The sequence below is a fragment of the Lepidochelys kempii genome, chromosome 4, assembly GCF_965140285.1.
Source record: "Lepidochelys kempii isolate rLepKem1 chromosome 4, rLepKem1.hap1, whole genome shotgun sequence".
In the NCBI taxonomy this organism is placed as follows: domain Eukaryota; kingdom Metazoa; phylum Chordata; order Testudines; family Cheloniidae; genus Lepidochelys; species Lepidochelys kempii.
In genome coordinates, this window is record NC_136383.1 from 128,494,901 (window position 1) to 128,549,777 (window position 54,877).

The 54,877-nt window shown below is 45.6% G+C and overlaps 2 protein-coding genes and 1 long non-coding RNA gene across 9 annotated transcripts; 1 reads left to right on the plus strand and 2 right to left on the minus strand.

Moving 5' to 3' along the window:
• Positions 1-1,336: 1,336 nt before the first annotated feature.
• Positions 1,337-6,317, minus strand: FABP1 (fatty acid binding protein 1). Its single transcript, XM_073342895.2, has 4 exons — positions 6,204-6,317; positions 4,824-4,996; positions 2,221-2,313; positions 1,337-1,448 (listed from the first exon to the last, which is right to left on the minus strand). Exons 1-4 carry the CDS (start codon positions 6,268-6,270, stop codon positions 1,398-1,400), a joined length of 384 nt encoding a protein of 127 aa, XP_073198996.1. The 5' UTR covers positions 6,271-6,317; the 3' UTR covers positions 1,337-1,397.
• Positions 6,318-19,903: 13,586 nt separating this feature from the next.
• On the minus strand, positions 19,904-28,363 carry LOC140910859 (uncharacterized). Its single transcript, XR_012158775.2, has 3 exons — positions 27,596-28,363; positions 21,746-21,840; positions 19,904-20,082 (listed from the first exon to the last, which is right to left on the minus strand). It is a non-coding gene; the product is annotated as an uncharacterized LOC140910859 (long non-coding RNA).
• THNSL2 (threonine synthase like 2) lies at positions 27,648-41,114 on the plus strand. Of its 7 annotated transcripts, none has more exons than XM_073342901.2 (9): positions 27,648-27,742; positions 30,227-30,462; positions 31,912-32,106; positions 32,572-32,724; positions 34,344-34,574; positions 36,267-36,415; positions 37,578-37,703; positions 38,646-38,797; positions 40,241-41,114. In XM_073342901.2, the coding sequence occupies exons 2-9, from the start codon at positions 30,240-30,242 to the stop codon at positions 40,443-40,445; spliced, it is 1,434 nt and encodes a 477-aa protein (XP_073199002.2). In that variant the 5' UTR covers positions 27,648-27,742; positions 30,227-30,239; the 3' UTR covers positions 40,446-41,114. The 7 variants fall into 7 exon arrangements, with proteins under 7 accessions (XP_073199002.2, XP_073198997.2, XP_073198999.2 ...); XM_073342896.2 differs by having other exon boundaries at positions 27,739-27,826; XM_073342898.2 differs by lacking the exon at positions 27,648-27,742 and adding an exon at positions 27,753-27,812.
• Positions 41,115-54,877: the final 13,763 nt, after the last annotated feature.

Below are 54,877 nucleotides of genomic sequence, written 5' to 3' on the forward strand. Positions count from 1 at the left end.
AGGCCAATGGAGACACTTTAAATCCCCAAACTGTTCACTGTTTGAACGCCCATCACATGTAAGGCAGGAAGAGGGAAGATTGTATTATGAAGATCTACCATAGTGTTTCCCAAAGTATGGGGCATGCCCCGCTGGTGGGTGCAAAGGACTAGTGAGGGGAGAGGGTTGTGGAAGATGTGTACATTAAGATGGGTCAGGCCTTTAACAACCCAGTGAGGTTCAAGGGGGTGTGTGTGTGTGAGATTGGTTTCATCTTCCTGAAGCTGTGTTCAGCTGTATAAATGTTTGGAAACATCATCTTAATGGGACATTTGATACCTGAAAAGATACTGGAACAAATTATTCAACAACTAGTTTGTAAGCACCTAAAGGATAATAGCGTGATAAGTAATAGCCAACATGGATTTGTCCATATCAAATGATACCAAACCAGCCTAACTGCCTTCTTTGACAGGGTTATTGGCCTAGTGGGTTGGGGGCGTAGCAGACATGATATATCTTGATTTTAGTAAGGCTTTTGACACAGTCCCACATGACATTCTGATAAGCAAGCTAGGCCGTGAGGTCTAGAGGAAATTACTCTAAGGTAGGTGCACAACTGATTGAAAAAAAGATGGTCAAAGAGTAGTTATCAGTGGTTCACTATCAAACTGGGAGGATGGATCTAGGAAGGTCCTACAGGGAGGTCTGTCTTGGGTCTGGTATTATTCAATATTTTCCTTAATGGCTTGGCTGATGCCGTGGGGAGGACACTTATAAAATTTGTAGATGACATCTAAGCTGGGAGCGGTTTTGCAAGCACGTTGGAGGACAGGCTTAACATTCAAAATGACCTAGATGAATGGGAGAATTGGTCTGCAATCAACCAGATAAAATTCAATAAAGAGAAATTCTTAGGAAGGAAATAAATCAGCGGCACAGCTACAGAATGGGACTATCTGGCTAGGTCGTAGTACTGCAGTGTCTGGGGATTCTGGTGGCTCACAAATTGAATATGAACCAACAATGCGATGACTGTGTTTAGCAACAGAACAAATACAGCCTGGGCCACAGCAATGGGCCTCAACGCTGACCTGGAGGAACCACTTCTGTGGAACAGAGGGTAATTCAGTCTCTAAAGCCCATTCATACTGAGTCCTCTGTGTCGAACTTGCTTGCCAGTTTATGCCAATTGTGGTGGTGGCTTTTGTGATATGGACAGTTGTTCACTAGGAAAATGGATAGAAACCACGGCCAATACAGCTCTTACAACAGGCATCTGCGAATCACAGCATTGCCACCAAATGACAAGGAGGATGCTAATAATAATAATAATAATGAATAACAACAAAGGGGCTTTAATACAAACTGTACTTTATTGGGCACACTTTACACAGTATAGGAAATGCACAGGCTAGCTAGATTCTCTTGCTGATTCGCGTGTAGCTGATGTCTCCCATGGTCATTGTCTAAAAACCACACAAAAAGCACAAAGTGTTAAGTCTTTCACTGAAGTAGTCTGCAAATATCACACATATCAAGGCCCTGATCCCACAGACCAGAGACCCACACTTCAGGGTGGGGCCCAAGTCCAACCATTTAAATTGAAATTTATCTCATTTAAATTGCACTGCTAATCCTTTAACTATATTAATAAATACTCTAAAACGTGAGTGTCCTGTGTGACCTTGCTTATTTGAAACCAGTCAGCTAACCCTCCCTTTTTTCCGACACCGAGTCATGCCCCACAACTTCTACTATAATGAGAGTGAAAACATTCTTCACTTACCTGAAATCTTAATTATTAACACTTTTCATTGGATAATTAAGGGTGTACAGCATGTAGCGTACTGCATGTTCTCATTGAAAATGGCCTTAAATGGCCACTTGATTAACCAGCCAAACTTAAGCACCTGGGGTAGATGTTGGTCATTACCAAAAGGCCAAATTAAGCACATGCTTGTACAGGATATATTTAGAATAACTGATTCTCACAGATTACTACATAATAGGCCAGATCCTTAGCTGGTGTGATTCGGCATAGCTCGACTGAAATCAGTAGAACTATGCTGATTGATACCTGCAGAGGTTCTGGCCCAATGTATAAATCAGTACTTTGGGTCAGTGGGTCTATGCTGATAGCTACTTGCTCTTGCTGGTCTCCATTAGAAACTCCCACTGTAGTTTCATGCTATAAGTGATGACATTTTTCTAATGTTATATAGAACCTCATGTACTTACATTGGTGACTATGTCTCCCTTTATTTCAGTGACAGATTTGATTTTGCTCAAGTTCGTGACCAGTTTATTGTCACCGTCCATTTGAACAACAGCCTGAAAGAGAAGGGGTGCGGGGGAAGAGAGACATGAACATTATTGCTGTGGAATAAAGACCAATTTGCACTCTCACGTGTCTAATTACTAGATACATTAGGCAAGTGTAAGACTCCAAATTAACTAAAGGTGTGAATTTGAAGTGGATTAGTTAAATCACATTAAATCCCTGTGTGGATGCTGTTATTCAGAATTAAAAGTGACCTTAATTCCATTTAGTTTAATTCACTTTGGAAGTAAACTAAATCAAGTTAAGGCCACTATCATTTTGAATGAGGGTGTTCACATGGGGGTTTAATGTGGTGTAACTAATCCATTTCAAATTCACACCTTTAGTTCCTTCAGCCTAACTTTCCCAGGTGTCCCCGTGTAGACAAGTCCTAAGTGGTTTAACATCACTGCTAACTGAAATTACACAAGTAAACCCCTTCAATAGGAAAACATTATTTATCTGTCTACCTCCTTAGATTTGTACTCTTTGGGGCAGGGAATGACCTTTTGTTCCACGTTTGTATAGTGCCTAGCACAGTGGGGTCCTGGTCCATGGCTATGGCTCCTAGGCAGTATGATAATACAAATAGTATTGACCTACATGCTCCCTAGTGGCTGTTATATAGAAGGTAAAACTCTTATAGCCACACTTGCAGAGAATTCTCCTTTAGCTCAAGTGCTGGTGGCCTGTGGTTTGCTCCAGAAGTTCATGATGCTATCCCTAGTGCAACAAGTGTGGGATATCAGTGACCTCTAGGTGTGTAGCCTTGCAGTGCTATTTCAGGTGACAGAGAAATTCCTCCAGTCTTCAGAAGATCTAGAAAGCTACCTGCTGATGAGATAAAGAAGGTGAGGGGCAGGATTTGCCAATTCCTGGGTTTTAAATGAACCACTGGATCTGTCCCTTTCCTTCCTGGAACAGGAACCATCCAGTTTTAAGAGCTATGAACCCCAATTCCACAATCACCCACCAAATGCAAACAAGGGCAGAGGAAGGAGCAGTCAGAGCTGCCAAAGAGCATGTGCGTGTTCCTTCTTTAAGAGGGAAGGTTTTTGTTTTATGACTGTACATCTCCTCCCACATTTCATCATCCCCTTTTTTAAAAATAAAACAGAACTCCATGTCTCTTTTGTAATGCAACAGACCACATGAAGTCAACCCCGATTCAGCTGGCTAGTCTGAAAGAACAGTATTTAGCACTTTTACAGAATTGTTCATCTGTGGCTCTCGAACATGTTACACGGGGAAACTGAGGCAAAGAGAGGCTACCGCCTGCATTTTCAGGGGTGGCCTATAGTTTTGGGCATCTAACTTTAGAACTCCAAGGCCTGATTCTCAGAGGTGCCAAGTGATGAGTTTAAGTAGGAATCTAGTAACAGTGAGCAGCCACACATCCAACTGAAGTCAATGGAAAGTGCTTAGCACCTCTGAGAATTAAGCCCTGGGGCTCTAAAATAGGGCACTAGAAACAGAGGCACCCAACATTCGAGGTCACTTTTGAAACTTTGCTGACACACAGCCAATGGCAGCCCGCGGCAGTGAGCGCCGCACCCAGGATGACAGACTCGGGCTCATGCCACAGAGCTAAAAATAGCGGTAGATGGCGCCCTTAAGCTGCAGTTTGGGTTCTAAAGCCCAACCCATCCCTAGGTTTCAGAGCCTGAGCACCAGCCCGAGCTGCAACGTCTACACAGCTGGTTTTAGCGCTTTGGCGTGACTGAGCCCAGTGAGCCTGAGTGTGGTGACCTGGGCTCAGAGGCTCACTGCCACGGGCTGTGTAAGAGACTTGGTGACGTCCTGTCTAAAGCAGAGCACGGCATGGCCCCCAAGTGGCCAGACGTCCTCTCCATTGTGCAATGCTTCCCTCGGCTACCGTGTGGAGCTTTACTTCCCCTCCACTACAATAAATCACACATGGCCAAGCTGTGAGCCAAGATCAAGCCATGAAGTTACACACTACAATCCATGGCCACCTAAACTTTACTATCTGGGACTCAAGCCACAGCAATTACAGGTCCCAGCATGCAGTGCTCCATTTTGATCCATGTGTATGCTGGGAGCTCTAATCGTTGAGGGCCACTCATCCCTATTACACACCAGGGGCCAAATTCTTTGCCAGTGTAAATGGGTGCAATCCCACTGAAGTTAGAAGAGCTGCCCCCGTTTACATGAGCAGAGAATGTAGCCCAGCAGCAGTTATGGGCTTTGATGCATCTTGCAGATCTGCAGGCAAGCTGATGGTGTGGCTATTAGTTGAGCAAATCTGGGGCACCTCTGGGTTAGATGAAAGGGAAAGAAAGTGCTACAAGTCCACTAGAAATCAACTGCCATGTACTGGGAGCAATGTCAGTTCAGCCCTTTCTGTGGGATAGTGTAGCTGGGATGCGGCGTCAGGGCAGGATCCTGCAAGTTGTGGAAGGCCCCTTCCAAGGGACTGAGCACTCTCAGGGCACTCAGCACCCCACAGGAGATGCTCAGCAACCCACAGCCATACACGAAGGGAGGACCAGGCATCTACCTTGACCTTCTCTCCAGTGGGGGTCTCCAGCTCGGCCTCCTCTCCAATAGTGAACTCATTGGTCAGCACTTTGCTGCCAGTTGTCACGGTGACCTTGAACTTTTTGCCATTCTGCACAATTTCTGAGATGCTCTTGAGGTCCTTACCCTTTTCGATCAATTCATCAGAAAGACCTGGCCAAAAATAAAAGCCTAGGCTTAGCGAGCGTTCTGAGAAGTGCTATTTCTGGGGCAGATGGGGAAGCCACACAAACAAAGCCAGCTTTCAGGGCTGTTAAATCCACGGCTGAGAGGGCTCCTTGACTGGTACACACTCTGAGGGACACTTCCTACATTAACATAGGACCATGCGGTTGGCTGCTGTTTGAGTGCAATGAACAATGTCATTCATAGTCGAGTCTGGGGAAAGTTTCCAACCCAAGGATTTGTCCCCTGTCCTACATGGCTGGTTAGAAAGAGAGGAAATGCAATCCCCGCCCCCACCTTGAAAATCTAAGGGGAAAGAAAAGATCAAGCAGAAGAAAGTGGATGGAGGATAGGAGAAGACAGGAGTTTTTGTGGGAGATGTGGGAGGAATAGGGACCCCAAGAATATCCTGGTTGGGATCCCTCAAAATCCTTAAGCCAATTGTACATATGAAAGGTAAAAAGAATATCACAATACATGGAAGAAATGATACAGCAAATCACTGATGAATATCTAATGAGACTGGAGAAAATACAATCCCTGGTTAGAAAGTGATTGAAAATGTAAGCCAACATTTTTCAAACTTGAGTGTCTAAAAGTAGGCACCTAAATCTACCTTCAGGCACCTAAATAAGTGGCCCATTTTATCTAGTTCTTGGCAAGCAATTGAATCAGAGCTTCCATACAAAACGAACACAGTGACAGATTAGCAGAGTCAAGGCAAAATCAACAGAGATTCATTTAATAGATTCCTAGGACCAGCTCCTCAGCCAGTGTAAATTGGCATACCTCCACTGACTTAGGGGGAAATTCACACCGGTCTGCAGTAGAGGAGGATCTGGCCCGCAGACTCTTAGGGAGAAGGGACCATTATGGTATTTTAGACTGATCTCCTGCATAATACAGGGCAGAGAATTTTATGCAGTGTTTTCTACATATCAATCATAGAGAGAGACTCATTCTATTATGTGTTCTTTTCACGAATGCACAAGATCACATGTACACTATTATGTATTTTTAAAACATATTAATGTATAAAAATTAAGGACAGTAACATTTAATATTAGAAATTAAAATTATTTTCATCTAAATCCTGAATGCCTGCAAGCAATAGACTAATTTTAACCAATGTTGGACACTACATACAGACAGAGGCAACACACACTAAACATAGTTACATTTATCTAATACTTACCAAGGGCTTTCATGAAAGGCTCAAAATTTTCATGGGACTGGAGTTCAAACTTTCCATTGAAGCTCATGATGGAGATGTTCTCTGTGGCCCTGTCAGGAGAGAATGTAGCTTGTCAATAACCAGCACTTGAGCTTTGTAAAGATTCATTGCCTTGAAAGTTGGTCAGAGGTAATATGATGTAATTCTTTTATGGCCTTGCTCAAACATTAACATATGACTGAGCAATGGTCAGTGATAAACTGCCCTCAGCTGCTGACCTAGGTTTACAAAGTGGGGGTAGGTTATTTTTGATAAAGACACAGAATTACAGATGTAACAAAATACAAAGCAGCATCTGTAAAACCAAAGAAATGAAAAAAAGTGCAGAGAGATCTTGCCTGCTGATTGTCAGAAAAAAAACCCAAATGATTCAAACCAGCTAGAGCAGTGGTTCTCAAACTGCAGATCAGGACCCTAAAGTGGGTCATGAGCCCATTTTAATGGGGTCACCAGGGCTGGCTTTAGATTTGCTGGGGCCTGGGGCCAAAGCCCGAGCCCCACCGCCCGGTACCAAAGCTGAAGCCCGAGTCCCATTGCCCGGGGCTGAAACCCAAGGGCTTCAGCCCTGGGTGGCAGGGCTCTGGCTTTGGCTTTGGCCCTGAGCAGCAAGGCTCAGGCTACAGGCCCCCCGACCTGGGGCTGAAGTCCTTTGGCTTCAGCTTTGGCCCCTCCCACCCAGGGACTCAGGCTATAGGCCCCCCCCACCTGGGGCTGAAGCCCTTTGGCTTCAGCTTTGACCCCTCCCACCCAGGGTGGCGGGGTTCAGGCTTTGGCCCCCCCACCCGGGGCGGCAGGGCTTGGGTGGGCTCAGGCTCCAGTCCCCTCTGGGGTCATGCAGTAATTTTTGTTGCCAGAAGGGGTTCGCAGTGCAATGAAGTTTGAGAACCCCTGGACTAGAGCTCTGGAAACACGTTAGAGAGAGTAGGGCAGCTGGGAAGATATTTTGACACCTGAGTGTGGTGCTGTGTGAGACGCTGGGATTTTCATTTCTTCTTCCCAACATATTGGCACAAAGAGCAATGGTTGTGGTCCAGCAGCTACACATATCACCCAGTTGTAATGCTTGGCAGCATCAGTGTAACTGCAACTTGTGTTGCAATCCAGGGCTATCCCTGGATCTCACAATAGTATTAAAAAACCGTGACCGTCCTCCAATAGGTCAACGAAGATACAGATGAGTCTGAACCAACACCCCAGATCCAACTTGGAAAAACGTTGTTTCAGATCCAAGCTTGATCACCGGCCTTTGTCTCCATATCCAGGCTAAGCTTATGAACAAAAGAGCTAGTTGCCACTAAATCAGTGATGGCAGCGGAGGTGATAATGCCATGTGCTACCATACATGCAAGGGGAAAGAAACAGGAACAAACCATCCGTAGACTCCCCCTTCTCTCCCCGCCCCCTGCCCCCTTCCACTGCCAGATCTGCATATTAGTCTCTCTAAAAAGCTGCATAATTTGTGAGATGAGCAGCAACCTCCATGCTGAACTGTTGCATGATCCATCCATCCAAAATGCTGCTGTCAAAATCCTCCTCACTGCTTGGAATCATCCTCCCTTGGCTGGTCTCTGCCTGGTTTGTGCATCAAGTCCAGGCTTCCATTTGTCACCCTTAGAGCTCTGCCCAGCTCTGCTCCTTACTCCACCTCTGATCTCATCTCTTCCTATGGCCCCTGAGGATTTCTGTCATTCTCCCTAAGCCACCAGCCTAATTACTCTCTGCTTTTTCCATCTTCCATTCTCACTCCTGTTGCTCCTTACGCTGAGAAGAGTCTCCTTGTTTACTAGATGACCATTAGGGCTAGGAAAAATTTTCTATCAAAACTTTTCTCTATGGAAAATTGAAGGGTTGACTCAATGTACATTTGTGCAGTAAGTTTTTGCTTCCCTCTAATTTTTTTGTCCGAAAATCAAAAAACCAAAAACCCCAATTTTGTGATTTTCAGCCAAAAATTTTCAATTTTTCAATGAAAAGTCACACATTTCCACAGAAAACAACCCCATTTTCCAACCAGCCCTACTGACCAAATTCGCTTCATCTGAACCCCTCCTTAAATCTCACAGCTTCCATTAAGCCTTTCAGGGATGACCTGCTAAAGAAATCCATAACTCTTCACTGTCTGCGACAAGACCTTTCTTTGTTCAGCTGGTTTATCACAGCGTGTGTCTGAGCGGCATTGTCTGGGCTATATTAATCCAGTTAGCATCTGCTGGGGTAAACTTTGTGTTAGCCCTTTTGACCCAAGCAGTTAGTTAAAAACCTGGACTCTTGCAGGCTGTTCCAGTTACAAGAGGAAATTGATGATGGGGACAGGTATCTTTGATGCAATCCTGTTTATGTACAAAGTCCTGTTTCCCTGAATACAGGATGAATCAAACCACAGGAACCAGCTGTTTTTCTCACAGCTCCAAACCTCTTTCAGCCAGCTCTCAGCCCCAAAAGCTCGGTCTCTCTCGGCTTTTCTCAAGGCCATGCTCCCAGTTCTTGTTCAGGCTTTGTCTGTTGCTTCCTTGCTGCCTTCTCTCTCAGCTTCTCTGGTCTTTCTTCTTTTTCTCTCACACACACAAACCTGCACAAAACAATAGCCACAGAACCCGCTTCTCTCACGGGTGCCTTTGTTTGTGTTCTGTCCCATCTAGTGGGACCGAGACCACTTACAGAGACATTAATGAGTCTGCTCTACAGCCTTAGCTAAGAGCTGCATGGTTTTTAGCTCACGCAGTAGAGGCTCATGGATTTAGCTTCAGAGGTCTCAGGTTCGATCCCACCCACTCATGACCAGGACCCATTTCACCTCCTCCAGCCAGCTTCAGGGCATCTGGCCCTCTGCGTAATTCAAGTAATGAGCCCCTCTGGGCAGGGGACATGTTGCACTGAGCAGGGGTGAGAACACCAAGAGTGCTTGGTAGATAAGAAATGCTGCTAATATTTATGCATGCCTGTCTTCTTTGTGAGAGAGGATCCCCCAAATGGACTGAAGCAAGAGGTTGCAGCCCTGCCTGCATGTGTTGTTGGTAGACTGTTATCTGAAACAGGCTGTCTCCTGGGTGTAATTTATTACTCACTCTTGGTGGAAAGACTAGTATTCCAGGACCTATGGTGTTTGACCAGGCCCGGCCTCTGATTTTGACACCAAACTCCCACCCACTTCTGCCCATCGGTGGAAGACAAAATGTGGATTTTGAGTCACCAGGGCTTTGCCAGGCCGCAGGAGTTTTAACGAGCCTCTCAGCCAATTTGAGATCCATTTACAACATCCTGCACTCAGGGACCTTGCACGCGTGTGCCACTCCCTGGGAGATTTGGCTTCATTACCCAATGGGCAGATCCCAGTGAGACAGCAGAGCTGGGCCAAATGAAGCCAATGGCCCAAACCTTTTCTGCCTGAGAAAGGGCCATGTAAAAACACCAGGATCTGACAGATAGTGTTTTAAATTGTGACAGGTACAAATCCTAGTGAATCAGTCGAACTTCAAGTGTAGACTAGGACAGATTTCTGAAACCATGGTTAAAGCCTGCTCTAGTCTTGCACTCATAGGCGTGGGAACTAGGCGTGCAGGTTTTGTGCGGGGTCCTGGCTGCCGGCCCCACGCCTTGGGCTCTGTTCCTGGCCCTGCACCCGGAGTCCCGGCTGCAGGACCCACGCCCAGAGTTCTGCTCCCATCCCAGCTGTGGTCCCAGCCTCAGCCCCTTTACCCCTGTCCATGTCCTCCCCACCCCCTGGAGCCATGGCCTGGTCTTGGCCCCAGCTCTGGGGAGAGGGCACAGACAGGGGTAGAGGTGGGTGTGAAGTAAAACATTTGGGGATCCCTGGCTTTCAGCACCCCCACTGTAAAAAGTCTTCCAGCGCCTCTGCTTGAACTACGATGTGTCCATCCCCATTTCAATTTCATTCAGCCCTGACACCCAAGGCCTGCTTATGAGTGTGTCTTCACTGCAAAGTTAAGTGGTGATTGTCATGTGGGGGCTGGGTACGCATACCTGTGTTAACTTTAATCCAGCAACAGCCGTGAAGATGTGGTGGCATGGCTCAGCTTTTCCCCACCCTCTCCCTATTGCCAGAGTCTTTTCCTGGACCCTTGCCCGCTGCAGGGAAAGACTCCGGCAGTAGGAAAAGACTCCGGCAGCAGGGAGCTGCTGAAGCTTTTCCTTGCTGTCTTCCCCTGCCAGAGCCTTTCACTGCCCCGTGTAGCTACACTCCATAGTGTGGACACAGCAGGCTTTTCACTGCGGTATGTAGCTTGACATACTCTACAAGCACGTCCAGTGCAGGGCAGTGTAAAATCAGGTGAGTTGAACCAGATTTAAAGCAGTCAGAGTTTGGGGGAAATTTCCCCAGTGTAGGCCCCATCATCAGCAACTGGTAGTTTTCCTAGTGTAGACCAGGCTTTAGAGAAGCATTTTTGTCTCATCTTGGTATTTACTACAGTGGATTTCACTCTAACCTGATTATCTCAAGGCTGTTCAAATAAATTGCTGTTCATGAGTCTGGAAAACCAAACCCAAGCCCCTATTCATATTTGTTGTAAGTGGTTTACAATAATTGATTGATCACAATGCTAACACCACTATTGAGTGTTTACATCCTTTGTCTGCAAATCCTTTGGGGGCTTTAGGTTCTTTTATTATACTCAGTTATACCATACAGAAGAATATTCTTTAGAAAAGAAAGAAGACTTGACTGAATGAATTTTGACTTGGGTAATTATTATCTAGATAGGCTTGCTGACAAGTGAGATAAACTTAATCTCAATAGCAAAGGTCAGCCAACTTCTCCTTGTTGCAATGTGGGTTATTTTAAAAAATGAGGTCAGTTTAACCTCTCTAGCCCAAGAAAGGGTGTCCTGAGCTGCATTATTATGGGATCCATAATTGATTGTTGGGTTAAAATTAATTCAGTCCTCCCTAAGCTTGAAATCTCAAGGTCAGGTTCCCAGTTTGGGTGAGGGGTGGGGAAAGGGATGGGGAGAGAGAAAGAGAGAGACGGATAGGCCAAGATTGTCAAGAGTGGCTAGTGATCTTGGGAGTGTCCATTTTTGGGTGCCCACCTTGGGACACTTTAAAGTGGTCTGATCTTCAGAAAGTGGGTACTCACCCCTTTCTGAAGATGATGATTAAAATTTTCAAAAGTACCTAATACTGTACATATTGTAGTTGTAGCCACATTAGTCACAGGATATTAGAGAGACAAGGTGGGTGAGGGCATATCTTTTATTGGACTAACTTCTGTGCTGAGAGAGACAAACTTTGGAGCCACACAAAGCTCTTCTTCAGGTCACCCAAAGAAGAGCTCTGAGTAAGCTCGAAAGCTTGTCTCTCTCGCCAACAGAAGTCTTGGCCATAAGTTTGGTCAACATATTCGTAAATGATCTGGAAAAAGGGTGAGGTAGCAAAATTTGCAGATGATACAAAATTATTCAAGATAGCTGAGTCCAAAACAGACCAAAGGGATCTCACTAAACTGGGTAATTGGGAAACAAAATGGCCGGTGAAATTCAATGTTGATAAATGTAAAGTAACGCACTTTAGAAAATATAATCCTAACCATACATACAAAATGTTGGGGTTTAAATTAGCTGTTACCACTCAAGAAAGAGATCTTGGAGTCATTGTGGATAGTTCTCTGAAAACATCCACTCAATGTTCAGGGGTAGTCAAAAGAGTGAACAGAATGTTGGGAACCATTAGGAAAGGGATAGGGATAAGACAGAAAATATCAGAATGGCTCTATATAAATCTATGGTACACCCAAACCTTGAATATTGCATTCAGTTCTGATTGTCCCATCTCAAAAAAGATATGTTGGAATTGGAAAAGGTACAGTGGAGGGCAACAAAATGATGAGGGTATGGAACAGCTTCCACATGAGGAGCATTTAAAAATAATGGGAGTTTTCAGCTTGAAAAAGAATCAACTAAAAGGGCTATGGTAGAGGTCTAGAAAATCATGACGGGTGTGGAGAAAGTGAAAATGAAGTGTTATTCATTCCTTCACATAACACAAGAATCAGGAGTCACCCATTGAAATTAATAGGCAGCACGTTTAAAACAAAGAAAAGGAAGTATTACTTCATACAATGCACAGTCAACCTGTGGAACTCATTGCCAGTGGATGTTGTGAAGGCCAGAATTATAACTGTGTTCAAAAAAGAATTGAAAAGTTCATGGAGGATAGGTCCATCAATGGCTATTAGCCAAGATAAACAGGGATGCAACCCTATTCTCTAGGTGTCCCAAGCCTCTAACTGCCAGAAGCTGGGAATGGATGACAGGGGATGGATCACTCGATACGTGCCTTGTTTTGTTTATTCCCTCTGAAGCACCTGGCATTGGTCAGAACACAGGATACTGGGCTAGATGAACCATTGGTCTGACCCAGTATGGTCGTTCTTATGTTCTAAACCATCAGTTTGTTCACACCAGGAGGATAGTAAGGTGATAAGTAATAACCACACTGGATGTGTCAAGAACAAATCATGCCAAACCATTCTAATTTACTTCTTTGATAGGGTAACCAGCCTAATGGATGGGGGGGAAGCAGTGGATGCCTGAACTTTAGTAAGGCTTTTGATACTGTCTCTAGTGACATTCTTATAAACAAATGAGGAAATATGGTCTAGATGAAATTTCTATAAGGTGGGTGCACAACTGATTGCAAAACCATACTCAAAGAGTAGTTATCAATGGCGTGCTGTCACACGGGGAGGATGTGTTAAGAGGGGTCCTACGGGGTCAATGGATGACACCAGGCTTGGGAAAAGGGGAGGTTGCAAGCACTTTGGCAGACCAGGTTAGCCAAACTCCTGTCAGGGATGGTCTAGGTTTATTTTATCCTGACTCAACACAGGGGGATGAACAAGATGACTTCCCAAGGTCCCTTCCAGCCTTACATTTCTATGATTTCCCCCACTTTATAGATGGGGAACCTGAGGAAGAGAGTGGCAAAGCGACTTGCCCAAGATTATCCAGTAGGCCAGTGGCAAACCCAGTATTACAACCCAAAGCTTCTGAGTCCCAGGCCAGTGCTCTGGCCACTAGATCATACTGCCTTCCCATGTTTTAGAGGATGTCACCAGTGGATTTGTGAGAAATTTAAAGGGCAGAGCCCCAAACCTGGTGAAATCAGGTAAGGTGAGCTATTACCAGCAGGAGAGCGGCGGGGTGTGTGTGTGGAAACTTATTGTAGTGATAAACAAGGTGGGCCATTTCCAGCAGTTTACAAGCACATGTGAGGAACAGTATGGGGCAGGGGGGAGGGGCGGAAAGGGGGAATAAACATGGGGAAATAGTTTTACTTTGCATAATGACACATCCACTCCCAGTCTTTATTCAAGCCTAAGTTAATTGTATCCAGTTTGCAAATTAATTCCAATTCAGCAGTCTCTCATTGGAGTCTGTTTTTGAAGTTTTTTTGCTGAAGAATTGCCACTTTTAGGTCTGTAATCGAGTGACCAAAGAGATTGAAGTGTTCTCCAACTGGTTTTTGAATGTTATAATTCTTGATGTCTGATTTGTGTCCATTTATTCTTTTGTGTAGAGACTGTCCAGTTTGACCAATGTACATGGCAGAGGGGCATTGCTGGCACATGATGGCATATATCACACTGGAAGATGTGCAGGTGAACGAGCCTCTGATAGTGTGGTTGATGTGATTAGGCCCTGTGATGGTGTCCCCTGAATAGATATGTGGACACAGTTGGCAACGGGCTTTGTTGCAAGGATAGGTTCCTGGGTTAGTGTTTTTGTTGTGTAATTATAACATTCAAAAACCAGTCGGAGAACACTTCAATCTCTTTGGTCACTCGATTACTCTCTAAGGTGCCACAAGTACTCCTTTTCTTTATACCTAAAAGTGGCAATTCTTCAACAAAAAAACTTCAAAAACAGACTCCAATGAGAGACTGCTGAATTGGAATTAATTTGCAAACTGGACACAATTAATTTAGGCTTGAATAAAGACTGGGAGTGGATGTGTCATTACACAAAGTAAAACTATTTCCCCATGTTTATTTTCCTCTTCCCGCTCCCCCCCCCAAACTGTTCCTCACACATTCTTGTCAATGGCCCACCTTGATTATCACTACAAAAGGTTCCCCCCCCCCCCCCCGCTCTCCTGCTGGTAATAGCTCACCTTACCTGATCACTCTTGTTACAGTGTGTATGGTAACACCCATTGTTTCATGTTCTCTGTGTAAATAAAATCTCCCCACTGGATTTTCCACTACATGCATCCGATGAAGTAAGCTGTAGCTCACGAAAGCTTATGCTCAAATAAATTTGTTAGTCTCTACGGTGCCACAAGACCTCCTTTTCTTTTTGTGGATACAGACTAACACGGCTGCTACTCTGAAACTACACATGGAAGTTATTCCAGAAGAAGGTAGAGTATGAATTTAAAGCAGAATAGGTATTCCTGAATTACTCCATGCATGAACAGTCTGATTCTGTAAGAAAAGGCTTCCCCACATGGTGTTATTCAGGAATAGACAAGCTCTTAATATGGGGTTTCTTGTATCACTATCTTCTTTGATTTCACCCTATGTTAATTACCGAATGCCTGTCCCTGATGTATATTTCCTAGATTAGATTACATCATTATCAGCTGCCTGATAAGTCCTTGCAAGCGCAGAAGCTTGTTCAGAAGGCTGCAACATGATTTACTTCAGTGATTAATGCTCATAAGGGGTAAACTTCACCCCTGTGCAAAAGGCCAGTCCCAGGCCTACATACCATGTAGGTCCCTATTTTGAAGGCTTAAAGGGGATTTATGTAGGGTGTAGTCGTTGTGCTGGCTCATGGTGAACAGGGCTGAATTTCACCCAAACAGTGTGACACACCAAATCTTAACTTATTTTCTTAGCTTCTGTTTACCCAGCACTCATATTTGAAAGCAGAACGTATAGAGTCAGTGGCCTCAAACAGCAGGTTCTCCTCGAGAATCTTCTCTCCTCTTACAATGGATGAATGTGACAAGGTGGGTGAAGTAATATCTGTCATTGGACCAACTGCTGTTGGTGAGAGAAACAAGCTTTCGAGCTTACCCAGAGCTCTTCTTCAGGTCTGGGAGACGTACTCCGAGTGTCACAGCTAAACACAAGATGGAGCAGATTGTTTGGAGTGAGTAGTTAACACATATTTCAAGGGACCATTCAAGGTGAAGTGGCCCATGAACTGTGACATTAAGTACATTTCCCAGACCTGAAGAGGAGCTCTGTGTTAGCTCCAAAGCTGGGCTCTCTCACCAACAGAAGTTGGTCCAAAAAAGATATTCCCTCACCCACCTTGTCCCTCTCATATCCTGGGGCCGACACAGCTCCAACAGCACTGCATACAACAATGGAGCGATGTGTGCATTCAAAGTTGTTGGGTATTCTCTTGTACCCTCCAGTGTCCTGTAGATTTACCTTGCTTGTTTTAGCATCTGCACTGGTGAGATGTCACTGACTGTTGGGATGGAGATGCCCGGCGTCCTGAAATTCACAGAACAGTTCTGACTTCCCTGGGGCTGTCCCTTATTCTGCAGTTGGAGTCCTTCCTTTATTTCGGGAGTGCTGGGGCTGTGGTGCAGTGACATGACGTGATGTCACTGCGTAGGGAGGCTCTTTCCTGATTGCAGGAGGAGAAGATCATGATTTTGTGGTGGCACTCCTTCGCATGCTTGTTTTGTTCCACCAATCAATGGGAAAGGCACTGAAACATTCTATGGTCTCATGTTTGAGTAAGATGGGCTCCCCCAAAACCTGCCCTTGTTGGGGTTGCCTTAATCCGAATGCGGAATCTGAACTGACATCTGGAGTTACACTCTATGTGGAATCACCCTGGGCCCATTTTACAGGGCACAATGGCATTTTCCTTTTGAGAAGTTCTTATCTGTGAAGCACCCTCACCAGAGGGTCTTGGAGAAGCTGGAACATATTAGTGTTAATGAATCACCATGATGCATGGGCAGTCAGTAAGAGCCAGATTGTCCCTGGTCCTTAATGGGGGTGCAGAAGGGTGTGTGGGAATGAGGAGACTTGCCACCCCTTGAATTCTATGAGCAAGGATCAGGGACAAGTGCAATCTCTGCCCTTTGGGGAGCATAGAACCTGCTCACTCTGTGCATCTAAATGTACGATCTAGCCCTAATTTATCCTCTTCCCTGCTATGTCACTTGGATAACTGTGCTGTTACGGTCTCGTGCACTACTTGATATTCAGTGAAACTTGGTGATTCCAGGACTTCACGTGCTGGGAGCATCACTGCTGTCATCAGTAGGGATCTTCTCAAGGCCCACCATTTGCATCTGGATTTGGAGCATGGACCGTCTTTTTTGTCTGTTTGTACAGTACCTAGCACCATGGGGTCCTGGTCCATATCTGGGGCTCCTGGGTGCTACCACAACACAATATAATAAATAATAATAGGTTCTGATTTATATCTGCCCCCTAATTCAGGAGGGTCAGCTCTGCGCCCAGTCCAAGTCATGAGCTTGATTGTAACCTCTCTTACACCAGTTTGACTCCAATGCAACTACAGTAACTGCAGCAGAGTCACTCCTCATTTGCACTGGTGCAAGTCAGACCTGAATCAGGGCCTATATATGTAAAGTTTCCCTTTTAAGGCTTGCATATGTATAGTCATTAACTACTATTAAGTGGTTACTGTTATTAATCACTATAATTAAATGTACAAGTGTTAGTAATCAAATTATTTTCCTTCTGGATGTCAGTTGGGAGACAGCATGATCTAAAAGATGCTGTATGGATAAAGATGACTTGTACTTGTCCTCTCTTTGCATTGGAACACCTCATTTCCTACCCCAAACCATGCTCTGTGGACCCCATCACTAGGATCTGAGCACCTCACACTATTTAACCTATTTCTCCTCAAAACACCTCTCTGAGGTAGGAAAGTGCTACTGTCCCCATTTTGTAGGGAGGGAAATGACACACACAGAGATGAAGTAACTTGCCCAAGGTCATAAGGGAAGTCTGTGGCAAAGCAAGGAATTGCACTGGGGTCTCCCAAGTGTTAGATTATTGGGCTAGCCACTGGACTCTCCTTTCTCTCTGGTTTGGAGCACAGGGCCCAACAGGCATTCCTCACTCATTTTCATTCACATGCAAAAACAGCTCTTGAGATAAAATGTAGCCCTTGGATTTAATGTAATTGCTAGACTTTTAGGGCTGGGTTGTACAACCCTTCCTTTGGTGAACCCTTACCCACTCAAATAGTCCCATAGACGGGAGTAAGAGTTGCACAATTTCTCCCTCAAGCTTCCTGTGACCTCTGTCTCCACAGCTGTGTCTTGCACTTTGCTCTACTGAACACAATCGGACGCAGTGGTGCCTTGGAACCCATTGTGAAACTCATTTCTGCATTGAGAATCTACAGTGAGAAGCTGAGATGAAAGGGCTAGAATCCTCTTTCAAATTCTGCCAGCTTGTCTTTTTCCACACAGTGATCTTTGGCCTGATTAAGTATTGCCCTCCAAAATACAGAATAACTGTGGAGGAAGTGGGAAAAAATCACCCACGTGGAAATGTTATCTCTGAGCCCATGTCAGATGATAGTCATTCTTTAACACATACTGTATCTGGAAGAGGGGATGTATATTTGTCATGCCAAAAGGGCAATTTTGTGCACTTTGGTTTGTTTGCAGATTTAATAATATATCCATTGTGACAAAGTTCCTCCTCTGCCTTGGCGGGTCCTGCGCTTATTGGCGGATATGCTTGCCTCAGAGATACACGGCAGCCCTCAGTTTGGCCACTTTTGCTCGTGGCTCAAACCTGCCATTCACTCAGCTAACCTCATCCCTGGCCAGCATGGGGAAAAGGAAGGAGAACAATCCCCACAGTCTCTGCTGGTCCACCTAGTGGGTTGGGGGACAGGCCAGGGACCTTCCCCTCTGGTGGGACCCATAGTCCAGGTCAACTCCTCCTCCCTGTATCCAATAGGGAGTTGGGGGGAACCTGGGCCTGCCCTCTACTCCGGGTTCCAGCCCAGGGTCCTGTGGATCACAGCTGTCCACAGTGTTTCGTGTAACACCTGTGTGACAGCTACAACTCCCTGGGCTACTTCCCCATGGCCTCCACCCAACACCTTCTGTATCCTCACCACAGGACCTTCCTCCTGATGCCAGATAGCATTTGTACTTCTCAGTCCTCCAGCAGCACACCCTCTCCCTCTCAGCTCCTTGCATGCTCCGCACTGACTGAAGTGAGGTCCTTTTTAAACCAGGTGCCCTGATTAGCCTGCCTTAATTGATTCTAGCAGCTTCTTAATTGGCTCCAGGTGTCCTAATTAGCTTGTCTGCCTTAATTGGTTCCAGCAAGTTCCTGATTGTTCTGGATCTGCCCCTGTTACCTTACCCAGGGAAAGGGGACCTGCTTAACCTGGTGCTAATATATCTGCCTTCGATCACTCTCCTGTAGCCATCTGGCCTGACCCTGTCACACCATATAAATATATCAATAAAAAGGCATTAAAAGAAGATTAAAGGTGCACAGTGACATGATCCAGAGGATATATCTACACTGCAATCACAGGATGTGATTGCATCTCATCGAGACATCCCTGAGCTAACTTTAATCCAGATAGTCCAAGTAATTACCTAATGTCCTGGGCAGGCATTGTACACACAATGTTTCTCTATAGACGTAGATACAAATGCACAGAATCTTCCAGTGCTGTCTATTTCTCAGACTGAACCAGAGGAAATACCATACTGGATTAGACCAGTGAATCACCTATTTATTTATGTACTGTTTAGATTTGTTTGATTTTAGTTTGGGGGTTTAACATCTAGCTAGCTAGTACTTACCTGAGGGGAAGGCTGGGGTTTGTAGTCCCTGTGCTGAGGCATACCTGTCAAATTTCTTTATGATGTGTGAACTGTAGAAGAACTTAGAATATGTTTCTGACATGGATGGATATTCTGACAATCCATCAAGTGGATTTCTAATGACACTTGAGTTGAGTATGTTATGTTGATGGATGACTGCACAGAAAATTAGTATTTAACCTACAAGATCTTAGAATCATAGAATATCAGGGTTGGAAGGGACCTCAGGAGGTCATCTAGTCCAACCCCCTGCTCAAAGCAGGACCAACCCCCAACTAAATTATCCCAGCCAGGGCTTGGTCAAGCCTGACCTTAAAATCCCCAAAGGAAGGAGATTTACCGCCTCCCTAGGTAACCCATTCCAGTGCTTCACCACCCTCCTAGTGAAAATTTTTTTCCTAATACCCAACCTAAACCTCCCCCACTGCAACTTGAGACCATTACTCCTTGTTCTGTCTGTGGCCTTGTGTTTAACTCTGCTCCTGATGGATGAGTTATTAGTTGTTTTACTCTACAAAGGGGAAAACATTGCAAGCTTTTTAGGCCAGGGACCTTGTCATCTTCTGTATTAAGAATGGGCCCAATTTTCTCAGATCTGCAGTTTCTGCTGGAATCGAGGTAGGTGCTCATCGTCATTGAAAATCAGGCCCCTCTGATTTTACACGTCTACAGAAACTTTAACTGAAGGTTTTAAACAACACCAAGTTAGATCTCACAACAGGAAAGGGTATTGGAGATGGTGGGATTGCTTTCTCCCACCCATGAAATGCAGCCACCTCTGGGGAGGGGAGGGAATAAAGCAGCTCTGCACCTCACAGCAACACTACACCAGCAATTAGGACAGGAGGTGGAGAATATCTTTTCCCAGTCAAAACTGATGAGGGAGCTGAAGTAGGGAAAATGTAGTTACCTGAGTTTAGCCAGAATAACGGAGGTGACACCCCTTATTTTAGAAAAAGTGCCATGGGAACTTGAATACCACAGGAGGTCAGGACCTGGATTTATGTCTTAGCTACAAGAAAGAGGAACAGGACAACAAAGGCTGGGTTAAAGCAAAGTCACAAGTGTATGTAAAGCCACTGAGGAGTGGTCTCCTGCATTCTCAGTGCTTGTGGTCTCCAGACTCTACTGGAGTGAGGAATCGAAGCAGGGGAAAAGTCAGTGTCTGAATTATCCCACCTAGGGGAGTTGGTAACGCTGGTTATGCCTAGACAGACACCGCTGTTGGGATCCTGCTTGCCTTTCCATCAGCTCCTTCCAGCCCTGTCCATACTCAAAAATGACTCTGATCCAAGGCTAAGTGTTACAAGTAAGGGTTTCTAGCACCCATTGGACTTGCATTACTAGCCTGGCTCTGTAAATCAGTTCAGTGTGTCCACACTCAGCACTCTGTGGCCTGGGCTTAGTGGTTCCTACCCCATAGTTGAGGGGGCGGGCCTTTAGTTTTGTGTGGGCCTGGACCCGACTGTCCTAGTATCTGCAAATAGTACACAGCACTCCTATGCTGTAGCGGGTTTCCCATTCCACAGTTCCCAGCACAGCTCCCCAACAAGGGGTTGTGGGAGAACCTGCAAATCACTGTGGGAGCAGAAGCATAGTCTGAGAAATAGGGTGAACATCCTACAACCTCCCTCCAGCCCCCACTGGATGCACTAGGGCAGCTGTAGATGGCTGCAGGGCATTATGGACAGCTACAAGGCATTTCATTTACTGCACGTAATGACCTGGGAAGGGGCCCACAAAGTCCAGGCAGGTTCCTGCAGGGTGAGGCAAGAGTAGCGAGGGATTGTGCCAGAAAATGGCCGCAGTGCAGCTGTGACACCTTCCCAGCCTCTCTAACTTGGGAATGGTTTGACCAGAACCAGTTTGGGTGGAGGCGTTCATAAGACCAGCTCGGAGATGGTGCAGTCATTATCTGGCAACAGGTGCTTGTGTGTGCAAACATCAGCCTGCCCATATTAGCACACAGGATGTCCCTTTCTCTAGCAGGGGGTGCAGGAGCCTTCCATGTCATGCTTAGAAGTGAGATTAAAGCTAACTAGACCCGCATATTCCAACCCAGGCAGAGAACAAGGAGTTCTGATTGCTCTCTTCAAACTAACTAGCTCCTGAGGAGGGAAATCCCAGTCATAAGGCATGGTGAAGAGTTACACCATGGGCCAGCTCTGCAGATGGCATACACTGGTGTTGTTCCACTGACTTCAGTAGAGTCTTGTTGACGAACTACACCAGCTGGGGATCTGGCCTATGGCATCCGAGCACAGAGTCAAAGCACGTTTGGAGAGTGTGGCTGCCGGCGGTGGTGGACTTGGGGCTCATCGAAAGCACGGCTTCGAGCCTGATTCTGAGGGGTGAGCACTCGCAGCTCCCACTGAAGGCAACTCATTGCCACCTGTAAAGTTCAGGCTGCTAGTGATCAAGCCCTCATAATCCATTCCTGTGCTCTTCTTCTCCACTCACCTTCCTCTCAGGGAGCTCTGAAAGGCCTGGGAATTTGGAGGCCGGCCTGAGAAATCTCTGAGAAGCCCGAGTGTGTGGTTGAAAGCTGGTACAGTGTGGCCTAGTGGCTAGGAACCTAGACTAAGAGGAAAGCTTAGTTTTATTGCAGGTGCTGCTGTGTGACTGCCCTGTGCCTCAGTTTCCCTAGCTGTAAAAATGAGGTTAATGATACTTACCTCCTTTCTAAAATGCTATGTAAGAACTCAGCAGGATCATTAAATGTGTATGCAGGCACCCATGTTCTGTAACTGCTGTACACCCCCAGTGCGCTCTGTAAATGATACAAAAGACAGAACAATCATTGGTAGGGTCAGCACAATACAGAGAACTTGAAGGTATAAGAGAATTAAAAGGGAAGGGGGAGAAATCTGGGCAGAATCATGCCCTGCTCCCCAAAATTTTATCATTTACAGGGTGGCGAATAAACCACCTCTGCCCAAGGAAACGCCCTGCATAATTCTCACAGGGGGACAAAAGGATTAGAGGGACAAAAGGATCTGTACAATGAACAGCTGGCCGGACCCCTGCACTTGCATTTCATTGTTTGCAATTTGTAAAATAGGTACAGGATAGCAAAATGCTAGAGCCTCATGGCACTATGTGTGGAAGTAGAGGTTGCTGTCACCTACTCTTTAATAAGAACAGTACATGTTGCTCTGGTATAATAAAGCATATGGAGTCCTGCTGGGTTTGGTTCTTGTGGGTTACATTATTTGATCCCTGCAGCATCTTTTCTTTGGGGTTGACACACTTTTGGTTTGCTTGGCGTTTATGGTTCAACTCACCCTAAATCTCCAAGGGGAAAGTCCCCAGGCATTAGCCCTCCCCACCCTTGCTCCTTCCTTCCTAACTTTGCCTTTAGATGATTCTGGAGGATGGAGGGACCAAACAAATCAAATCCATCTTAATGAAAGCCAATGCAGTATTTAAAATGCTATGGATGCCTAACAGTGACTAGATGCTACTGCGACTGGTGCTCTGTACATACAGAAGATTGTAATCAGCAAGCACTGCAATCGATTTAACTCCTGTGTACTCTTAATGGCAAGCACCAGGTACTTGCACCAGAATAGAAATGCAAACTCAGCCTGAAATCAGGGTTGTCGGGTGTCCGGCTTTCGACGACCCTGGTGGCTCTGGGCTGCACCACTGACCGGGCCGTTAAAAGTCCAGTCAGTGGCGCTGCAGGTCTAAGGCAGGCTAGTCCCTATCTGTCCTGGCACCTTGCTGCACCCCAAAAGCAGCCAGCAGGTCTGGCTCTTAGGTGGGGGGGGGCATGGGGCTCTGTGTGCTATCCCCACCCCAAGCACTGGTTCTGCACTCCCATTGGCCGGGATCCTGCCTTAGCCCCACTGCACCGCTGACTGGGAGCCGCCCGAAGCAAGCCCATGCCCATGCCCCAAACCCCTGCCCCAGCCCTGAGTTCTCCCACCAAACCCCTCATCCCCGGGCCTACCCCAAAGCCTGCACCCCCAGATGGAGCCCTCACGCCCCCCCCACTCCAACCTCCTGCCCCAGCCCAGAACCCCCTCCTGCAGCCCAAACCCCTCATTTCTGGCCCCACCTCGGAGCCTGCACCCCAGTTAAAGCCCTAACCGCCTCCCGTATCCCAACCCCCTATCCCAGCCCAGTGAAAGTGAGTGAGGGTGGGGGAGAGTGAGCCACCGAGGGAGGGGGAATGTTATGAGCAGGGGGCGGGGCCTCAGAGAAGGAGCAGGGCTAGGGTGTTGGTTTTGTGCAATTAGAAACTTGGCAACCCTACCTGAAATACTGGGACGCTAGCCAACATTGTGGAATCCATCACTGGAGATTTTTAAGAGCAGGTTAGACAAACACCTGTCAGGAACGGTCTAGATAATACTTAGTCCTGCCATGAGAGCAGGGGACTGGACTAGATGACCTCTCGAGGTGCCTTCCAGTCCTATGATTCTACGATTCTAATATCTTGCTGTTAAGTGTTCAAGCTTGTAATTTACTAACGAGGTTGGTAGGGAGCCTGGTAATACACCTAGAGAACTGAGCACTTCCCCCCCGACCTCAACCCATGTGCCCACACTTTTTTTTGTAATCAAGAAAAACACCTAACAACCTAGGAAATTAAGTGCACAAATACATTAATCCCACATGAAGGGTTAAGCACTAAAAGGTCAGGAAAGGCAAAAGTTATGACTGGGTGCACAAACCACTTCCTTTTGTGCATAGGCTTTATGATACACCCTTTAAAGACATGAACACTGATTATATGAATTACTTGGGGAGTATGTGAGGTTGTAGCAAATGGTGAATTATTCACAGTTATCAGAGAAACCGTATGTAATCACATAGTCAGAGACTACCGTCATCGTGTAAAGGCGCAAGGACAGTCACAGAGGAGCAGCCCTTGCTTCTGCAGTTCCTCACTTTTGCATGCTGAATTGTGCAACTTTAGGCCTGGTCTGCACACGGTGTTGGTCCTGATTTAGCTATGTCGGTTAGGGGGGCTGCTTTTATACTGCCATAGTGAAAACAGTACAACACCTGCTGTGAATGCAGTGAGACCAGTGTAAAGGTGTTTAGACCAGGATAACTTTATTTCCCAAAATTTAGGGGAATAAGTTATACAGGTATAACCATCCCCACACTAGGAGGTTCTGCTGTAACTATAGCGGTGTCTATAGTTAAAGCAGCAACACAGCTGTGTGTTGACCAGCCCGTAGTGTTGCACTGTCACAGGTTTTGCATTCAATAGCTTGTGGTCTGTTGTCAGTACGGCTGCAGGGGTATAAGCACCCGGCCTATGTTGCTGCCAACCAACTCTCACTGGCAGAAGCGTTACACATGAGTCGAATTTGGCTGATCATTTGCACAGTCGCTCAGGCTTGCCTTCCCTTCAGCGTTTGATCCAGGTGTAGCTCAAGCGTTACCCCTCACCTGACTCTGGTGTGCACACAAAAGTTCGGTGGTGCTTTAAACTCAAGCTAGCTGGCCTGTGAGGGGGTACGAGTTGGAATTCAAGTGGGGCTGTTCCAGCTAAGAATGCAGTGGGGATGCAGCGCCTCTGTGCTGCTAATGCAAACACTCTGCTGCGAATCGGATCAGTCTGTGCAGCTCGGAGTGTTGTTTTGCCGTGTGAGCGCTTTCACTGGAGCTGGCTAACTCAGGGAGAATTAACTCAAGTGGAGATAACTTGAGCTAATGCTGCAGTGAAGACGAGCCCTTAGTTACACTGGAGCATATTGATATCCAGCTGGATGAAAGGTCCCATACAAACGCAGTATCGATATCCGCACTTGGTGCGCTCAGGTTTTTGCCAGCCATTGCTGGGCGGCCCATTCGTCGCTTCTTGATGTTTGCTTGTTGTGTCTGCTAAAGGAGCTGCGTAGACTTGAAAATGCCCACATGCATATCTAAGCCGGACAGTTTAGCTGTTCTTTTAAGTGATGGTCAAAAGCATCTAGAGTTTGCGAACTGTGCCTCTTTTTGGTGCATTATAAATCTAAATAAAACTAATTCAAAGCTGAGCTTGACATCCGTCTCCAAACAATGGTTCAGGAATAATGAAATGAGACACACGTTTTTAACATCAAGGGCAATTAATCATTGGAAGGGTTACCAAGGGATGTAGTAAATTCTCTACATCTTGGGAGTCTTTCAATCAGGATTTGATGTCTTTCTAAAAGAGAAGCTCTCATTCAACCACAAATTGTTGGGCACCATGCAGGAATTCCTGGGTAAAATTCTCTCCTGTGTTATGCAGGACTAGCTGATCAAAGTGGGCTCCTCTGGCCTTAAGATCTATGACAGCTAGGAAACCATTTCTACCACAAAGTACCGGGGAAAGACGAGACAACCCGTTAGAGCAGAACTTTCTTGCAGTTCTAATTATTCTGTGACATCACAGAACTAATGACCAAGGCAGCTAGATGAACCCTGATGCTCTTTTAGGCTCTAATCCTGCAAACTTTTGTGCATGTGCTGGACTTTACTCATGTGCATAAATGAAGTACTTGCATAGGTGTTTGCAGGACTGAGGCTTTAGACTCAATTGCAGTTGTTATCAGCATTGCACTGTACCTTTGGATCTGATTTTTCTGGGTCGAAGTCCCGTTAGGTGCCATAGCAGTGCTTGGGCTGATATATGGTGACACTGATCAGCCATGTGCTGCTCACAGCAATGTGGCATTATCCTGATTCTTGAGCCTATAGAAAAGAATGAGTATTTTTCTCAAAAACATAAAATTAGAGGTGGAAACTATCTGTTAAGACCAATCAGGGAAGCACAGAGTCACAGACAGAGGACATATAACATGCTAAACTGATTTAAAATTTTGTATTAAAGCTAATGCTAAAATTATATAACACACAGGTTAAGGAAAGCATGTCTGTACATCTGGGTATAGTGCTTATATTATCCAAAAGTACAAAGTTTGGCTTAAAAGTCATAGAACACTTATTGTACATAATCTGCAATATTCCAAATTAAGGTTAATAAATTTAACAATACAATTTAGATATTAGCATACAAATATCCGGGTACATCACTCATGAAAAGTTATACAGAGAGTTGGTTGTGGAAAGCAAATATAGCAATGAGTGAAGATTGTCTCTTGGTAATTGAGAATTTAGGATAGGTTGTCTGCTAGAAAATACAATCCATCAGGAAAGTATTCCAGTTACTTTCCCGATTGCGCTTCTCATCGGCTCTCCAGCTCATCTCCGATGGTATTGCTGATGTCCGGTGATGTGTTCTAGGTAGATATCCCTTCACTACCTGATAGCATCCGACACATGATTGGCCGCATCAGCCGAGTGTAACGCTGACCAATTCTGCATTCCTGCAACACTTGCTTGTTGCTGGGGTCCTATTTGTTCAGGGCTCCAATGATCAGAGCATGAGTTTCAACCTGGTAACCCCTAGCTCTTAAAGTGTCAGCCAGAGGAGTGTATTTCTCCACCTTTTGAACTTGAGCTTTGGAGAAAGCCAAGGTCCTGTTCTCAAAGGGCACTGTGATGTCCACCGTGACGATCTTCTTTTGGTTCTCATTGGTGATGACAATGTCCGGTCGCAATTGGCTGTCTGTTCCAGAGATGGGGGAGTTCACGGCCACTTAAACTGAATCTTAGCCTAAAAGGTCAACTATACGTAAAATGGTTTCTACAGTCAACTCTATGAACTCTTGCAAATAGACTGTATGAGACTCTCAGGTGAAATCTTGGTTGATCCAGAGCTGTCTATATACCAAGGATGTCCCTGTCTCAGTTATTTCTGTATGACAGCTGAACATAATCTAAATAAACAGTGTGTGTAGCACAACTCATTTCCTTATGCAGAGTTTATGATCTACCTGTTCAAGACATATGGATTCCCTTAGTTACAAATATATTATTGTTCAGAGTACTTGACCAAACATAGACAAGAACCCTGCCCCTAAGTACTGATCATCTAGTGATGCCTGAGGTAACAGCTAAGGTATAAGGACTTCTGATAGCAGTGGCCAAGTAAGTCCCACACTATTTGCACCAGGCACATTCATAACTCACTGGGAGATGTGATTATACACAGTTATTTATCTATGGAGATTTTTATGCCATGCACCTTGCTGTAGTATCTGAGCACTTTACATGGAGATTGTGGAATAATTTCCTCTCTACTTTCCCTGGGGTAATCGTAACAATTTGCAAGTCAATAATTATTTCTCTGTGTCTCTCTCTGGTCCCTGTGCATGCATACATACACACAGAGCAAACGTCCTGGAAGACTTGGGAGTGCATTTTTCCAAATATCCAGTGTGAAGCTCACTTTGAAGCATCCATTCTGTACTCACCTTCTCCCCAAAATACAGCCATGTAAAAACAAACTTATTTAAACTGATGCAAGAAAAAGAAGATAGAATAGAGAGGAAGGATTGTCTTGTGGTTAAGGCTCTGGGAAAGCTGGGTTTTAGCCCTGCCGCTGCCACTAGCTTGTTGTCAGACTTTGGGCAAGTCACATCACCGCTCTGTGCCTCGGTTTCCCCATCTGTACAATGTGGATTTTAATTGCTTACCTACCTCCCGGGGGAATGTGTAGCTTTATTCATCATTGTCTGCAACGAGTCCAGAGATCTACGGACGGATCGAAGTGCAAAGGTTCCGTATGCAGATTTTTGACTTACAACTGGAGTCCTGTTGACGGCGGAACCTGCCGTCCCTGTGTGAGTTGGCGCGGGGAGCGTTTCCAGGGAGCACACGCAGGCAAAGGCTGGCTTGCTGCCTGGACGGCGGGTTGGTACAGGCTGGTAAATAAAGCAAAGCTCCCGTGGCTGGCTGGGGGCGCCTGGTTTTGCTCTGTGCCGGAGTCTAGCCGGCTTGTGCATTAGGTGGCTGACGCCTTGCTAATCAGTAGGTAAAGCCCAGCCGCTTTGGGCAGGGCCAGGGCGGCTCTCTGGGGCTGCTTTGAGCCCTGCTCGGAGGTGAGCGGGCATTGCTTTCTGCTGCCGGGGCGTCCTTGCAGCTCGCTGGGGCTGGGGCTGCGGCTGGGGCCGGGCTCGCCTCGCCTTCCCCGCTCACACTCCGCGGGATGGGCTGGATCAGCTGCCAGCTTCCAAAGCTCCAGGGGGCTGAAGCCGGTAACTGACCAGGGGGGTATTTGCCTGGGCTCCTGCACCCCACAGCCCGCCTCCTGCTGGGGCCAGCGGCTCTCAGGGCTTGAGTGTCTGCAGGGCGCCCTGTTGCCGGGTGGTGACTGGCTCTGATTTCCGCGGCTGGGGCCGGCAGCCGCTTTGGATTGTGCGGGGCTCCCGCTCCTGGCTCGGAGAGGCTGCAAAACGCCGCCCCCCCCCACCCCAGCTGCAGATAAACATGGCACGGGCGAGCGCGCCCCCTGCTGGCGTAACAGCGCTGGGCTGCGCTTGGATGGTTCGGTTCCCCGGCCAGGCTCATTCTGGGGCCCTCCAGCGTGTTGTATTCTCCAGCTGTTTGAAGTGTTTTTTTCAAATCAGATTGGAGGAGATTTTGAAATAAAACGTAATTTTGAATTAAAAAATCGAATGCCAGTATTCTCCCCCCCCCCAACTGAACCAATCTGGTGAATTTAACACAGTTTTGGAAGTGTTCTGGTCGACCCAAATCTGTATTTTTTGGGGGGAGGGGGCGTTTAACTGAAAAATCTCACCCCGCTCTGCCTGAGAGCTTTCCGGGTGGTGCGGGGACACCTCCTCCTTCCAAGGCTGCATGCCTGAATCGGAAAGCCATCGGTTTGCCTACGCTGTATGATGATTTATTATTTGTATTGAAGTGGCGTGCCTAGGGGCCCCAGTCATGAACCCATTGTGTTAGGCTCTGTACAGACGCGGAACAAAAAGATGGTCCCTGCACCAAATTGCTTACAGTCTAATAGTGTGTGTGTGCAATGTTGTCCTCCCCAACACTGAAATATCATGATCCAGGCCTCTTGAAAAATCATGAGCTTTTAAAAAATAATGAGTTTAGGCTCTTTTTATCTGCTGTGTTTTTAAAGTCTTTAGTGTTCACATTTTCCAGCGTTACTCCACAAACATGAGGGCTAAAAACTTTGAGCGTGCAATAAAAGCTGAGATTCCGAGGCATTTGTACATTCTAGGGATGTAAAATATCATTTAAAAAGTTAACCGTTTAAACAATTAAAATTATATTGTTTAAATGGTTAACCAATTAAAGGGAGAGGGGCTGGGGCTGCTCTGGCCAGCCCGGGGCTGGGGCTGCTCCTGCCGGCACAGCTGGGGCTGGAGTTCAGTTCAGCCAGCGAGGCTGGGGCTGCTCTGGCTGGTGCACCTGGGGCTGGGGTTGGCCGGTTGGCATGGAGCTGCTGGAGACGGCGGGCCTAATGCTTACCGCCTAATATTTTACATCCCTAATACATTCCAAGGCCAGAAGGGACCATTGTGATGATCTAGTCTGACCTCCTGCATAGCTCATGTCAGGGAACTTGCCCAAAATAATTCCTACAGCAGATCTTTTAGAAAAGCTATTGAATTCTCTTCCTATTGCATTCAGTGGGAATCTGGCCATTGACTTCAGACAGTGGGCCTAGGCCTAGTGCTAGGATCATTTTTAGAAGGAGCTGTGTGTCAGTGTCTGGGAGTGCTAATGTGGTCCCTTGGGAGGCTGTAAGCAGGGTCTCTCTGATCCAGTTGGTTTCCACGGCTTGTGAACTTTACTTACTGGGCAGTCCCCTTGCTGGGTCTCTGGTGTGGTGTCATCTTCTGTTTTGGCTGTGCTAAAGTTATATAGGCCTAAATTCTCAGGATAAAGTTAGGGGCCTAATTCTCAAAATGCTGACCCCCCCCACAGCTCCCTCTGGCTTCAGTAGGAGCTGGAGTGGTGCTCTGTGGACAGGAGTAATACCAAGAGAAGTGTTTCCATAGTGAAATAAGTTCTCTCCTTCCCCAAATAAATCTCCCAGTCCCCATGGAACGTGCAGAGTCCCACTAATGTCCTCAGAGAGTCCTGGCCTGAGAATACCCCATTGCACTTCCAGATAACTAGTTGCCTTGGTGAATCAGTCTTGAAGCCAATCTTGTTCCCAGTTTCCATGACACTGATCAGTAAAGGGCACAACAGCAGCATCCACAAAATACCTGTCTGTCTGTCTCCCTGTCATGTGATACCCCAGACTTCTCCCCCAGGGCACCCTGGTGTAACTGTCACATCTCTTGCAGCGACGCTGGAAACATGAGGTATGTCAGCACTCGAGGAGAAGCCAGGAGCGTTGACTTTGAAGGAGCCCTCTTTTCTGGCTATGCACCGGATGGTGGCCTTTTCATGCCCCAGGAAATCCCTACCCTGGACTATAACACCCTGCGAACATGGAGTGCCTTCTCCTATCCAGAGCTGGTGAAAGAGCTGAGTTCACTCTTCATCTCATCTGAACTAATCCCACGGAAAGAGTTGAATGGTAAACACAAACCAGACAGCAATTCAAGCAGTGTGCTGTAGGGTTCGCTCTATTTGTATCAAAGCTTTTAGATGACTATTATTTTATCCTGTATTAACCCATCAGCCTAATAACCCTGATCCTCACTGGACCTCTGAAGGCCCTTAGTGGCCAGAATCTCCATGGTTATTATAATGTTAGCTTGTTCTTTCTCTCCTCCAATTGTTTCATCCACTGGATGCGTCTTGTTGTTAAACTAGATTGTTGGAGATCTGCTTCTCTTCTGAAGACTAGCAGAAGATTCTCTTTAAATGAACACAGGGCCAAATTCTGTCTCTGTCTATAAATGTCATTCTCGTAGAGGGCTAATGCAGTTTCCAAGGTTGCTGTACAAAGGCAGATCTCTGCTGCAAGTGGGTGCAAATACAGTGTGTATAACGTTTCAGAATCGGTGCTATTTTATGCTGGCTGCAGCAGCCCTTGCCCACATGGCTGTTCCATGTAGAACATGGGAGCATATCAGATGAGACCTTTGGTGTATCCCAGGGTGTACATGGGAAAGATAAGCAGGCTCTGTCACCTTTGTGGCTCCTATCATAGAAGACCTGTGAAGCCCTAAGTGGTTTTTGATTGGTGTAGACAGGATTAAGGAGGAAATTTCCTCTCTTCCTGTGTGTGTAGTTTTTCTCTGCCTTTGGGTAGCACCCTGTCAGAATTTGGCCCAGACTGTTTTAAGTAACACATATTTGTAAACAGAAGTAAAAGCAAATGTGGCAAATTGATTGCTCCTTCTGCCAGGTGTTCCTGGTTCTATGTTTTCCCTTTGCAAAATGGATTACAAAACAAGCATGTAACATGAAGCCAGGTGTAGATTTTGGTAAAGAAAACTTGTAACAAATCGGTGGCCTCTTGGTGCTTCAGAGCTGTCACTGTGGTGCACTCCATGGATGCCCAAATTTCTCTCCGACAGTGGGAAAAGAGTTTGGATTCTCCTGCTGTAAAAGCAGCATCTCCTTAGCTGTCAGTTGTAAACGGCCTCTGACAGACAGTTGCGCAGTTCTGTTTATACAGTTAGATTTTATTATAGCACCTATCCAGAGTCTCACTGCGTCCATTAGAGGGCAGTGGGGACCATCCACCCGAGCTGGTTCACTGCAACATTGGTTGATTCTTGTTTTAATTGTTCAAATAGTTCTGATTGGGTCAGATCCTCAGTTGGTATAAATCAGCACGGCTCTGTTAAGGTCAGTGGAGCTGTCCAATTTACACTGAGGAGCAGACTCTTAATTTGTAAGAGAATAATGTGTTGGGCTTCTGTCTATCACTTCCTCAGCTCTGTGGTACTGGAGAGTCTTTGGTTTTTCAGTAAAGATTCTCATGAGCTTGGCAAACCATGATCATGCAGGTGACGTGTTGGAGGTTTGTTCCTGGTACCTGTTCTAACAGTCCCCTTCAACTGCTTCCCTCCAGATCTGATTGACAGCGCCTTCCGGAGGTTCCGGCACAACAACGTTGTGCATCTGGCCAGGCTGAAGGATGGGCTGAATGTTTTGGAGCTCTGGCATGGTGTAACTTATGCCTTTAAGGACTTGTCCTTGTCCTGCACAGGGCAGTTTTTACAGTACTTCCTGAAGAAAAGGAAGCAGCACATCAGTATTCTAGTCGGTAGGTTACAGCTAAACAGATGGGTGCAAGCAATGTACTTGGAATTTATGCCAGTGAGAGGTTGTGTGTGTGTATGTATATATATACACACATAATACCATCCTATTCGTGCTTATAAGTGGAACTGGATTGATAACCCTGGAGGCTTACATCCTAGATATCTCCGGAACAGGGCAGCCAGTATTCCTCACTTGACCTAGAGGGCATCTTTACTGGTTCAGCCTCCCATTCATTCCTTGGTGCCACTGGTGGTAGTGGTTTGTGATGCAGACATTTGCCTACTGGAAGGTGTTCATTTTCCAGTATTAAATGCCACACAGCCGGCACTAACCAAAAGTATCCCAGACTGAGAACTGCACCCTTCTTCTGTGTGAAAACACAAATGTGGCTGATCTTTCAGTCTTTAATTAACTCTTAATTAGTAGATATAATTATTTTCTCTTTGATTATTTTCATGTGAAACAGGAACTTCGGGAGACACCGGTAGCGCGGCAATTGAAAGTGTGCGAGGGGAAAACAACATGGACATCTTTGTTCTGTTACCCAAAGGTCTCTGCAGCCAGATACAAGAACTGCAGATGACGACGGTGATCGAAGAGAACGTCCATGTCTTTATTGGTTTGCGTTTTGTTGAATGATCTACTTTATATTATTGCTGGGTTGATGTTAATGTCAATCCCAATGTGAATTGGCCATTAATTCTAGAAAGCCTTGGGGGGGATTGTGTTACACGCTGCTCCCACTGTGGGTGTACCATGCTGGGCCATCAATCACCATGACTTGTGTGCAGTATTGTTGTAGCCATGTGGGCCCCAGGATATTAAAGAGACAAGGTGAGTGAAGTAATACTTTTTATTGGACCAACTTCAGTTGATGGGAGAGAAAAAAGCTTTTGTGTTTGCACAGAGCTTTTCTTCAGGTCTGAGTAGGTTTCCCAGACCTGAAGGAGAGCTCTGCATAAGCTCGAAAGCTGGTCTCTCTCACCAACAGAAGTTGGTCCAATAAAAGGTATTATCCCACCCTCCACCCCGTCTCTCTGATCAGCATGACTGTTACTTCAGTGTTTGACTTTTCAGCACCCCAGGCCTCTGACTAATGGGAGGCTAGTTGGAGTTGCTTTACTCTCTTGACTTGTTCACCAGCTGACTCAGAGCTGCCCAGGATTCCTTCTCTTCTAGTGATAGTTTTAAAGCCATTCCCCTGCAGCTGAATGGGTATTTAGCTGTGCTACACAGACTGTTGGTTTGCACTAAAAGAATGAGAATTTATCCTCCTTTCTGCTCAGTTTTTCCCTCCCTTGTAAGTGGTTTGAGTTGTTCTGATGAGTTTCTTCTTCGAAGGGTCTCTCGTGACAGGGGCCCTACCAAATTCAGGGTTGTAAATAACATGTCATGGACGGTGAAATGAGCCCTCCCCCCTGAAATCTAGCTATTGGAGGGGATGGGGGAAGGGAAGGGCTGAGGGTTTTCCCCAGGATCCGGCTGCTAGTCCCAGCCAGGTTGGAGAGGAATGGCATTTACTCTCCCCCGAACAGCTGCTCTCGGTGGGAGATCAGACCCACGTCCACCTTCAGGAACCGCCTGTGGCTGCAGGAAGCTCTGGGGCTGCTGCCTTCAGAGTCCAGCTCTGAAGGCAGCACAGAAGTGAGGGTGGCAATTCCGTAACCCTCCTACAACAGTTTTGTGACCCTCCCACAAACCCCTTTTGGGTTGGGATCCCCAGGGTTACAACACTGTGAAATTACAGATATAAACATCTGAAAGCATGAAATTGACCAATTTTCATATCTGTGAAATTGACCAGAATGGACCCGGAATTTTGTTGGGCCCTACCATGACTCACTTTGAACCAGTCAGCGCTCTGAGTTACTGAACAGAACTGGGAGCCATAAGACATTGGTTCAAGACTGACTGTGCTGCTGGTTCATTTTATGACCTTGGAATAACCTGTAGATGGGCCCAAACCAAAATCCCAGATCCAAACATCCTTAAAAGTTGGGAATTCTGAGTAATTCAGAATTGAAACCCACATCTGGATCCAAATATTGCTGTTGGACCCTCTGTATGTGCGATGGCTGAACCAAAACCCCAGCTCCCACAACTCCAGTTGGATGGCTAGAATAACCCGTCAGTTTTGAATCCTCTTTGGTAGGCGAAAACAACTATTTTATGCCTAATTCACTAATTTCAGCAACACTTCAGTTAATACTCCTGATTGTTCCTTCCTCTTTTCCACAGCTGATGGAAATAGTGATGAAATTGACGAGCCAATCAAAGAATTGTTCGCTGATGCAGATTTTGCCAGACAACACAATCTGATGAGTCTGAACTCAATCAACTGGTCTAGGATTATGGTGCAGATCGCTCACTACTTCTATGCTTACTTTCAATGCACCCCATCCATGGACATGACTCCACTTCCGGCTGTGGAAATTGTTGTGCCAACAGGGGCTGGAGGAAATATCACAGGTTAGGTGGGGGGGGGGGGGGGGAGACATTCTTTGGGTCTTAAAACCAAACACTGGTTTGTGATAAAGAGGGAGGTTGTATTTTTTTTCTGAACCACTTAAATCATGATTAGTAATATTTAAGAACAAACAGCATTGTTGGTGCCATACAAAACACAGAACAGTGCGATGGTGCCATGTGTAGATAATACGGGGATGAGCATGTTAGAAATACACGTGAACAGAATGAGTCGGAAACTGAAGAGAGAAAATACTGAGGATCTGATTATTTAAATTAGACACGAATACAGAATCATAGACTCATAGGACTGGGAGAGACGTCAAGAGGTCATCTAGTCCAGTCCCCTGCACTCATGGCAGGATGAAGTATTATCTAGAGCGCCTCTGACAGGTGTTTGTCTAACCTGCTCTTAAAAAAATCTCCAAAGATGGAGATTCTACAACCTCCCTAGGTAATTTATTCCAGTGCTTAACCACCCTGACAGTTAGGAAGTTTTTCCTAATGTCCAACCTAAACCTCCCTTGCTGCAATTTAAGCCCTTTGTTTCTTGTGCTATCCTCAGAGGTTAAGAAGAACAATTTTTTTCCCTCCTCCTTGTAACAACCCTTTACATATGTGAAAACTGTTATCACGTCCCCCCTCAGTCTTCTCTTTTCCAGACTTTTCCAAAACAAACCCTTTTTTTTTTTTCAATCTTCCCTCATCGGTCATGTTTTCTAGACCTTTAATCATTTTTGTTGCTCTTCTCTGGACTTTCTCCAATTTGTCCACATCTTTCCTGAAATGTGGTGCCCAGAACTGGACACATGACTCCAGTTCAGTCCTAATCAGCATGGAGTAGAGAGGAGGAATTACTTCTCGTGTCTTACTTACAACACTCCTAATACATTCCAGAATGTTGTTTGCTTTTTTTGCCACAGCATTACACTGTTGACTTGTATTTAGCTTATGATCCCCAGATCCCTTTCTGCAATACTCCTTCCTAGGCAGTCATTTCCCATTTTGTATGTGTGCAACTGATTGTTCCTTCCTAAGTGGAGTACTTTGCATTTGTCCTTATTGAATTTCATCCTATTTACTTCAGACCAGTAGTAGTACAACTAATCTGGCCTGTGTGTACCCATGGCTCATTATACATCCATTTGCACATGAACGTTATCCTATTTGGGAGGGCGGGGGAGGGCAAACATGGTAACAGCTCTCTCCTAACTTTACAATTCTGGCCTTTTTAACTTTAGGGGAATCATATCTACTGGAAAAGCAATACAAGGGGTGATGTAAAAAGTTGCATTCATGGTATTTCAGGAGCATCTGCCTGAAGCTGCATTAGCATGTTGCCAAGAGTTCAAAAGTCACATCCTATTTGAATGAAAAGCATCTTCCAGAGGCCCCTCTCTTCACAACATCTCTTAATAGGATGGTGGGGGCTGCAGAGAGTCCAGGAGCAACCATGCGGTGGTCTCTCTGGCTGTGAGGCTGCTCAAATGGAGCATTGTATACAGGGAGCTGTAGTTTCTTTGCACTATACCCGTATTATGAAACCTAATTTTTGACCCTTCCTGATAAATTTGCACAAATGGAGGAGCAATGATTTCATTGGTAAATCTGACTGAACAGATAAATCTGGTAAATCTGTTTTATGAGTGTTTCATCGCAGGGCTGAAGCCCAGGTGTAATTGCTTTCTTTCCCAGCTGGATATATCGCCCAGAAAATGGGACTTCCAATCCGACTCGTCGCTGTGGTGAATAATAACGACATTATCCACAGAGCAATTCAGCATGGAGATTTCTCATTCTCTGGGAGCGTTAAGCCAACTTTAGCTTCTGCAATGGATATTCAGGTACGTGTCTGCTTAAGAAGGAGAGATCACGTATACTATATGGACTGATACAGCTACTAAAATTATTTTGCTGTCCGTATTCTGTTCTACAGTGTTCTGACACCACCCTCATTACTGCAGAGTCTGAGTGCCTTCCAGTAGTGCATGAAGTGATGTGAGTAACGTGCCACGTGTGGTTCATTCTCCCTCTGATTGTCTCCCTAGTGGGAGAATTGTGTGTGCAGTGTGGTGTTTTGTTACGGATTTTTTTGTTTGGTTTATGTGTTGTTGCTCTGTGTTTATACTACCAACGGCAGGCTGGAGAAGTGTCCCTGGCATTTGGAGAAGGTGGGGAGGTTTGTGATGGTCTGTAGTTCCAGATAGGTCATTCCACAGTCTCAGACCATCTTTGAGACAGCTCTGTCTCCTGTATAGATGAGCTTTTCCCCTCTGGTAGAAAGTCCCATTGTGCCTGAGAAGTGGCGTTGTCGACCATGTTCTTCATCCGGGAGCGCAATTAAAAAATCCTGGGTCTCTGCCAAGATGTCAGTAATTCTGCGAATCTTCTTCCTGACCTCTAGCCAGGTCACCACTACATCATCCCCCTGTTCTGGGGTAACAACGTCACCCAGACAAGCTGTTCGTATGTTGCCTCAGGCAGTCTTCTCTTCCAATTGCAGGACGTGTGTCGCTTTGCCAGTGGCTGGTAGGGGAGCCCCGGCTCACCTACTCCTTAGCTCCAGCCCAGGGACCCTGTGACTAGCAACCTAGATCTGTTCAATCTAGGACTCTGTTGCTGTTTCCCAAGGTTCCTACTCCACCTCTCTATTTCCTTGCCTATCTCTGGTTTACCTCCGGAAGTTCCTGTTCTCTCTATAGCTAATTTACCTTTCTTGGGCTCTTGCTGGAACCCCCAGTCTAGGGTAGGACCCCAGGCTTACTCTCCACCTGTATCTCCTCCTTTCTTTTTCCAGCCCTATTTATTTTGACACAAATATACAAGGCCTGATCCTGCAAGCAGCTGAGCATCTCCAAATCCCATTGAGCACACAAGAGGTGCTGAGCCGGGCGGTATAGTAGTATCTACCGCACTAAGTATCCAACGAGAGCTCAGCAGTGCTCCAGATTCTGAATTTGATCCTTTGTGGATGGAGGTTCATGTGTGTAGTGTGTGTTTTTATAGGAACCTTACAATATGGAGAGAATCTTGTGGCTGCTTTCGGACTGTGATGGCAGCTTGATTAAAACACTGATGGAACAGTTTTACACGTCGAAAAACCTTACACTCCCAGAAGAAGTGCAGAGAAAGGTCAGTCACTTCATGTGTGTTTAGTAAATACTTTTCCATCACAATTTTTTTTAAATCAGCTGTTTTCAGAATAAATATTAATATTGCAAGTGCATTGAAGGGATCATGCCACATCATCTCAAACCTAAAATGAAGGTATCTTAGGTCGGTTGGTGGAAGACAGGTGTTTACAAAACCTATGTGCATAGGTATCTTATCAAAACCTTTCTTTTAAAATTACAATTACAGTATTTTGTTGGGATTTAAACATTCCCCTGCAGTCCTAGAAACCCCAGTCCAGTACCATGTGCATTATTTGTACATAGGACCAAAACGCTCCCCGACAATGTAATTTCACTGTCCAACACCCTGAGCCAGCAAAGCTTTTAATCAAGTCCGTAACTTTAAATATGTGAGTGGTGGTATGGATTTCTGTGGAACTGCATGCATGCTTAACCTTTTAAGCAAGAGCTTTGGTGAATCAGGCACCAGGCTGGAGAAATACAAAAAGGAAAAAAATTAAAGGTGAAAAGTAAACTAATGGTTTCAATGTTTATCTCCATGGGAAAGAAACACTAGCAAAGTCCTTGTTAAATCATAAAAGTTATGTATTAATGCGTCCATCACATACATCAGGGGGTCCTTTAGACAGTTTGAGATCGATATCCTCAAATACCAGCGTCAGTTGCATTGTGTCCACCAACAAAGGGCAGTTATTAACTGATAGCTGGACTGACTCTGGTGATGATATTAATGTGATTGACAGAAGTACCCGTCTCTCTTGCATTCAAGATACTAACAAATAAGAAGGTCTTATGTACAAGTGGTAGCATCACAGAATGCACTTTTAATACATTTTTAAAAATGATTTAACATTGATCTGTAAATTCTAGTGTGGTTTTTGTCTATGATTTTTGGGGATTTGTTTCCATTTCCCCTCCCCCCCCTTTCTTGGTTCTCCAGCTTTCTGAAGCGCTGAGCTCATGTTCAGCATCTGACAAAGACATTGTTCAAGCAATGAGACGCTGTTGGGAAGATAATCACTACCTGTTGTGTCCCCACTCAGCTGTGGCTGTTCACTACCATTATCAGCAGTTGGACTGCCATGTCAGCAGGTAAGAAGCTACTAATGGAAGGCCAGATTCCTTTCAGGAAATGGCTAACATGTGCTTTTTATGGCGCCGGGGGGTGGGGGCGGAGAAGCATCCTTAAAGGGCCCTAATTTTTAGTAGGAGATTTTGGCATTCTGCTTTTGCTCAAGTCTTTCCAATTCTTAGAGGAGGCTGTTTGACACTGATGATGCACATGTAGTTGGCAGTAGGATAATTTTGGTTATAATTGTTCAATGAGAGGCAGTATTTAAGGAGAGGTGTAACACACATGTTTGAGGCTGGAGCTCAGCCAGCTGGCCTGGCTGGAATTATGGGCTAGAGTCTGCTGTTGCTTTCACTCAGGCTGGTATCCCACACAGTTTGTAGTGAGGATGCAGGCTAAACCACTCGAGTGCTGATAGTCCTCAAAGCCTCCCCTCAGTCCCTCCCACCCCGCGTGCCCAGATTAACAAAGAAGTTCTCCCACCATTCACTGAGAGAGAATCCTAGAGTGATTTGGTTTACTTCAGCACAAGGAACCAGGGGAGTTTTAGCAACACACATGTAAGAAGGCAGCACCCATGAGGACAACTACACTCTAAAACCAGGGCCGAGTTACTGTATCCTCACTGATGCTGCTCACTTGTGTGTATGTTGCTAAAACTCAGGGTAGGCTAACCTCATTGGCTGCATGGCATCCAGCTGGTCTGCCTCTGAACTGCATCCAGGAAACATCTGTACGCGCTCGTGCTCCATCCTGTTTATTTCCTCGCCCTCGTGTCCCGCCCTGACACCAACTGGTGGGACGTATTGCCACCTGAAGAGGCAAGGAACTCCAGGACCTCCACTCTATTCCCACGGCCCTCCAGGGATAGAAGCTGGCGGCTCCTTCATGGAGCCATGAGCATGGACATGTACCTGGTGTGGTTCATGAACTCCCCTGCCCTCTGTTCCTTCTGCGGCAAGAGGGAGATCCTGGCTCACATCAGTATGGGTGCATCAGGTTGCAGCCTCTCTTCCAGCTTCTTCATAACCTCTTACTGAGGTTGTGGCTGCACCTCCTGATCCAATCACACCCCATCTGTGCCCCACAGGGTTGCGGGACCTTCTTGTCAACCCCAATGGCCAGGTCAACCATCCATCACAGTGGGAGGAGGAAGCTGGACAAGGGGGTGATCTGTGACCATGGGGCCTATTTCCAGGGCCTATTTCTGGTCCCTTCTCAGATCAAACCTCCAGGCAGAGTTCCTCTGGGCAGTGTCCATTGACTCCTTACACACCTTTGAGGAGCTGTGGGCGCTGTCTGGAGTTCTCTGCTCAGTATCTCTTTAATTGTCCCCAGAAATCACTAGTAGCCTAGGCTTGGTGGTTCTTCCCCTTTAGCTGAGGGGACGGGCCTTTTATTTGGGTGGGTCTACACCCAACTGACCCCAGAACTGACATCCTCTGTCTGTCTGTCTGTCGCAGCAGACCCAGGTGCTGCTTAGCACCCGCCTCAGCTGCAAAGTTCCTGGATGCCGTGCTCAGAGCAAACCTTGTTCCTGAAGTTCCACCTGAGATCCAAGCTTTAAACACAATGGAGACCAGATCCACAACATTGAGGAGAGAAGATGATTGGGCAAAAACCCTAAGAGACAGAATAGAAGCTATTGCCATGCGCAGACACACATAGGTGGAGTTCGTCTGATCCTGAATAATGCCATGCCTGGGCAGTTCCATATAAAAGACAAGGCTGACTTAATGATGCTTAAGCTTTCTGATGATTTCCCTCCTAAGAAAGTCCTAACAAACTCAATAGAGGATTATATCGTCTCCACATAGCGTGTAACCTAAGCGATAGAATTCTGTAACAGGAATATAATTTTCAATCAAATTCTATAGAATGGTTTAAAAAATTATAGAAAGGATCTGTCTGTCAAATTCTATAGGGTTTTTAGAGTAAGTTTGATACAATCCTATTTAAAGTCTCTGGACTCATATTTTATCCCTGTTAACCCTTATGGAAAAGTTCTTTTAAATTTATCTTCAAAGTGCCTTACAAACATGAATCATTAACTGACTAAGGCTTTACACAATTATTATAAGCCCATATCTTTTCTTCCCTAGTAAAAAATCTGTAGAGGAATATAATACAAATTGCTGTAATGATTTTTTTCCCTAAAAAGTTATGTTGTAATTTGAATAAGTAATACAAATGAACTGTTGTCCAAAGTACATTAAATAAAATCAGTGCTGCATTCTGGCTTCTGTATCCATTTTTTGATATCTTGATAATGGTGAATTTTATCAGTTTCTTTACCTGCCCACCAGAGGGCACTTCTAATTTTTTTTCTGTATTTTAAAATAGATCATAAATTGAAAGAGTGAGGAGGAGTTGTCACCTGTATACTGTTCAAGCATCCTTAGAGGGTCTTCGGAGGCTTGGATCTCCATTTAGGTGAACAAAAAATGCCAGACGATGCTTCAACAATACTTCCAGGGACTAATCTTCACAATTCAGGATGTGAATTTTTCCCCTGGCAATTCCATGCCTTATTTGCATGCACAGACATTCAATGCCTGCAGATGGGGTACTTGCACAGTCGGTAATGCAGCTAACTGGCCATTTGCATACACAAATAGTGGAACTGCACGGGCAGTTGGGGGTAATAGGGCCCACAGGCTAGGCAGGCAGTTTGGCCCTTGTGAATGTGGGCAACTAACTTTTAAATGCGGAATAAGTCACATCTCTGAAAATAACAGAGGGTAGCCAAATAATAAGACTCTCCGCATGTGGAGGATGAAGACATTCTGTGTCCAAAGAGGAGAAGCTGTTTCAGTTAAGGGAAGGTAGGTGCTATGGATGTGCTCACAACAAGGTGGCATTATCCACAGTGAGAAAAGATTCCTGGTCCTATAGAAAAGAGTCAGTGTTTTTCTCAGAAACTTAGTTTCTGTCTCTAATTTCTATTATTCAATCTGTGAAGACCAATCAGGGAAGCACAGAGTCATAGACAGGCCATATAACATGTTAAATGGATAATCTTAGTCTAAAAGATCAACTATATGTAAAATGGTTTCTACAGTCAACTATATGAACTCTTGTGAATAGGCTATATGAGAGTCTCTCCGGTGAAATCTTGGGTGATCCAGGGCTGCCTTTGTAAGTATGAAGGATGTCCCAGTCTCAGTTATTCCTGTATGACAGCTGAACATAAGCTAAATAAATAGAGTGTGTAGCACAACTCATTTCCTTATGCAGAGTTTATGATTTACCTGTTCAAGACATGGATTTCCCTAGTTACAAGTATATTGTTGTTCAGAGCACTTGACCAAACAGACAAGATCCCCGCCCCTAAGTACTTATCATCTAATGATGCCTGAGGTAACAGCTAAGGTATAAGGACTTCTGATAGCAGTGGCCAAGTTAGCCCCACACTATTTGCATCAGGCACATACATAGTTCACTCGGAGAGGTGATTATACACATCGTTTTGTCTATGGAGATGTTTGCACCATGCACCTTGCTGTAGTATCTGAGCACTTTAGATGGAGATTGTGGAATAATTTCCTCTCTAATCGGAACAATTTGCAATCAATAATTACCTCTCTGTGTGTCTTTCTGGTGCTCAATTGCATGTGTATACATACATAGGAAAAGTCCTGTAAGGCTTGGGAGTGCATTTTTCCAAATATCCAGTGTGCAGCTCACTTTGTAACACTGAGGCATCCCTTCTCAATTCACCCCCTTTGTTGGGATGGTGCTGAATTATTATGAATTATTGTGGTTGACATGAGTGTGGTAAGCTTGATAAGTTTTGAATTTGCTAGAGGATTCTGGGAGCAGGATTCTCATCGTCAGACATGCCATGCGGAAATTTCCTGAGAGTGCTGACATTGCACTTGGACGTTGACTCGATGTGATACTCTGTGCCCCATATTCACCACAGTGATATGACTATGATGATGTACCTTTTACAAAATATGTCATGTGAGGTGTCAATGGAAAAGTTAGGGTTTGCTTAGTATGATTATCCTATTTGTATGCATGTATCATTTTGGTATCTGGAGTTATGAATATTGACTATGCATCGGTATCTCAAATGTACTTGCTCCTAGGTAACTCCCACAAGTTAGTTTACATCCAGTCTAGCCAGCACATTGTGAATGTTCTATTCATGGTAAGGGCCCATCAACAAAAACAGTGGGCCATGGAAAAAGCTTATCCTCATCTGAGGAGCTTTCCTGTGGACGCTTCAGCCCATATATGGCTAATGGCTGCTATGACTCATCGAAGCATGCAAAGGCAGGTGACCAGATAATGTGACTCTAGAGGCCATCTAGTTTCTGTATTTTTCCATAAATTGTGCTGGGAACTTTGCTTGGAACAATGAAGTTCCCTCCACATGAAGCTATAAAAGGGGGAAGTGACATCTTCACTGGGCCTCACTCTCGCCCCCTCGCAACTCAGCACCTGGAAACACCTTAGGAACAATGACTGAACAGGGGAAGAGGGTCCCAGGCAGGAAAGAAGAAAGCCCTACATGCGTATGGAAGATTGGTGGACTGTTTGTACCATCAGAGTGAGACACTGCTTAATACAAATCATGTCTAATGTATAGAACGGGGTGGCCAACCTGAGCCTGAGAAGGAACCAGAATTTACCAATGTACATTGCCACAGAGCCACAGTAATATGTCAGCAGCCCCCCATCAGCTCCCCCATCCTGCTTCTAGCGCCTCCTGCCCACCGGCAGCCCCGCTGATCAGCGCCTCCCCCTCCCTCCCAATCAGCTGTTTCGTGGCATGCAGAAGGCTCTGAGGGGGAGGACGAAGGTGCGAGGGCATGGTAGGCTCAGGGGAGGGGGTGGAAAGGGGTGGAGTGGGGGCAGGGCCTGGGGCAGAGCCAGGAGTTGAGCAGTGAGCACCCCCCCGGCACACTGGAAAGTTGGCGCCTGTAGCTCCAGCCCTGGAGTCGGTGCCTATACAAGGAGCTGCCTATTAACTTCTGAAGAGCCACATGTGGCTCCGGAGCCCCAGGTTGGCCACCCCGGTATAGAACTTTCATTGTGATTTTGTTTATTTCTTAGGCAACTGTCACGGTTCCTCCCCCACTCTGAACTCTAGGGTACAGATGTGGGGACCTGCATGAAAAACCTCCTAAGCTTATCTTTACCAGCTTAGGTCAAAACTTCCCCAAGGTACAAAATATTACCCCCGTTATCCTTGGACTGGCCGCTACCACCACCAAACTAATACTGGTTACTGGGGAAGAGCTGTTTGGACGCGTCCTTCCCCCCAAAATACTTCCCAAAACCTTGCACCCCACTTCCTGGACAAGGTTTGGTAAAAAGCCTCACCAATTTGCCTAGGTGACTACAGACCCAGACCCTTGGATCTTAAGAACAATGAACAATCCTCCCAACACTTGCACCCCCCCTTTCCTGGGAAATGTTGGATAAAAAGCCTCACCAATTTGCATAGGTGACCACAGACCCAAACCCTTGGATCTGAGAACAATGAAAAAGCATTCCGTGTTTTACAAGAAGACTTTTAATAAAAAATAGAAGTAAATAGAAGTAAAGAAATCCCCCCTGTAAAATCAGGATGGTAGATATCTTACAGGGTAATTAGATTCAAAAACATAGAGAACCCCTCTAGGCAAAACCTTAAGTTACAAAAAAGATACACAGACAGAAATAGTTATTCTATTCAGCACAATTCTTTTCTCAGCCATTTAAAGAAATCATAATCTAACACATACCTAGCTAGATTACTTACTAAAAGTTCTAAGACTCCATTCCTGTTCTGTCCCCGGCCAAGACGACTACAGACAGACACAGACCCTTTGTTTCTCTCCCTCCTCCCAGCTTTTGAAAGTATCTTGTCTCCTCATTGGTCATTTTGGTCAGGTGCCAGCGAGGTTACCTTTAGCTTCTTAACCCTTTACAGGTGAGAGGAGCTTTCCCCTGGCCATGAGGGATTTCAAAGGGGTTTACCCTTCCCTTTATATTTATGACACGCCCCCCAAATCTCAGCTAGGGTGAAACACTGGCTGGGATTTCTTCCTGGAGCTCTAGGAAAACAGAGTTAATAAGACACATGCATCTCTAAATATACTACCAAGTACATAAAGACTAACAATATTTTCCACATCTCAAGGACGATTTTAACCAGTTGATTCTGGGAAACTTTCACGGGAGAGTGCATCAGCCACTTTGTTAGAAGCTCCTGAGATGTGTTGGATGTCGAAATCAAAATCTTGGAGAGCTAAACTCCACCGAAGAAGTTTTTTGTTAGTTTCTTTGACGGTGTGAAGCCACTTTAGTGCAGCATGGTCGGTTTGCAGGTGGAAACGCCGTCCCCAAACATATGGGCGTAGCTTTTCCAGAGCGTAGACAATAGCATAACATTCTTTTTCAGTGACTGACCAGTTGCTTTCCCTCTCAGACAGTTTTTTGCTGAGAAACACTACAGGGTGGAATTCTTGATCAGGTCCTTTCTGCATTAAAACTGCTCCCACACCACGCTCGGATGCATCTGTGGTTACTAGGAACGGTTTGCCAAAGTCTGGGGCCCTTAGTACAGGGTCAGACATGAGTGTCGCTTTAAGCTTGTTAAAGGCCTTCTGACACTTTCCGGTCCACTGAACAGCATTTGGCTGTTTCTTTTTGGTTAGGTCTGTCAGTGGGGCAGCGATTTGGCTGTAGTGCGGTACAAATCGTCTGTAATAACCGGCCAAGCCTAAGAAGGATTGAACCTGTTTCTTTGACTTTGGGACAGGCCACTTTTGGATAGCATCCACTTTGGCCTGTAGGGGGCTGATAGTTCCTTGACCCACCTGGTGTCCAAGGTAAGTCACTCTGTTTAGGCCTATTTGACACTTCTTAGCCTTAACAGTTAGTCCTGCCTCCCTTATGCGCTCAAGGACTTTGTGTAGATGTTCCAGGTGGTCTGCCCAGGAATCCGAAAATATGGCCACATCGTCAAGGTAGGCGACTGCATATTCTCCTAATCCCGCTAGGAGACCATCTACAAGTCTTTGGAAAGTGGCGGGTGCATTTCGCAGCCCGAAAGGGAGTACATTAAATTCATACAGCCCGAGATGTGTGATGAAGGCTGACCTTTCCTTGGCAGATTCATCTAGCGGTACCTGCCAGTACCCCTTGGTTAAGTCCAAGGTAGAGATGAACTGGGCCCATCCCAGTTTCTCTAATAGTTCATCAGTGCGTGGCATTGGATAGTTGTCTGGGCGAGTTACAGCATTTAGCTTACGGTAGTCCACGCAAAAACGTATTTCCCCATCTGGTTTGGGAACTAGAACCACTGGAGATGCCCATGCACTTTCAGAGGGGCGGATTACACCCATCTGTAACATATCCTGGATCTCCCGTTCTATAGCAGTTTTAGCTTGAGGAGACACCCGGTAAGGGTGGACCCTAATTGGGCGAGCATTACCTGTGTCAATGGAGTGGTATGCCCGTTCAGTCAGTCCTGGGGTGGCTGAGAACGTTGGCGCGTAGCTAGTGCACAGCTCCTGGATCTGCTGTCGCTGCATACGCCCAAGGGTCATGGAGAGGTCCACCTCTTCCACACCACCAGCACATTTCCCTTCGTAATAGACACCTTCAGGCCACTCAGCGTCGTCTCCTCCCTGGGCTGTAAACTGACAAACCTTTAATTCTCTGGAATAAAAGGGCTTTAGAGAATTAATATGATACACCTTAGGCTTTCGGTTGGAGGTGGGGAATGCTATGAGATAATTAACAGCTCCCAGGCCCTCCTGGACCACGAATGGCCCTTCCCACGATGCTTCCATTTTATGGGCCTGGAGCGCCTTTAAGACCATGACCTGGTCTCCTACTTTGAAGGAACGCTCTCTGGCATGTTTATCATACCAGGCTTTTTGCTCTTTTTGAGCATCCTGTAAGTTTTCTCTAGCAAGGGCTAAAGAGGTTCGGAGGGTGTTTTGTAGGTTGGTTACAAAGTCCAGAATGTTAGTTCCTAGAGAAGGTGTAAATCCCTCCCATTGCTGCTTCACCAACTGCAATGGCCCCTTAACCTCACGGCCATATACAAGTTCAAATGGGGAAAACCCTAAACTGGGATGTGGTACAGCTCTGTAGGCAAAGAGCAACTGCTGCAATACTAGGTCCCAATCATTGGAGTGCTCATTTACGAATTTACGTATCATGGCCCCCAAAGTTCCATTAAACTTCTCCACCATGCCATTTGTTTGATGATGGTAAGGAGTGGCAACCAAGTGATTTACCCCATGAGCTTCCCAAAGGTTTTTCATAGTTCCTGCCAGGAAATTAGTCCCTGCATCTGTGAGGATGTCGGAGGGCCAACCTACCCTGGCAAAAATGTCTGCTAGTGCCTGGCACACACTTTTAGCCCTGGTGTTGCTTAGAGCTACTGCTTCCGGCCATCGGGTGGCAAAATCCATGAAAGTCAGTATGTACTGCTTTCCTCTGGGTGTCTTTTTCGGAAAAGGACCCAGAATATCCACAGCTACTCGCTGAAATGGAACTTCAATGATGGGGAGTGGCTGGAGAGGAGCTTTGACCTGGTCTTGGGGTTTTCCCACTCTTTGGCACACCTCACAAGACTGGACATAGGTAGAAACATCCTTGCCCATTCCCTCCCAGTGGAATGACCCCCCCAAACGGTCTTTGGTCCTGTTCACCCCAGCATGGCCACTAGGGTGATCATGGGCTAAGCTCAAGAGCTTGGCCCGGTATTTAGTTGGAACTACCAACTGTCTCTGAGGATGCCAGTCTTCCTGGTGTCCACCAGAAAGAGTTTCCTTGTATAAAAGTCCTCTTTCTACAACAAACCTGGATCGATTAGAAGAGCTGAGAGGCGGTGGGTTGCTCCGTGCCGCCGTCCAAGCTCTCTGGAGGCTTTCATCTGCTTCCTGTTCGGTCTGGAACTGTTCCCTTGATGCTGGAGACATCAGTTCCTCATTGGATTGGGGACATAGGCTTGGTCCCTCTGGAAGCGATATAGGGGATGGAGCTGTTTCTGTTGACTGTGAACCGCTCTCCGCTGGTGCACTATGTTGGGATTCAGGCTCCGGCTGAGCCTCTTGGGTAGGGTTATCGGCTGCTACCAGTTCAGGTTCGGTGGGGCCCTCTGGTGTTGAGGTTGCAAGTACTGGATTCAGTGCTGGCACGGGGTCTGGTGTTGGTTGTTTGGCTGGTTCCGGTTCTGGGACTGGTTCCGTCTGGGTCTCTGGGACTGGATCCACTACTGCTGTTGCAGACATTGGCCTGGGGTCCAGGTCCATCACCTCTGACTGGGTCCTGATAGAAGTTTCCGGAACAGAGCTAGGCCTCACGGCTTGTTTAGCCTGGCTGCAGGTGACCATTCCCACCCTCTTGGCCTGCTTCACATGATTGGCCAAGTCTTCCCCCAACAGCATGGGAATGGGATAATCATCATAGACTGCAAAAGTCCACATTCCTGACCAGCCCTTGTACTGGACAGGCAACTTGGCTGTAGGCAAATTGAAAGAGTTGGACTTGAAGGGTTGAATCGTCACTTGGATCTCTGGGTTGATTAAATTGGGGTCCACTAAGGAAGCATGGATAGCTGACACTTGTGCTCCGGTGTCCCTCCACGCGGTGACCTTCTTCCCGCCCACACTCACAGTTTCCCTCCGCTCCAAGGGTATCTGGGAGGTATCTGGGCCTGTGGACCTCTGGTGTGATTCCGGTGCAATGAACTGTAATCTGTTGGGGTTCTTGGGGCAGTTGGCCTTTACATGCCCCAGCTCGTTACATTTGAAACATCGTCCCGCTGACGGGTCACTGGGGCGAGGTGGGTTGCTGGAGAACAGGGTGGTGGGACGATAAGGGGTCTGGAGGGTTCTTCGGGAGGTAGGTGGGGCTTTGGGCGGCCCCCGGTAATAGGGTGTGGTCTGGGGTGGTCCCTTCTGGTCTCCGCTCCAACTGCGACCAGTTTTCTTCTTCTCTGCCACCTCCACCCATCTGGCTCCAATCTCTCCTGCCTCAATTACAGTTTTGGGTTTCCCATCTAGGATGTATCTTTCTATTTCCTCAGGAACACCCTCTAAGAATTGTTCCATTTGCATTAGGAAGGGCAAATTTACTGGAGATTCAACACTTGCTCCTGATATCCAGGCATCCCAATGTTTCACAATGTGGTAGGCATGTCGGGTAAATGACATGTCTGGTTTCCACCTTAGGGCTCGGAACCTCCGACGAGACTGCTCGGGTGTTATCCCCATTCTGACTCTCGCCTTGGATTTAAACAGTTCATACTTGTTCATATGTTCTTTAGGCATTTCAGCTGCCACCTCAGCTAAGGGTCCACTGAGCTGCGGCCTCAGCTCTACCATGTATTGGTCAGTAGAGATGTTGTACCCAAGGCAGGCCCTTTCGAAGTTTTCTAAGAAGGCCTCAGTATCATCACCTGCCTTGTAGGTGGGGAACTTTCTGGGATGGGAAGTGGTACCTGGAGAAGGATTGCTAGGGTTTGTTGGTATATTCTGCTGGGCCTTTATCCTCTCCATCTCCTCCACATGCTTCCTTGCCTCCATTTCCCTCTTGTGGGCAGCCTCCTGTACCTCCTTCTCCAGCCGCATGAGTTCTATCTGTCTTTCATGTTCCCTTTGTTTTTCCTCAGCCTGAAATTTGGCTAATTCCAGATGTAGTCGAGCCGAGGATTTGGCCATTCTAACCTCTCTGTTTTTAACTAACTTTACACCCGAGGTTTAGAAATAAACAAACAAAACTTGGCTGTAAAATTTTGCTGTGCTGGAATAGAATACCTATTCTCTGATAGTGATTGTCAGCCTACAGAAAAAGACAATTCCCTTGTCTCTGCTCTGGGCCCAAATTAAAGCAAAAAACCTCCAACTACTTGGAAACCTGCTTACCCAGCCCAAAGAAAAAAAAAATTCTTTTCAAACCTGTGCTCCTTGTAAAACAAAAAAAAAAATCAAAATCCTAAAAAAACCCCTGCCACTTTTGTCTCCAGGCAAATGGGTAGAGCACACACCCCCTATTTACTTTTAGGAAGAAAAGAAAAAAAAAACAACCTCTGGGTTGGAAGACTGTGAATTTCCCTGCAGGAGTTAAGTACCCTGCCTCCAGGCAAAGAAAACCTGCAATTCACAAGATAATCCCCTTTTGTCTCTGCTTGGCCACAAAGCAGAGAGAAACCAAGCTGCTTTCAGTTTCAAAGCTGCTTTCTGGACTTAATAAAAATTCCTTTTTAAAATCTGTATTTCTAGTTCAAAAAATCTCAACTGGATCTCAAAATGATTTCAGGTTAATCCCACCACTGTGCCACCATGTCACGGTTCCTCCCCAACTCTGAACTCTAGGGTACAGATGTGGGGACCTGCATGAAAAACCTCCTAAGCTTATCTTTACCAGCTTAGGTCAAAACTTCCCCAAGGTACAAAATATTACCCCCGTTATCCTTGGACTGGCCGCTACCACCACCAAACTAATACTGGTTACTGGGGAAGAGCTGTTTGGACGCGTCCTTCCCCCCAAAATACTTCCCAAAACCTTGCACCCCACTTCCTGGACAAGGTTTGGTAAAAAGCCTCACCAATTTGCCTAGGTGACTACAGACCCAGACCCTTGGATCTTAAGAACAATGAACAATCCTCCCAACACTTGCACCCCCCCTTTCCTGGGAAATGTTGGATAAAAAGCCTCACCAATTTGCATAGGTGACCACAGACCCAAACCCTTGGATCTGAGAACAATGAAAAAGCATTCCGTGTTTTACAAGAAGACTTTTAATAAAAAATAGAAGTAAATAGAAGTAAAGAAATCCCCCCTGTAAAATCAGGATGGTAGATATCTTACAGGGTAATTAGATTCAAAAACATAGAGAACCCCTCTAGGCAAAACCTTAAGTTACAAAAAAGATACACAGACAGAAATAGTTATTCTATTCAGCACAATTCTTTTCTCAGCCATTTAAAGAAATCATAATCTAACACATACCTAGCTAGATTACTTACTAAAAGTTCTAAGACTCCATTCCTGTTCTGTCCCCGGCCAAGATGACTACAGACAGACACAGACCCTTTGTTTCTCTCCCTCCTCCCAGCTTTTGAAAGTATCTTGTCTCCTCATTGGTCATTTTGGTCAGGTGCCAGCGAGGTTACCTTTAGCTTCTTAACCCTTTACAGGTGAGAGGAGCTTTCCCCTGGCCATGAGGGATTTCAAAGGGGTTTACCCTTCCCTTTATATTTATGACCAACTAACTTGATCTGTACACTATTACTTATAGTCACTTAAAATCTATCTTACTGTAGTTAATAAATTTGTTTGACATTTTTTACCTAAAACAGTGTGTTGCTTGAAGTGAACAAAAACTGGTGCATATCCTCTTCACATTGAGGACTAGGCATTAATCTTATACTGGTCAGGCTTTTGACCAGGGCAGGACGGTACAGTGCAAGTCTAGGGAGCTTCAGGGAATTGGCTGAAGTCTTTCTATTGTTAGGTCATGAGTGGTTGAGGAGAAGCATTCATGTAACTGCAGCTGGGTGCGCCCTGCCTGTGTAAATGTCTGTGTGAGTGCAGGACTGGGAGCAGTCTGCAGCTTTTCGCAGCCTCACAGTCTGAGAGGGGACCCAGACTCGTATGCCAGAGGGCTCAGCATTCAAAAATAAAACAGTGTAAAACTTTAGAGCCTATAGGTCCACTCAATCCTACTTCTTGTTCAGCCAATTGCTCAGACAAACAAGTTTGTGTACATTTGCAGGAGATAATGCTGCCCGCTTCTTGTTTACAATATCACCTGAAAGTGAGTACAGGCGTTCACATGGCACTGTTGTAGCTGGGCATCGCAAGATATTTTCATGACAGATACGTTGAAGATTCATATGTCCCTTCATGCTTCAACCACCATTCCAGAGGAATGTGTCCATGCTGATGACAGGTTCTGCTCAATAACGATCCAAACGATTGATGCATGTTCGTTTCCATCATCTGAGTCAGATGCCACCAGCATAAGGTTGATTTTCTTTTTTGGAAGTTTGGGTTCTGTGGTTTCCGCATTGCAGTGTTGCTCCTTTAAGACTTCTGAAAGCATGCTCCACACCTTGTCCTGCCTAGATTTTGGAAAACACTTCAGATTCTTAAACCTTGGGTCGAGTGCTTTAGCTATCTTTAGAAATCTCACATTGATACCTTCTTTGTCAAATCTGCAGTGACAGTGTTCTTAAAATGAACCATATGTGCTGGGTAATCACCTGAGACTGCTATAACATGAAATATATATTCCAGAATGCGGGTAAAACAGAGCAGGAGACACAATTCTCTCCCAAGGAGTTCAGTCCCAAATTGAATTAACAAATTTTTTTTTTTAACGAGCGTCATCAGCATGGAAGCATGTCCTCTGGAATGGTGGCTGAAACATGAAGGGGCATATGAATGTTTAGCATATCTGGCATTTAAGTACCTTGCAACGCCGGCTACAAAAGTGCCATGTGAACACCTGTTCTCACTTTCTGGTGACATTGTAAATAAGAAGCAGGCAGCATCAGCTCCCGTAAATGTAAATAAACTTGTTTGTCTTAGTGATTGGCTGAACAAGAAGTAGGACTGAGTGGACTTGTAGATTCTGTTTTACATTGTTTTGTTTTTGAGTGCAGTTATGTAACCAAAAAAATCTATATTTGTAAGTTGCACTTTCACAATAAAGAGATTGCACTACAGTACTTGTATAGGGTGAACTGAAAATACTATTTCTTTTGTTTGTTATTTTTACAGTGCAAATATTTGTAATAAAAACTAATATGAAGTGAGCACTGTACACTTTGTATTCTGTGTTACAATTTAAATCAATATATTTGAAAATGTAGAAAAACATCCAAAAATACAGTATTTAATAAATTTCAATTGGTATTCTATTGTTTAATAGTGCTATTAAAACTGCGATTAATCACGACTAATTTTTTAAATTGCGATTAATTTTTTTGAATTAATCACGTAAGTTAACTATGATTAATCGACAGCCCTAAAAACCACATATAGATGGTAAACTTAAAACGGACTGACGTTGGTCAACTGACTGTGTAAGACCTGCACAACCACAAAGCTGCCTCAAAGAGCGATTGATTACTGAGTAAATGATTGATGAGAGAGTAAATGTCAGCTGGCCTTCAGTCTGTCCATAGTGTCCCTTCTGAAAACATTCATTAGAAAACACAGGTTATGTCATGCCAACGTAGCATATTTTGGGGACATGTGACTCCTCCGAAAAAGGGGTATAAATACCGGGGAATATCATCTGCTCAGTTCTCACCCCAATTAACATTTGAAGAGGCCCGTGATGCTGTAGGATGAAGGACACAGGGTAGCCAACACCCTGCTACAAGGGACTTGTGGGGACTTTTGAGCCAGAGGGTTTCAGGGTAGCCAGCACCCTGCTCCAAGGGATATTTAACAGACCAAGTGCTTGAGAGGAAGAGAAGAAAGAAAGGCCTTCATCTAGGACTGGTAGCTATGCTTGGTTTGTTTGCTAATGAGGATACTGTGTAGGGCCAACATAGTTACTCGGGGTTAATGCTTGGGGACTTATTAGGAAGAGGCATTGTATAGCCATTTTGCTGCCTGTTTGTGATTCTTTCAAATAAATAGCTTTGCATTCAAGAAAACTGAATCCAGGTTTTTACTGGTTTCAGAGTAGCAGCCGTGTTAGTCTGTATCCGCAAAAAGAACAGGAGTACTTGTGGCAACTTAGAGACTAACCAATTTATTGAGCTACAGCTCACTTCATCGGATGCATACAGTGAAAAATACAGTGGGGAGCTTTTATATACACAGAGAACAGGAAACAATGGGTGTTACCATATACACTGTAACCAGAGTGATCAGGTAAGGTGAGCTATTACCACCATGGGGCGGGGGTGGGGCGGGAAAGCCTTTTGTAGTGATAATCAAGGTGGGCCATTTCCAGCAGTTGACAAGAACGTCTGAGGAACAGTAGGGGGAAAAAATAAACATGGGGAAATAGTTTTACTTTGTGTAATGACACATCCACTCCCAGTCTTTATTGAAGCCTAATTTAATGGTGTCCAGTTTGCAAATTAATTCCAATTCAGCAGTCTCTCGCTGGAGTCTGTTTTTGAAGTTTTTTTGTTGTAATATTGCCACTTTTAGGTCTGTAATAGAGAGACCGGAGTGTTCTCCGACTGGTTTTTGAATGTTATAATTCTTGACACCTGATTTGTGTCCATTTATTCTTTTACGTAGAGACTGTCCAGTTTGGCCAATGTACATGGCAAAGGGGCATTGCTGGCACATGATGGTATATATCACATTGGTAGATGTGCAGGTGAATGAGTCTCTGATAGTGTGGCTGATGTGATTAGGCCCTATGATGGTGTCCCCTGCACAGATATGTGGGCACAGTTGGCAACGGGCTTTGTTGCAAGGATAGGTTCCTGGGTTAGTGGTTCTGTTGTGTGGTGTGTGGTTGCTGGTGAGTATTTGCTTCAGGTTAGAGGGATGTTTGTAAGCAAGGACTGGCCTGTCTCCCAAGATCTGTGAGAGGGATGGGTCATCCTTCAGGATAGGTTGTAGATCCTTGATGATACGTTGGAGAGGTTTTAGTTGGGGGCTGAAGGTGACGGCTAGTGGCGTTCTGTTATTTTCTTTGTTGGGCCTGTCCTGGTGTAGGTGACTTCTGGGTACTCTTCTGGCTCTGTCGATCTGTTTCTTCACTTCAGCAGGTGGGTATTGTAGTTGTAAGAATGCTTGACAGAGATCTTGTAGGTGTTTGTCTCTGTCTGAGGGGTTGGAGCAAATGTGGTTGTATCGTAGAGCTTGGCTGTAGACAATGGATCATGTGGTGTGGTCTGGAGGAAAGCTGGAGGCATGTAGGTAGGAATAGCGGTCAGTAGGTTTCCGGTATTGGGTGGTGTTTATGTGACCATCGCTTATTAGCACTGTAGTGTCCAGGAAGTGGATCTCTTTTGTGGACTGGTCCAGGCTGAGATTGATGGTGGGATGGAAATTGTTGAAATCATGGTAGAATTCCTCAAGGGCTTCTTTTCCATGTGTCCAGATGACAAAGATGTCATCAATGTAGCACAAGTAGAGAAGGGGCATTAGGGGTAAATTTT

Excerpts from the sequence above, each read along its gene's own strand:
- FABP1 (XM_073342895.2), bottom strand. The coding sequence starts at position 6,270 with ATGAGCTTCAATGGAAAGTTTGAACTCCAGTCCCATGAAAATTTTGAG. Across the intron at positions 4,997-6,203 it reads GCCTTTCATGAAAGCCCTTG|GTCTTTCTGATGAATTGATC; the intron begins GTAAGTATTAGA and ends ATTTTTGGCCAG. Across the intron at positions 2,314-4,823 it reads CCACTGGAGAGAAGGTCAAG|GCTGTTGTTCAAATGGACGG; the intron begins GTAGATGCCTGG and ends CTTCTCTTTCAG.
- THNSL2 (XM_073342901.2), top strand. The coding sequence starts at position 30,240 with ATGAGGTATGTCAGCACTCGAGGAGAAGCCAGGAGCGTTGACTTTGAA. Across the intron at positions 32,725-34,343 it reads GAACGTCCATGTCTTTATTG|CTGATGGAAATAGTGATGAA; the intron begins GTTTGCGTTTTG and ends TCTTTTCCACAG. Across the intron at positions 36,416-37,577 it reads CTTCTGCAATGGATATTCAG|GAACCTTACAATATGGAGAG; the intron begins GTACGTGTCTGC and ends GTGTTTTTATAG.